Here is a 72,089-nt window from a genome sequence, read left to right as displayed (position 1 = left end):
CCTTATGTGGCAATAAATAAATAAAAGCCATCTTTGCAGATGTGATAAATTAAAGATTTTGTGATGGGGAGAGCATCCTGGATGATCTGGGTTGGTTCTAAATGCAATCACAAATATTCTTATGAAAGAAGGGCAGAGGGAGATTTCACACACACAACTCCTCCAACACACACTCACAAGTGAAGATGGAGAAGACAGAGATTTGAATGTCCTGACCTTGAAGACTAGAGTGACACAAACAAAAGCCAAGTAATGCCGGCAGTGACCAGAAACCAGAAGAGGGAAGACTCGTTCTCCCCTGGAGCCTCTGGAGGGAGAATGGCCCAGTGGACACTGATTTCCATCCATTGGTATTGATTTTGCATTTTTGGCCTCCAGAGCTGTAAGCAAATACATTTCTGTTGTCTTCAACCACTCAGTTTGTGGAAATTTGTCAGAACAGCCACAAGAAATAACACTTACACATCTTGAGCATTTTAAAGAAAGAATAAAACTTCACAAGCCATCTCTGCTTGGAAGTTAAGGATACACTTCATAGACACCTTGCTCTCCACACTAGTCCTACTCTTCAGTGAAGGGTAGAAGGGGTCTCCTTTATAAACCAGAGGTTTTGTGTTCGGAGGATGGTGCTGGATAATGGGCTTCAGGGCTGGTGACAGGTCACTAGGGACAGAGCTGCCTGGTAGCTGGAGAAGCATCACAGCCCCTCTGACTCAGATGTGGATGTGGTCATCATAGCTCCTCACTGAGTGGCTGTCACAGGGCTGGTCCCTGTCCAGGAACCCGGGGGGCACGGAGATCCACAGAGAGCAGGTGAAGTCCTGCTGCTGTGGGATTTGTGTCCCAGTGACAGGAGCCAACGGGCAGTGAATAGCAAGCAATCCCAGGTGTGTCAGACCATGATTGGTGCTGCGAAGGAGGAGAGGGAGCGAGAATCCAGGGCTCCAGTAGGCGTGGGCGCTGGTGTAGACTGGATATTCGCACCAGAGGTCAGATTGGGGTATTGGACGAGGAGACATCCAGGCACTGATGAGGAACTTACCCCGTGAGGATCTGGGAGGGAGAGCTGTCCGGGAAGAAATGACACTAAGCACAAAGGGCCTGGAGCTGCCCTGTGCTTGGTGTGAGGGCACAGGCAGACAGAACCAGGCCCTGCAGAGCCTCCCAGTCCCTGGCAGAGCATTTGAAAGGCATGATGGGTGATTTGAAAGGCATGTGGCGTTGTCTCTGAGGAAGGGGTCTGAGCAGAGGAGTGACGTGTGTAAATGCTGTTTTGAAAGGACAAGTTGGAGCCGCAGCCGCTGCTGGTGATTCCTTGGCCCGCGTGTTAGGCCATGTGTACAGGCATTGTTATAAAGGGAGGCCGGAGACTGGGTCATGTATAAGAAAAGAGGCTTAACTGGCTCACAGTTCTGCAGCTGTCACAGCATGGCACCAGCATCTGCTTCTGGGGAGGCCTCAAGAACCTCACAACCATGGCAGAAAGTGAAGCGGGGGCAGGCCCATCACATGGTGAGAGCTGGAGCGAGAGAGTGAGAGGAGGGGGCCAGGCTCTTTTAAACAACCGGATCTTGTGTGGACTCAGAGGGAGAACTCACTCGTCACCCAGGGGATTCATGAGGGATATACTCCTGTTATCCAGTACCTCCCCCCAGCCCCCACCTCCAACACTGGGGATCACATGCCAACATGAGATTGAAGGGGACACAAATCCAAACCACATCAAGCTTAAAAGCAGACTCTTCCCTAGAGCCCCGGATGTTTGTTTGTTTCTTTTTTGTTGTTGTTGTTGAGACGAAGTCTCACTCTGTAGCCCAGGTTGGAGTACAGTGTCGCGATCTCAGCTCACTGCAACCACCGCCTTCTGGGTTCAAGCGATTCTCCTGCCTCAGCCTCCCCAGTAGCTGGGGTTACAGGTGCCCACCACCACGCCAGGCTAATTTTTGTATTTTTAGTAGAAATGTTGGCCTGGCTGGTCTTAAACTCCTGACCTCAGGTGATCCACCCGCCTGAGGTCAGAGTGCTGGGATTACAGGCGTGAGCCACCACGTCTGGCCTGATGTTTCTTTTTATAAGGGCATTAATCATGTCACATTAAGGCCCTACCCTTACAACGTCACCTAACCCCTAATTACCTCCTTCCCTGTAAGCCTCACCTCCAATGGTAGTCACATGGGGATTAGAACTTCAGCATTCAAATTTTGTGGGGACATAACTCAGTTCGTATGAGTGATCAGTACCAAATCCTAGTCTGTTTTCTTCCCCTTTTGCATTTTAGCCCCTAGAAAAGGAAAGAACAGGGCATATGGCGCGTGGGAAGGTTTTAGGTCGGCCTGGAAAAGAAGCCCACCACTTCCTTCACATGCACCCGCTGGCACTCAGCCACACGGCCACACCTGCCCCACGGAGACTGAGATGTGTGTGCGGCCAGGTGTGCACCCGGCAAAAGACACAGTGGATTGTAGGAGAGCCACGGGTTGCCACACCGCCACTGAAAGGAGCCTTCTCAGTTATCACCTATCATGCCTTTTAAATGCTCATCTCGGCTCTTCCTCTTCATTTTTGCTCATTTCTTTGTTAATCTTCCATCCAGTAGAATGTGCATTTGGTGAGAGTCTTTCTCGATGTTGCAGCCCAGCACTTGGGATGGTGCCACAAGCTCGATGTCCTCAGGAGATGTGTGTTGACTAGTTGAGTGATCAACTCAATGAACAGGTTCCACAGGTCATGGAACCACCCTCTGCCACCCTGCCTCCCCCTTCCTCTGCTGCCCATGTGGACTTCACATAGAGACCTGACTTGGTTGCTCCGGACCCCAGCACTAAGGATGGTGTGCCTAGTCCAGCCTGACTGCCCCACAAGTCTGTCTGCGTTTCAGAGCGGGCTGTGGCTTTCCTGCCTTTCAAGGCCTCCCGTCTTCCCAGCTGGCTCCCAGTTCAGCTCCAGTGACACACTGGAACCTGCAGGGAAGGAAGAGGGGCAGCTGCCCTTTCATCAAAGGCTGGGTCCAGGGATGCAGTCCTTTCATCCTTGGAGGAGCACTAGCAAGAAAAGGGCTTAAAATACAGGAAAGACTAGTTTGTGGGTGTATTATCTGGCTGTACAAGACTCAGAATTTTCTCTTTCTTTTCTTTTTTTTTGAGATGGAGTCTCGCTCTGTCGCCCAGGCTGGAGTGCAGTGGCGCGATCTCAGGTCACTGCAAGCTCCACCTCCTGGGTTCACGCCATTCTCCTGCCTCAGCCTCCCGAGTAGCTGGGACTACAAGCACCCGCCACCACGTCTGGCTAATTTTTGTTTTTGTATTTTTAGTGGGCATAATCAAGACATAAACTGTTGCTTAAACTCACCATGTTAATCAGGGTGGTCTCGATCTTCTGACCTCGTGATCTGCCCGCCTCGGCCTCCCAAAGTGCTGGGATTGCAGGCGTGAGCCACTGCGCCCGGCCAAGACTCAGAATTTTATGACTTACGACAAGGGCCATACCCATACAATTTTGTTTCTTCTTAATATTCAAACCTTAAGAGACAAATACAGACCTAGCAATGTGAAGTGGACTGTGGTGAAAATGTACAGGTATCCTGAGCTATTTAAAAAGCAATAACCTTAAGTCAAGACATCCTCTTGGATAGCACCATTTAGAGAAGCAACAAACTGCTACACAAGAATAAACAAAGCACGTGCTTTCAGAGTTCCATCAGTCAAATGTGTTTCTTCTGGGACATTATGAAGGCTAAGTATTGGTAGAGAGGGGTTCATTTCAAAGTGTGCAGTGTGTCCTCCCAAAAATGATGTTTGGGTCTCTTTTTGGGAGCTGACAAAAACATAGTAACTGGCGTAATGATTTCTAAGCAAGGGAAAATACTACAGACCAGTTTCATCTTCCCTCCTCCATTTCCACATGCACAATAAATAAACAAAATGAAGACACACAATCACGTTTACATGGTTCTCATGTGCTTGGGGCAGCCACATGCCAAAGCACATTGAACTAATGGAACATCTAAGGTGCTCCCATCCTCAACGCCTCCAAAATATAGTCTCCGGCGGAGTTTTCTCCTCTGCCATGCTCAGCACTGGCAGGACCCATGCTGGGTGCCAGTGTTATTAGGCAGGCTTAGCTCAGCAATGTGATTATTTCAGTTTGTCCTTCAGAAATAAATCTATATACCAAATAATTCCAAAGCAAAACGAAGTGAGACAATTAACAATCAAGCTCTCAGTCGGGCACGGTGGCTCACGCCTGTAATCTCAACACTTTGCGAGGCTGAGGCAGGTGGTTCACTTGACATCAGGGGTTCAAGACCAGCCTGGCCAACAGTGAAAACCCATCTCTACTAAAAATGCAAAAATTAGCCAGGCATGGTAGCGGGTGCCTGTAATCCCAGCTACTCAGGAGGCTGAGGCAGGGCAATCACTTAAACCCAGGATGCAGAGGTTGCAGTGAGCCGAGATTGTACCATGCACTCCAGCCTGGGTGATACAGTGAGACTCAGTCTCAAAAAAAATAAAAAAATAAAAAACCAAAAAATAAATAAAATAAAATCAAGCTTTCTGTTTTGTCTCTCAGATCACTTATCCAATGTTCTCCCTTCCACGGGCTGTATTATCAGCACTTTCCAGCCAAAGACTCCCTTGATGTTGGAGGTGTCCATGTGCCTTGCCTTCGCCAAGGAAATGTATGGAACGTTTGGGTGGAAGCACTTCTGTGCCTGGCACAAGTGTCCTCTCTCATCACCCCCATGGCAATTCACGTGGCGTTATTGGGCATCACATGGAACGATGAGCCCCAGCAGCCTCCTGTCAGCCCAGATGCCTGGGGAGTAGGGCCCTTCCCTTCCCCTCTACCCAGTCTGTCCTGACCTCTGTTGGACATGGGGCATAACCAAGACATAAACTGCTGCTTGAACTCACTGAGATGTGGGCATTGTTTGCTAAGGCAGCATTATCTTATCCGCCCTGAAAATGCAGGAACTGTCACAAGAAGAAGAGTATACCTGTAACAAAAACACTGTGTGTGGCATTTTCCATGATAATAAGGTGGCAGGTGCAAAGGAGATTGGAGAGGGCTCTCTTTGTTAAGCAGTAGCCAAACATTTGTTAAAATCCCCCCCCTGCAATAACTGAAGAGGAATCGAGTGGATGTGTAGCTCTAGCAGTCAATACACACAGCGGTAGTGGTGGTGTTGACTGCTGTTGGCTGCGTTTGGTAAGTTATTAAAGGTAGAGGGGAGCTTAGGGATGAAGTGGCCAGTGTATAAGCCTAAGAAGAAAGCAGCACAGGGCATCCAAAAATCTCAGGGCTTGGCAAGGGGATGATCATGTTCTTGACCCCAAAACAGTAAAAGATTGAGAAAACCTTGCAGATTCAAATGCCTAATGCAAACTTTTAATCACCAAAAATGCTTCAGGAAAAGAAGTAGAGTTAGAATGTGTGATACTCAGTGTGTTTTTTCACTTGGATTAAAATCAGGGTGGAGGGTAAGGCGTAACCTTTGTGCCCTCCCAACAAAAGCGACACAGGCTCAAGGTCCCGGCCACTAAACTGAGTGGCAGTCATCTTGGAAGCAAGGAAAGAAAGAAGCCCAGCAGCTCCGGAGATCATGTTGAAAGCACTTGGGTGCGGGCCGTGGTACATTCGCTCCCTGGAATCAGTTAGATCAGAAACCAGATACATTTTTGACAAAGGAACCAGGAGGCTAAGTGTGTTCCAGGCATAAGAGGATCCATGAGCACCTCACCTGCTGCACCCTCTCCCTCCTGAGGGAGCTCATCCCAGCATCTCCTTCACAGGTAGTTGAGGAAGCGCATGGAAAAGGAAGACTCTCCATCCCAAAGCCAGAGACCGAGGGAACACAGAGACATTTGAAGAGTGGAACCGAGACTTCTTCCCCATGAGCGGAATTAAGATGAGTTCACCCTCTGCGGCGCAGGGCACCCCACACTGCCTGCCCTGGGGTGCTTTAGAGTTGCATTGGACCAACAGGAGTTTGCTGCAGGGATACTGTCCTTGTTCTACCATTGTTTAGTGCACCGTGGGGACAGAAACATGTTTTTGAGTTCGTCGGAGAAGTATCTGTAACCGGGGCCCCTGAGATTTCAGCACCCAGCATTTTTAGTGACAGAATAATGAAAAATCAGAAGAGACCCTTGCCTGCTTGTACACATTAATTGCTTGCTTTTGCTCCATACTCCTTGTTCCTGCAGTATAATTATAAACTGCCAAAGTACTGTTTCTTTTTCAAACAGGAGATAACTTCAGGATGACACAAAAATTTTGCAAAAGGAATGAATGCCTTTAAAGACATTGTGACCAGTTGCTGACACCCAGAAGTCAGGTTGCTCAAAGGGCTATCTGGGACTGAAGAAACACAGGCTCTTCCTCTCGGTTCCCTGAAGCTCTCCCTCTCTTACTTCCTAGCCATGTAAAAACTTTCTGCTTCATCTCTTTCTGAAGACGGATTTGAAAGATTTGCTCTCACACCCTCTCACTCTGGCCAAACTGAATAAACCTTTCTCTATCTCCAAGCACTGGTGTCTCAGTGTTTGGCCTCAGCTGCACATGGCGGGTACATGGGCCTGAATCTGAGGTTCTACACTATGTTTATACCTGACGAAGACAGGCTCATGTGCCTTTAAAAGAACTTGAAGATGTACCGAACAATGAGACTTGAAGTGTTTTTTTGCAGAGAGAGGATGAATAGGCCCACATGGGAAGAAGAATGAATAAAAGGGTAGACTTCGATAGACATTAATAGGTGCCATTCATGACAGATTCTCCCCTCTTCCGCAACCACACCCCTTGATGTTAGGGGTAGCTTTGATTACTGAAATGCAAGCTGAAGAAGTGTGTCACTTCCAAGTGGACATAATTAAGAACTGATGACAAATTTTTCATACTGTCTTCACCAACCATGGCATCCCTTGAAGTTGGGTTGAGTAGCAATGGAACCTCTGTTAGCCTGAATGCCCAAGTGATACCAACGAAGTGGGCAAGGGGACAATCATGTTCTTGACTCCAAAACAGTAAGATTGAGAAAACCTTGCAGATTCAATGGTGATGCTAAGGATATTGGAGAGTCCAATAAGGATATGGGAGAGGGCTCTCTTTATTAAGCAGTGGCCACACTGCTTACTATGATCATGATGATTGATCACTGTGGCTGTCAGCTGTCTGAATTTTGCATTGTTTGCTATGCAGCATGGACTCGCCTGTCTTGACCACTACACCACTCATACAGTGTACATCATCCTAACTTGTCAAGGCAGGTACACAAGCCATAGGAATCTGGCTTAAAATACGAAATGTCAGAAGCAGGTATTTACTTTGTAGAGCTTCATGGTCTGTGACATGTATTTAGTATTGATCCCATAAAATTGTAAGTTTTAGTTGAATGTTTTATTATATACTTGTTAAAAAAAAACACATTACAATGAATGTAGCTATAGATCTAATTGGCTTTTATTTCTGAGCGCTTCCACGGAGCAATGGCAGAAAAGTGGGCTTGTAAGATGGAAACAGGGAAACAGAACAATAGGAAAAAAAGTCTGTTCATTACTATAGTAGCAAAGTGAAAAAGTTGACAGAGTCCATTTTTTCTTATCAATTAGTCCCTTATGCTTTTCGTTTGCCTTTGTAAGAAAATTTTAAAAATCTTTTCTGAAGATTATTTTTAGTAAGGTTTTGCTACTTTGATAAGAAGTTTCCGTTTCTGGGGCCTAATACCCAGATGAACATTTCTCAAATCCCAAAATCCAAAATGCTCCAGAATCTGAAACTTTCTGAGTGTTGATGTAACACCCCAAGGAAATGTTCATTGGAGCATTTCAATTTAGGATTTTCAGATTTGGTGTGCTCAATCTACATAAGGCAAATATTCCAAATCCAGAAACATCCAAAATTCAAAACACTTCTGGTTTCAAGCATTTTGGATAAGGGACACTCAGCCTGTGCATGCAAACGGCAGGTGTGCCTGGAAGGCAGAGCGGACAGTTCTTTTTTTTTTTTGAGACAGAGTCTTGCTCTGTCGCCCAGGCTGGAGTGCAGTGGCGCGATCTGGGCTCACTGCAAGCTCCCCCATCTGGGTTCCTGCCATTCTCCTGCCTCAGCCTCCCGAGTAGCTGGGACTACAGGCGCCCGTCTCCGTGCCCGGCTAGTTTTTTGTATTTTTAGTAGAGACGGGGTCTCACCATGTTAGCCAGGATGGTCTCAATCTCCTGACCTTGTGATCCGCCCGCCTCGGCCTCCCAGAATGCTGGGATTACAGGCGTGAGCCACCGTGCCCGGCCTAGAGTGAACAGTTCTTTACAAATTAAGGATCCCATTTTTACATGAAATTTTGGATCTCTTAGAGCAAGATAAAAGCCTAAGAGGGAAACATCACAGGTTGGGTCCTGTAGTGCTCTCAGAGTATACCTCATTACATGGATATTTTCTTGAGGCTGGGGCTACCTGATTCCATATGCAACTTATTCTAACACAGAAGTCTTTTTGGTGGTGAGCACTCTAATACCTCTTAAGTGCCCAACCTATGCCCATCAGCTAGCCACCAGGCTTTGGCTCTGACATCCCTTGACCAACTTAGCCAATGATTTCCCCCTATTTAAGCACACAAGAAAAAGAAATAAAACAAATAGAACCTGAATTCCTGCATGTTCCAAAAGCTCCAGTTTACACTCCCTACAGTAATAATCACTTACTACAAATGCTGTCAGTTATATCTAAAACTGTAGCTTTGGGGCCGGGCATGGTGGCTCACACCTATAATCCCAGTACTTTGGGAGGCCGAGGTGGGTGGATCACTTGAGGTCAGGAGTTCAAGCCGAGCCTGGCCAACATGGTGAAATCCCATCTCCACTAAACATAGAAAAATTAGCCGGGTATGGTGACGCATGCCTGTAATCCCAGCTACTCAGGAGGCTGAAGCAGGATAATCGCTTGAACCCAGGAGGTGGAGGTTGCAGTGAGCTGAGATCGCGCCACTGCACTCCAGCCTGGGTGACAGAGTAAATCTCTGTCAAAAAAACCCCAAAAAACAAACAAACAAAAAAACCGAAAAAAACTGTAGCTTTTGCCAGTGAACCTTCAGCTCCTGCAACCCCAGCAGGTCATGCTCTCTCACAGCACAAACTAACCCTTGGTACCCACCTCTAGGCCTTGGTCTTCCACAGCACAAACTAACCCAGGATTTGAACATCGAAGATTTTAGAGGTGCAGTCCTCAACGCAAGAAAAGCGGAGTCTGACCCGAGAGGAACTTAAACCCCTCAGAGCTCCGTGAGAAAAGCAGAGAACCTCAAAAGGGGTACAAGGTGCCTCTTCTGAATTCCTCAAGGGGTCTTGGAAGTTACTAACAGTGTCCCTTAGGTCTCTTTGTCAGTTGCTAGAACTCCAAAAGACAAAATTATAACAAATTTGATTATAGATCAAATTGGCTTTTATTCATGATTCATGAACTGGAGTAGTCTGTGTTCTACAAAATAGAAGGAGAGCTCCCACTGGGCAATGGCAGAATAGTGGGTTTGTAAGGTGGGAACAAAGAAACAGAACAACAGAACAAAAAAGCTAGTTGGTTAATACTGGGTTACTCCAGGTTACTTTTCTGTAAGGGTTAAAGCAGAGGGGACTGACTCAGTTAGACTGAACTCTCCTCTTTTCAGGAAAAACTGATCTGGTTTTGGAGCTATTTGCCTCCTTAATATTTCAATTTAATGATGTGCCATTTAGCATGAGTGACTCCATTTTAGCTTAGTCTATTTTACTGGGGCCCAGTGCAGGAGCTCAGTGCAAAACAGTGGCCTTTCATAATTTTGTTTAACAATTTCTTCCTTTGGCCCTTCTTCTCACCTAGGTGAGAGCCTGACAAAAACGCAGGGCATCAGCACTACTTTCAGTTACCGTTATTTTGGGCTTCTGGTATTAACATGCCATTCATAGGTTACAGCGTCATCAGGATCACACACATGACTAATACATCACTCATAAGATGTAGTATTTTAGTAACTTGTCAATGCAGGTACTAAATCCACAGGAATCTATTAATAGCTTAAAATATGAAATGTCAACAGCAGATATTTACTTCTGTAGGGCTTAGTGGTCTATGACATTTATTTGGTAAGGATTCCATAAAAATTTAATTTTTAGTGGAACTTTCCATTAGCCAATGATTTCCCCCTATTTAAGCACACAAGAAAAAAGACATAAAACAAATAGAACCCAAATTCCTGCATGTTCCAAAAGCTCGAGTTTACACTCCCTACAGTAACAATCACTTACTGCAAATACTGTCAGTTACCTCTAAAACTGTAACTTTTGGGCCGGGCACGGTGGCTCACGCCCATAATCCCAGCACTTTGGGAGGCTGAGGCGTGTCAATTATTGAGTAAGCGTCTTAAGAGGATTTTCTATAGTGTGCTTAACAAAAACTCCACAAAGATGCAAGCCTCATCCTCGTAAGAAAAAAGGAGTTGGGGGAATTAAATTTCCAAGTAAATCATAAGTACTTTCCTACAGAGGATCTTTCAATCAAAGAGAGACAGAAACAAAACAAGTATTTGTAAATGACAGGGCTGAGATGGAAAATTCCACCACAGTAGTTCATTTTGTGCACATGGAGGTTAGTGGACACATGGGCTATGCCACAGGCATTGCTTCCTAGGTAACTTCTTCACAAGACTTCGAGCTCTTCTAGGGGTGGAAGAGTGCTTTCTCTTCTGCGTGTCCTAGCACATTTTGTGTACACCACAGACTCTCAATACTGCAATGGGAACTCACATGTATTAGCTCACTCGCTCCACACCACAACTCTGTGATGTATTACAGGAATTGTTATCTTCACATTACAAATACACAAACCTAAGCTCTGGAGGTTGGGCCACTCACTTCGATTGTACCACACTAAAGAGATACAGCCGAGAGTCTTGCTCAGGTATGTCTCACTTTCAAGCTGACATCATTTATTTTATTCATTTATTCTTTTATGATTAATTCAACATTATTGAATGAATGATTTACATAGACACAAAATATATGCTAATATATAGGGAATCACGAGAAAGGCAGCAGAGAATTCCCAGTCAATATTCAAGAAGGAGGCTCTTCGAGTAACACAAACTCAAAAGGTATTCCCATTAATATCCATCGCCTCACAATTTGACTTTGTCATTATGAGGTCTCTTGTTGCAGGGAAAGTACGAGATCACCACTTGAGGATGGCTCTTTCTTTATGACATCATCAGGTTCCAATCTTGCCTTCCTGTCCTTGCAGGGCATCCTTCCCTCAAGAGACAGACCTTTTTAGGCAAGCAGAATGCCCTCCATCAAGGCATTTGGACATGCAAATGTTGAAATTACGGCATGTAGGTCACTCACAAAAAGAGGACAACTATTTCTGGTAACATCTAAAATTTATTGTGGTGAGTCAAGGCTAATGCAAGGTGAACCCTTCCCTTTACCACATCTGCACATCGACATTAGCTCATCCATGTATTAAAAAATGGGCCTCCAGACAGTTCGTTGGCAATTTGGCAAATTGTTCATGTATAATGCAACAGAAGTCTAGTTTCAACTCATACTGATTCCACCTCAACTTTCCATGAATGGTTTTGATTTTAGTGTAATATGTGAATGACATTTATTTAAAAATATTGGAATAAAACATTCTAATCATATACTCATCTTTGTTATCATTAGCTAAATTTATTAATAGTCACAGGTTACAGGAAGAGCGCTTACTCTTCACAGGATGGATGATGTCTTTTTTTTTCTGAGAAATACATTCATCTAAGGTGTTCACTTTATTTTCCTCTTTTTATACTATGCATTTTATCAATCTTTCTATCTATGAGATGGATGAGTTCTAAGATTCTTGGGACAAAGGATTTTCCCTAAGCTTTTATGTCCCTTTAGAAGTGACCCCATAAGGAAGGAGGCAAAGTGAATAGTTGTATCCCTGCCAGTTTCCTCACACTTTATTCTCTATGAATTCAACCTACCCACATCTACAGTCCCAGCTCACTCTACAAAGCCCTCTCCCCTGAGAGTACTGTGAACCTTTTTGTTTCCAAGAATCGTCATCCTTGATTAAAAGAGTGAGGAGAGGCCAGGCATGGTGGTTCACGCCTGTAATCCCAGCACTTTGGGAGACTGTGGTGGGTGGACACCTGAGGTCAGGAGTTCAAGACCAATGTGGCCAATATGGTGAAAACCCATCTTACTAAAAATACAAAAACTAGCCGGACATGGTGGCAGGCACCTGTAATACCAGTTACTTGGCAGGAGAATTGCTTGAACCTGGGAGGCAGAGGTTGCAGTGAGCCAAAATTGTGCCACTGTACTCTACTCCAGCCTGGGCAAGAGAGCGAGACTCTGTCTCAAAAACAAACAAACAAAAAAAAGTGAGGGGAAGCTCCATGTGGCCTCTAATTGTGTACAGGGTGAAGGCTCACTGTTCTTCATTAGGACCTTCCAGAAAGCAATAATGATGAGTTCCTTCTTTGTTTACTGAAAATCTTAAAGATGATAGTGAGTGACCACGATGATGACATAATGATACAAAGAGAAAGGAGGAGAAATCTACATTCATCTTAAGTCACTTTTGTCTGGGAAGAAATTCCCAGAGAGATTTGTCTTCATCTCTTTGTTATAGATGAAAACAATGATTACAATAATTTCTATCATTATGTTCTTAGGTTTCTTTAAAATATTCAGAAAGAAATGCTCGCAATTCTTTTTCAACTAGAGGTAAGAGAGGGTTGGAGTGAACTATCAAGGGTGTCTTAGTTCATTTCATGCTGCTGTTACAGGGTACCACACACTAGGTAATTTATAATCAACACATTTATTTGGCCTATGATTCTGAAGGATGAGAGACATAAGAGCACGGCACTGGCATCTGGCTAGAAGCTTCGCACTGCATCATTTCACAGTGAAAGACACAAAGCCAACAGAGGGCAAGCGCAGTCAAGCAAGAGATGGCCAAACTCACTTTTACAACAAACCCACTCTCACGATAAAGACATTAATCCATTCATAAAGGCAGAATCCTCACAACCTCACCTGTTAAAGATCACACTTCTCAACACTGTTGCATTGGAGATTAAGTTTCCACCCATAAATTTTGGGGGACACGTTTGAACCATAATAGACATCATAGTTTTAGGACATGTGGATGAGGTTGAGAAGTTTTATTGTGTCTACATGTGCATACAAGCACAACTGTATGGGAATAATTTTATTATAAAGTTGCATTATCCAGGAGGCTGGAACTAAATATACTATCCAATTTGAGCACAAAATCCGGTTAGAATCATTTTTATATGCAGGCTAGTGTTCTCTTCTCATACTTCAATGATTCATCCATATCTATTGCTGCTGATTCCTGGATGCTTGTCAATATCCTAATGCGCATCTTCTTTGGTATTTTTTTTTTATTTTTAATGACAGAGAGCCTGGTCATTTTATTACACCTTTGAGCCTAATGCACAATGTATATTCTAAGTGCATTTCATGGAATTTAATGCTTCAGTGTTGATTCCACAAACCGCTTGGGAAAGTTTGGTAGGGTAATGTAAAAATCTCATGCCCAAGCGCATGTGTCTGTCTTGCTAGGGGTCCCTCTTGCAAGACCAATTGAACCTTTTATTTCTAGAACATGTTGTATATTCCTTCACTAGCGGCCCTTTGCTTGCCCTTTCATCTTCCTAGAATCCCCTTCTTTTCTCTTAGAGTGGTATTATCCAAAAATCTTACCAAGAACTCTCCATCCCCTCAGAGTTAGCCTCTTCCACTGGGGCAAAGTAGATATTTAGTAAGCTTTTACTGCGATACTTTGATCCCATTTGTGTTTAGTTTTATGTTTTCCATTCTTTGTGACACACATTTAAAGGACAAGGGAAACTTTGAAATATATGATCACCTGGGTCAAATCCCAGATCAACTGAATCAGATCCTCTAGAGGTTAGGCCAAGGCAATGATCTTTAAGAAAAACGGCAAGAATCCAAACCTCCCTGAGTAATTCTAATGTGTGTCCAGGATCAAGACAGCTCAGCTATAAGGTCAATAGACCAAATATTAACAGCCACATACTCCATTTAGCTTTGAATAAAGACAATTTAACCCATTATTTCTTAAAAAAACAAAACAACAACAAAAAAAACACCTTGCAATATTGTCAACAAGAATCCCTTGCTGTAATACACAAGACGTACATACAATAAAATCCATCACCCTGTAACCCCAGTACTTTGGGAAGCCCAGGCCAGCGGGTCATGAGGTCAAGAGATTCAGACTATCCTGGCCAACATGGTGAAATCCTGTCTCTACTGAAAATACAAAAATGAGCTGGGCGTGGTGGCAAGCACCTGTAGTCCCAGCTACTCGGTAGGTTGAGGCAGGAGAATCACTTAAATCCAGGAGGTGGAGATTGCAGTGAGCCGAGATTGAGCCATTGCACTCCAGCCTGGTGACAGAGCAACACTCCATCAAAAAAAAAAAAAAAAAAATTCCATCACCATTTCTGAAATAACCATAACATAAAGTAAAGCCCTCTTAATGCCAGGTCAGGATTCTTGTCCTGTGTAAAGATCATCTAAGTTATCAAATCGTGGGTGTGGGCATTAGAAGTGTGCATCAGAGTATGGAAGGCTAGTATGAACAGTCTAGGCAGAACTCAGGATTGTGAAAAAGCAGGATGTATGAACACAAAAATGAGTAAGGTTTGGTTGTGTTTGGGTCAGGTATTTAGGGACATAAGATCTGAAACTGGATGATCCACTCAAGGTAGGAAGAAAAGGTAGGGCGTGAAGGCCAACGTAAGACCTTCATTCCAACTGAAACCCAGCAGGAGCCATAGCAAGTGAGTAATGGAGCCTCCAGCAGCAGACAGGCAAAGGTTTCTAAAGGCAGGAAGCTTGTGGCAGATAAAACTAGGGACAGTGATAGAAGACCTTTCTCCCCCCATGCATGGAAGGACTGGCTTTGAGAACAAGGCTGCCAAATCAAATATAAGATGCCCAGTTAAATTTTAATTCCAGAAAAATTTTTTTTTTTAGTTTAAGTGTGTCCCAAATACTGCATGAGATCTGCTGCCAGGATTGGAAAGCCTGTGGGACAGGAGGAACTGTTCTGCTAATTCCTCCCTAACGGACAATTCCTTCCCACAGACAGTACCCTTCCTCTTGTGTATCCCACATCCAGCTGGCTGTACCATCACCCAGTTGACTCTGATTAAATCAATTCAAATATTATAGGAATGTTGTTAGTAGCAGATGGGCTTCAACATTTAGTTGCGGGAGTCTAGATTCAGTTTTCCAATGAGAGGAAGTCAGGAACTAAGCTTAAATCAGATCTGGCTGCATGTCTAAAATTGACTTAAGCAAATTTTTATCATTCTGGGGGGGGGAACCCTAAAATTATTTGATTAATTTTTGTCCTGAGTTTTCCATGTACAAATATGAAGAGATTACTTTGAATTGACGTGCTTTACATTTTAAATCGTGGTTTAACCTTTTACACCTCAGGTCTCCTTAATCAACAAAAATCAACAGAAATGGCTTTTAACTTTCTATTGATTTAACCATCTAATCAAAGCTCTTGGGAGTCTAATTTTAACCTCCTTCAGTTACTTATGAGTAAACCACTGACTCCCTGGAGAAATGATGGTACAAGGAATATCAGAAGGTACAAGGTGCTATAGAACAAGAAAGAATGCAAAGACTAACAAGAACACACCAAAAGAACCCAGGCATTCTCTTACAGCAGCGGGAATGCATTTAATCAATGAAATACACAGGTTCATTGAACTCAGAAAAGGGAATGCCAGGAAAAAATAATTAAAACTCATGCTATCTTGTTTAAAATTGGTGTCTTTATTTGGCTCTTCCAGTAGAAACTATAGGGGAGGTGACCAAATAACTTTGAGTGGTGAAAAAAGCTCTTTGTTATATGAAAAAGCAGCTAATAATGGTCAAAATTAACCATATGGTAGAATTAGAAACATCATTATGCCACTACCTAGGACAAGAGTTATTAAGTGGTATTAAAGCTGTTCCATTGCATTCTTGGGGAACTGAGTATTTGCATAAGGCTAAAGTAATTCCATATAGACTATTTCCAATAAGTGAGGTGAAAATTCTAATTGTACGTGGAGGGGTAAACTATCATGACCCTAATTCAGCTGTTGATTTTCTATTACTAACCATCAGTCAACCAGATGTCATGTTTCCTGATAAGATGCAACATGAATTACACAACATCACAGATAATGAATGCTGGCAAAAATATTTTGTGTGACTTTATCCAGCTTGCAAATCTAGCTGCCAATTTGTAGGAACTACAGGACCCAGAGGATTAAACTGAGGAAGGTTACAGGGACAAAAGCAGACACATCCAGAAGGCTGAATGTTTTCCTCAGGACAATCAGCTTATGAATTTTGTTTTTTAATAATTTTGTGATATGAATAAAGAAATGGGGGCAGGAGGTGGACTGTGCCAAGTGAAGAGAAACATAAAGGCCACCACTACCAAATCCAGTGTTTTATCATGGATTTGGATCCTGATTTGGACAAAAGGGAGTGGAGAAAACTCTTCAGACAATGAAGGAAATTTATTGCATAAGGTAAATTTTTGACATAAAATTATATACATTGTTAGGTTTATAATATCATTTACAGTGTGAATTCATTTTGGTAAAACCATAATGTTGTGTGTATATATGCAAAAAAGAGGGTCTGGAGGCACATCTGCTGGGGGTGGGCTGTGCCATCATCTGGGTGGTGGAATACACCACTCTCTCAATCCTGTTAATTTTTATTTTCTAACTTTACATAGGCATAATACAGCTTTTGAAATCATGAAAACTTATTTTTAATTAACAGTTAAACGAAACAGGCATTCCTGATAAATATACATACTCATGTTTTTAAAAAATTCATTATTCGATTTTGTTTTCCAGAACTTCGACTTAGGTTTTGAGGCGAACACATTCTCCTTAGAGTTTCTGAAAGGTTCAAACAACATCTTTTCCCTCCTTTTGATTTCATATAGTTTTCCAATCTAGCCTGGAAAAAAAATCTTTTCTAAATCCCTTGAGAAAACTCTATTTTCACCGAACTTTTGATCCTACCAGAGGCAATATTTGTAAAGAGAAGTCTGTTGCTTCTCTTTACAAATTCAGTCTGATGTTAGATCAAAGAAATTCAGATAAACATTGGGGCTGTAAGTTTCAAGTTCAAAATAAATCCCTAATTTAAACTTCTCAAGAAGTTTTTTCAAGCTTTTACATAACTGTAACAAAAGCTTCAGGAAACAGAATGAAAGATAAGTTTAACAGAAACAGGAATAAGCTTTGTAGAAGTTTCCAAAACCTTAATGAGCTTTATTAACATGTTTAATGAGGGAATAATATGATATCACTATTAAGGATGACTGAGAACTGAGACAAGGAAGACTGAATAGATTCAGAAATACGTGTAAGTTACAGTTTTAAGACTTATGTAAAAATTTTCACAGAAGATAATAATATTTTTCCAGTGTGTGTATTGGTTTTGTTTTTCCAACAGCAGCTATTGTAGGGCATTGCAAAGAAGGATGTACACAATACATATTCAATGAATTTTATCCAACTGAACAAGGAGAATTTTCTGTACTGCATATTAAAGTGGTTTCTACCCAACTGTTTGAAAATGAAAAAAAAATAGTTGGGCAGTATTCATGTCTAAAAATTGCTCACAGCTATTTTTATGTTTTTATGGATTTATTCATTATATTGAGTGTTTCTTTCGGTAGCATGTAGACAGCAGTTAAATGTAACCTTGAAGGTAACTCAATCTTGTAATATAAAGTATTAACACCAACTATAAGCCCACGATGCCTTGTCCAAATCTCCTATAGCCAGATATATTTGGAAATTAGAAAATGTTGGACTTAAAAAAGTAATATGGTGCCTATAACCATGTATATCACACCTAGCACCATCTAAGAGAACACCATGCAATCAAACACATCAATAGTTCTGCAGTGAAATACATCAGCATCCAGAAGTGGAATAAATAAACCCTATAAATAGATTTCCATTTGTTCATATCAGGCTTTGCTGGCTGATGAGTTTTGGTGCCACATTTATAAACAGCTTTAAGTTTTCAGAGCTTTAAGGATTTCAAAATTGCAGTTAAGTACCAGTAGTGTGAACTAGTATTATTAATCAATAATTGAAGATAATTCTACTCTGTTTTGAGCTAAAACATACAAAACCATTTCACTGCTTAGACATTTTGGGATGTGTTTTAAATATGCCATTGCCCTAACAGCAGATATTTTGGACTTGAACTTTGTGTATTACCTGTTGAGAACGTAGAGACAATGGTTAGTGAAAATTCTGACCACAGGATTCAAGAGCGCACAGGTCAACGCGGGGTGGCAGAGCCAAGCAGGGAGCCTGGCCAGCTCTGGGACTGCTTTGCTCCATTACAGATCACCAGCCAGTTCCTGAGTGCCGCAGCAGAGCTGGACAGGTCTCTGGCTAGACCAGTGTGCCTTTTGTCATATTCTCACTGCTCCTTGGAGTCAATTGGCTATTCTATGAGTAAGTGGACAACTTATGCCATTATTAGAATAATTAAAATAAAGTACTTCCTCAGACAATGAATGATTTCCAATGTCTCTGAAGAATAAAGTAACATTCAAATGATCTAATGTTCAGACAGTTGTATTTTAAGTAAACACTATAAATATCATATTGGTTATTAAAATTCATATTGGGTATAAAATCTTTGCCATGTGAGACAAATTAATTCACTCTCTGAAACCCCAATTATATAAATGCTTACCGCTTTTAGGGAGATTTAAAGGTGGTACCATAAAATCCTCTGATACTGGAAATATAAAAGGAACTCCTTCCCCAAGCGTGATCTATGGAGAAGGTTAACTCTACATTATATTTCACAAATTCCAGCCTTTTCTTTGTCAAACCATCAAAAAGAAAGGTAGGACTCAAAACAGACCTAGAAATAGGACAAAGTATGAAGAAAGAGGTAAACGTATCAGAGGCAGGAGAATTGGGAAAGCTGTGAAAACATCTTCCACCCAGGCAGCAGGAGGAGGATGCCTGTCTCCGCTTCTCTTCCAGACGACCAAGTGAGGGCAATGGCTTGGATGGGGCAGAAGGACAAAGAGCTGGCATGAGCACAGGGAGCTCCGAGTCTGTGAGGGCTTTCAGAGTGGGGCTGTCCCTCTTGAGGGAGACACTCTTGGTTCTGTAGAGACAGAGATGGCCCAGGAGGACAAGCGAAGAGCAGGTTTTGTGTGGGCACTGGGCAGATCCTCCACGTGTGCTGACTCAGGAGGGCAGCAGCTGCCCTCATGCAGAAAACACGTGCCCCTGAGTGAAATGTCCTTTCTGTCTCATACCCTGGACTCCTGGCACCATGGCAGAGCTGCAGGAGCATGGGGAACTGTCTCCCTGAAGTAAACAAGAACTGGTAGACAGGAAACACAAGTCAGAGAATTCTTCAAGAACACCAGAGAGCAAAAAGAATTTACTGATTAACCACAATTAATGCTTTTAAAATGAGGCTTGGAAATCCCTTCTGCGTTAAGGGATTGCAGACCCAAGGTGTCTGCATCCTAATCCCTGAAGCCTGTGACTGTGTGACTTGACATGGCAAATGGACTTTGCAAATGTGTTTGAGTTAACGACCTGGTGAGGGGGTGCTGATCCCGGATTATGTGTGTGTGCCCAGTGTCATCACAAGGGGCCTTGAAAGCAGGGGACCTTTCCTGGCTGGTCAGAGAGTGCCGGAAGACACCAGAAGAAAGGTCAGAGAGACAGTGTGCTTTGGCTTTGAAGATGGAGGGCCACCTTGAGAAGCTGGAAGAGGCAAGAGAACAGATTCTCTCCTGGAGCTTCCTAAAGGAATGTAATCCTGCTGATACGTCGATTTTAGCCCATTCCAACCCATTTCAGCCTATTGACCTCCATAACTGCAATATAACAAATGTCTGTTGTTTTAAGCCACTGTTTGTGATGATTAGTTACGGAAGCAATAGGAAACTAATACACCCACCTCTCAATCACTCTGCCCAGGTGTACAATTATTCATGGGAACTGCAGTGGGCTGCTGGGTGGAGGGGCTTCTTTATCAGACAGTCCTTTCCACTGTAGGAGTCTCCTTCTTTAGGAAACTCTTGTCACCACCCTTCCAAACCTGTTATATTTTCTGGCATCACCCAAAATAATATAATTTCTCTTTTCTCAGTGAAAAGATGGTTGTTGGTTTTTTATTAGAAATGATTGTTCATATCCTTTGCCCACTTTTTGATGGGGCTGTTTATTTATTGTAAATTTGTTTAAGTTCCTTGTAGATTCTGGACATTAGACTTTTGTCAGATAGGTAGATTGCAAAAATTTTCTCCCATTCTGTAGGTTGCCTGTTCACTCTGATGATTGTTTGTTTTGTTGTACAAAGCTCTTTAGTTTAATTAGATCCCATTTGTCAGTTTTGGCTTTTGTTGCAATTGCTTTTGGTGTTTTCGTCATAAAATCTTTGCCTGTGCCTTCGTACTAAATGGTATTGCCTAAGTTTTCTTCTAGGATTTTTACGGTTTAGGGTTTTACATTTAAGCCTTTAATCCATCTTGAGTTAATTTTTGTATAAGGTGTAAGGAAGTGGTCCAGTTTCAGTTTTCTGCATATGGCTAGCCAGTCTTCCCAGTGGGCAAAGGATATGAACAGACACTTCTCAAAAGAAGACATTTATGCAACCAATAAACGTATGAAAAAAAGCTCATCATCACTGATTATCACTTGAGAAATGCAAATCAAAACCACAATGAGATAACATCTCACGCCAGTCAGAATGGCGCTTATTAAAAAGTCAAGAAACAACAGATGCTGGAGAGGCTGTGGAGAAATAAAAATGCTTTTACAGTTGGTGGGAATGCAAATTAGCTCAACCATTGTGGAAGACAGTGTGACAAATCCTCAAGCATCTAGAACCAGAAATACCATTTGACTTGGAAATCTCATTACTGGATATATACCCAAAGGAATATAAATCATTCTACTATAAAGACACATGCACACACATGTTTATTGCAGCACTATTTACAATAGCAAAGACATGGAACCAACCCAAATGCCCATCAATGATAGACTGGATAAAGAAAATGTGGTGTATATACACCATGGAATACTATGCAGCCATGAAAAAGAATGAATGTCCTTTACAGGGACATGGATGAAGCTGGAAGCCATCATCCTCAGCATACTAACACAGGAACAGAAAACCAAATACCACATGTTCTCACTCATAAATGGTAGTTGAACAATGAGAACACATAGACACAGGGAGGGGAACAACACACACCAGGGCCTGTCAGGGAGTGGCAGGGGGTTAGGGGAGGGGGAGCATTAGGACAAACACCTAATACTGTGGGGCTTAATACCTAGATGATGGGTTGATAGACGCAGCAAACAACCATGGCCCACGTATACCTATGTAAAAATCCTGCATGTTCTGCACATGTATCCTGAACTTAAAATAAAATAAAATGAAATAGAAGTGATTGTGTGTGTGTTGGACTATACACACTTAGTTCATTTTCAGCAGTTACTGGCTGGGCAATTGGACAAGTGACTGCATTTTGGTTTTCTATTCTGTAAAGTGAGAGGCTAATTAGAAACCCACAGTATCATTCAGAGGATAAAATTAATATAGAAGAATATGACTTGTAAACTTCCAAGTGTTGAAAAGTTCTGTTTATGTATCTATCAATTTATTATTTTTCCACACAGCCTTTAAAATACTTGTAGGCAGTTGTGACATAGGTTCTTTAGTTCACATAGCTGCAACCTCTTCAACCGTATCCAATACATATGATTTCTAGTCCATTTGCCAACGACACATACCTTTTCTATTTAACCAGTACAAGTTTTTCCATGGGAAATTTTATATAAACTAAGGATCACAGAAAATGTAGAACTGCATGTTTCTATTTCATTGAACACCTCTAGCAAAAGGGTTACTGAGGACAGCTGCATCCAGTATCTTGAAGCCAGGGATCATCTTACTGGCATAGCCCCAGAGCTGAGGGCAGGCTCTGACCCGGGCTGATGCTTTCGTGTTTGTTGTCTTGTGAACCTTGAGGGGCAGGAGCAGCGGCTGTCAGAGGCTCTGGCAGGCTGGAATCCTCAGCCTAGTCCCCAGTGGTTCTCACTGCCTGATCCACCGTCCCAATTTCTGACCCTTGTCTTCCTTGACTCTGAAACATAACTGTGGCAAAGGAAGAACGCAAACATTTGCTGCAGGTTTTCCTTCATGATACTTTGTGGGGAAAACAGAGATTTGACCTCTATACTTGACATCCGCTCAGCACCAAGGCCATCCTTCCCTGGGACACTTGTTTCCTCCAGGGCACTTCCAATGAAAGAAGCTGGGAATGCATATGGCGTCTGTGCATTGGGATGGGGTTATCAGGGACACTGGGTCACCCATGTGTCCAGAAGATTGATTCATGCTGCCAGGAGCAAAGGGCATGATGGATGCTGGGGAGCTTTTCCAGGAAGGGGAACAGGACAAACATGTAATAAACTTGAGGTTTGAAGAAGCCCTGCCTCAGTGAGAGGACTGCCTGCCCCCAAGAATACAGATAAAGATACATTTTTTTTTTAATGACCTCGGGCTTGTTTAAGCAATGACTATAAATTCCTTGCTGAGTAAGAACTGCAAAAATCACACTGTTGATGAGTTTGGAAAAGTTTCCAAGACTTCCAGCATCCTTGTGACTTGAAAAATGACTTGTAGCATTGCCCTCGGTAGCAGAGTTAATGATTATGAATATGAATAAAAAGGAAAAACTGAATAAAAATAAATCAATTAGAGGACATTCTCACTTGTTACATTTGCATCAAATATATTCCTTTGGCCATAAAATTCTCCATTTGTCACATGCATTATGCCAGAAAGAAAAGTTACATACACGTTTTTTTCCCCAAAGCAGGTCTTAATGTTAAAACATGCTTTTTAAATATCTTTCTTAGAATCAGGTAAAGTCATAGGTGGATATGCAATGAGACAGTATAAAGCCAGTGACTGTTTTCTGCAATGCAATGGTGTTGAACTGGGTCATACAGTGAGTCCTGCATATGGATATGGACTGTGTGATCACACCCATGTTTTAATTCTCTTTCTATAGATTTGAGAAATAATCGAGCGCATAAAAGACACCATATTAAATATAATGAGAGCCATAAAGGAGTTTTAAGTGTTGACCCCTTCCTTCAAGGAGCTCAAACAGACCACTGAAAAAGCAAAGCAGCAAGCAGGAAAGTGTTAGAGAACAGCAAGTCAAGAAACTGCCAAGGTGTTCATCACGAAATGACTGCTCTGGTTAATAAGGGGTGGGCAGGCTGATGAAGGGTAAAGGTGGTCTGCTTGGTCTAGCTCTTCACTGTTGCGTAAAGAGAAGAGTGTCTGGGACTGTAGAATCTCCAACACGGAACTCCAGGGGAACCCTGGGTAATAGACCCTGTTGATTCAGGAGTGGAGTTGGTGCCTCTAGCATTACTAGGTGTTTCCCACAACCTGGTTGAGCCACATTGCTGATTCAGCTGATGGCACATTCTTGTGCATTTGTTTCTGCAGTGTGGTTGTATACTAGACTACTCTAGAGCAAGAATCCCCGACTGCATCTCCCAGGAAGGCCCTCAGGCACACCAACCTAGGCTTTAAAACAGTGTCACTTTATGTGTTTTCCTTAAATTTACTGTTTCAGAACTTTACTCCTGATACAGTTTGGGTGTGTCCCCACCCAAATCTCATCTGGAGCTGTAGCTCCCATAATCCTCACATGTTGTGGGAAGGACCCAGTGGAAGATAATTGAATCATGGGGGTGGTTTCCTCCATGCTGTTCTCATGATAGTGAGTTCTCATGAGATCTGATGGTTTTATAAGGGGCTCTCACCCCCATCACTCTGCACTTCTCCTTGCTGCCGCCATGTGAAGAAGGATGTGTTTGTTTCCCCTTCCACCATGATTGTAAGTTTCCTGAGGCCTTCCCAGTTCTGTGGAACGTGAGTCAATAAACCTCCTTCCTTTATAAATTACCCAGTCTTGGATTTGTCTTTATTAGAAGTGTGAGAGAACACACTAATATAGCTTAAAAGTCTCTCAAAATGTGAACATGGATCCAAACTTTTTTTTTTTTTTTTTTTTTGAGACAGAGTCTCTCTCTGGAGTGCTGTGGCACAATCTCGGCTCACTGCAACCTCTGCCTCCCAGATTCAAGCAACTGTTCTGCCTCAGACTCCTGAGTAGCTGGGATTACAGGTGCACGTCACCACGTCCGGCTGATTTTTGTATTTTTAGTAGAGACAGGGTTTCACCATGTTGGTCAGGCTGGTCTCAAATTCCTGACCTCGTGATCCACCCACCTTGGCCTCCCATAAAGATGCCGTCATTCACTAATAAATCTACATGTAGGACGGAGAGAGTGGGAGAACAAAAGAGAAAGAGTGAGGGAGGGAAAACCCCAGTGAGTGCATGCAATACTCAGGCAATGTCCTCTTCTTCAACTGCTCAGCACCTTCACAAAGTGACCCATGCCCGTTTATACACCTATACATGGAACACATAGGCTGAAAATGTCTGGCAATTTGGGCATGATGCCAAGGTCTCTGCCCAAGAACCTCTTTTCTCCATGGTTAAGAGGTATTGTTGCATTTCTGGAGAATTTTTCTCCTTTATCTGTGCTCAGGAATCCGTTACAGCATGGGAGAGCTTGAGAGAGAAGGGTCTTGTGGCAGCAGGTGTCAAGGACTGCTGACGAGGGAAAGGTGAGTATATTCTTCACTGGACTTGCTGTGCTTATGAAAACAATGTGGTTCCTAGGGACATGGTGTCCCATGGGCACTCAACTCTTTCAGGGGTGCTGACCATTTGACTAGGCCACCAGTACAGCCAAACCATTGATCACCCCAAATCCTTGAAGTGTCAAAGCCATATAAGCTCAAACTGGACCTTAGAGCTCAGCCCCTCCAGCAGAGAGCATCCGGAAAGAGCTGGAAATGTTGTAACACCAAGTCCTGTAGATAGAAAAGTACCAACCAACTGGCCGCACCCAGTTTAAAGAGTATTCTGGAAGACATGAGCAGTGTGGGGTGGCAGAGACTATCCACAGAAGCCAATGATAAGGTAAACCCAGTGCCAGGAGACAGGATTCCCACACAACACTTAGTTAATAGGCTTTTTGTTGTTGTTTCTACTACTTTCAATAAGAAAAGTAGAAATTAATATTAAAATCCTACTATAAAATATTTAAAACTGCAACACTTTTTAAACTACGGACAACGGCATCCATCTCTCACTGATAGGACGGATCCACCATTCTCAATGATTCCTTGATTGCTCTCGGATTTGGTGGGTTGTGGGGGCTCCATCCACAGACTATCACAACAGACCTTCTATTGCCTCAAAGGCTGTCCTGAAGCCTTGTCTGTCTGGCAATTCACAACAAATGCTTTGCGATCTAGGGTCACTGCCACCTCTGCCTCCCGGGTTCAAGCAATTCCCCTGCCTCAGCCTCCCGAGTAGCTGGGATTACAGGTGCCTGCCACTATGCCCGGCTAATTTTTTTAATTTTTAGTAGAGATGGAGTTTCACCATATTAGCCAGGAGGGTCTCGATCTCCACCTCGTGATCTGCCCGCCTCGGCCTCCCAAAGTGCTGGGATTACAGGCGTGAGCCACCACGTCTGGCCAGAAAAATATTAAAAGCTTCAAAAATAAAGACTGTCGGGGGAAACAACATTCTCCTCCAATGTTCATACTAGGTTCAATAAACATTTGTTATGCCCTTACCATATGTCACACGTAGAGAGAAGAGCAGAGCATGTGAACCAGAGACATTAATTGCCTTGGAAGACCCAAGATTTCTTTCCTCTAATGAAGGACACCCACCAGGAAGTGCATGAATGCAAAGAAGAACCAAGTGAGGCATTTCTTTTGTCATCAAAAGACAAAGTTTTAGCGAGAATGTTTACCAGGACAGTCATATTTTATTAATACAGGTCTCCATAATACGACACTCACACCTAGAAGTATGGCATTTGTCTATACACTCAGGAGAATTTCCTAAGTATTGGGGTGCTGTAATAACAAGCAGTAGCTAAGGAGTGGCTGCCATTCCAAGTGCACACAATGGCAGCACTGGGCCTTGGCACTGGCTGCTGGAGATGTATCATTTGCTGGGCAGTTCTGCCCGTCTTAACTGGGGCAAATGTAATGTTCACATCTGTGTCTGTGAATACGTTCAAGCAATCCTGAGGTAAGAATTTGGAGTAACAGAAATCCCTGTTTCCTTTAAAGTGAAAGCTCTGATATCCTAAAGCTCCAGGAACACTCTCCTATAGCTGGGTGTCCCATCGTGCTGCACACATTTCAACATCACAAAGTATAGCCTCCTTCACTGTTTAATCTTTCCACAATCTGGATCCTGTTTGTCGGAAAGGTAGTAAGAAAATGCAATTTCCTTTTACCTACGGAGGGATCTAAAGGGATTTGAATGCCATTGGCTTGCTGGGTTTCAGAGGTCTAGTCTGAGATTCCAGCTAATTGATGATAAATATAGAGCATTTGGTCCTCGGACTTCACATGGCCTTCCATCAACGAGTCTGCATGCTGGGTTTCTTTGCAGCACTGCGCAATCCCTCCACCCCTTTCTCTTCAAACTCCCTCAGGTCCTCTCATAAGCCACCCTCTGGAAGACTTCTTACCCTTCAGAAACAGGTTATCCCTGTTACTAACAGGAAGAAAGGGAGAGGCAAACTCCAGAGCCCGAGTCACAGCCCACAACATGCAGACCCGAGCATGGCTCACCTCAGAGGAGGGCCAAGTGCTGCCAGCACACCCCTCGGGGGGAATGGGTTCACCTGAAGTCATTATGGGGAGGTTCTTCTGCTGTACGTGGGTTTTTCAAGACCCAAATCCATAGCTGTAAAGAGAAATCTCTAGGCCCCTGACACAGATTTGGCTCAGAAAGGCCAAGGGTAAAGAAGAGCATAAACAAGAAGACAGATGAGAACAGAGCTGCTTGCTTCAGGCAGTAATTCTTTCAGAAAAGTTAAACTGCGAATCTCCCAAGCTGCCCATAGATGAAAATTCTCTTCTTGCGAATCCCTGGCCGTGGGCTGCTGAGCTGCTGGGCTCCTGAGATGCTGGCAGCCCACTCTCAACTTCTGTCTCTATTTAGAACAATTTTTTAATTCTTCACGAAATGCAGCATTCCCTGCAGGAATTGCTTTACGTGTTTCTCATCAACAGAACCTTTCAACTAACTCTGGAAATCCATAGAAGCACCAAAACTCTTAGCAGCGAGAGGATTCCTGTCCGAGTACCTTGCGATGGCACTTCTCTGGAGGTGAAGTTGACTTGGTCTAGTCTTGGCTAGACCATATGGTCTTGACGTACTTCTTTCATGTAAAATTTGACATCTGAGTATACAATGTGCATTGTTTTTTAGATCACTGTTCTTCTATAACTGGAAAACTCTACTACACAGTAAATACAATAGAATGTGAAAGTGTTTAGGAAGAAGAGTAACCATGAAGAATTTTATCTCTTCAACAGCCATTGAATCCCTTCCCTTTCAATATCCTTCATCCATTTTCACAGAGAATCCTCCCAGCTCACAGGTACCCTCTCTATTTAAAGGCTCACCAAGAAAATACCATCTGTAAAGCCTACAATTACAGCTTTCAGCCTTGAAACTGTATTATAGTTTAAATATCAGTATTTCCCTTCTCTCCTGTTGAGTAAGCAGCAATAACCTCAGAATGAGTGAGGAAGGAGGTATAAACGCAGAGGCACAGCAGCAGGAGGCAGCAGAACTAAGGGTTGTGGATTGGTAGCAACAATGTGGTTTCTCATCCCTGCTATTACAGTGTGGTTTGAGAGCCCATCCCACCCTCGGATTAAATTAACACACAATTGAGTTGTAGTCGTACTAATACTCTCTGCCTGAACACAACAGAGGGCCAGAGGAAGACCCATGTGGGAACCCTGACCAAGATGTTGGAAGCCCAAACCCATGGTGCGTAGGGTTAGACTCAGCATTTGGTAGAAATCCAGGCACTGAAAACAAGCCCTTGGAAAAGATGAAGGGTATAGACCCCTGGGGTTTTACATTCAACTGACACAAATCTCTAAAGGTAAGAGCTGCTAAGAGAGTTGGCCCCACTGGCTGAGTGCCTAGGCAAAGGGAAGCTCATAATGAGGGATCTGTGTGGGAAGGGGCTTGGGCTGGCATTGACAGGGGTCAGGTGACCAAGAGGAAATATTTCCAGCCTGTGACCAGGAGCTGCCAGCCAGGAAAGAACTTGCATTTTTAACGATCAAGATAAATACTCCAGCCCTGACTGGGATATGGAGGTCATGGGAGGCCAGCAACAGAAGTGGAGAGACTGTGAAAGTCTCCATCCCCCTACCACCCAGCACACAGCCAACAGATTCCCATGGACCACATCCCTGCTATGGATGTCATCGCCATATGCAGACCACCCCCAATTAAATCGGGCTCTCATAATTTCCCATAAGATGGCTACTTGGAACATGTATTCCCCTAAACTTGGAACTTGGATTATATTTGTGGGATTTCTCTTCTTTTGGTTGAGTGGCCTTATCCCCAGTGTGCTGCGACCAGACCACCACCACCAGCCACGCTGCCTGCTGGCCCTTTCTCCACCCTCTGGAAGACTTCTTACCCTTCAGAAACAGGTTATCCCTGTTAGTAACAGGAAGAAAGGGAGAGGCAAACTCCAGAGCCCCCAAGTCACAGCCAACCACATGTAGACCTGAGCATCGCTCACCTCAGAGGAGAGCCGGGTGCTGCCAGCACAGCCCTCAGGGGGTTGGGTCCACCTGAAGTCATTACTGGTAGATTTGACTTCTGGGCTACTGGTAGCCCTGGCCCTCATGTAAGGAGGGTGATTGATGTTATTCCTTCATTCTGAAGAATCAGAGGCGGGTATATGTAATGTCTCTTGTAAGAAAATGCTATTTTCCTTAAGAAAGTAATACTAATGGACGTGAATTTGGTCATTATGTATGATGCGCTTTCAAGTACTTTACATGTATTCAATTCATTTAACCTTTCGCAGCTCTGTGAGTTAGGTGCTGCCTTAGTTGGTTCTAGAGACTATAAGGAATTACCATAGACTGGGGTGGCTTTTAAAGAACAGAAATTTATTTCCTGCAGTGCTGAAGGCTGGAAGTCTGAGATTTGATGCCAACGTGGTTATGTCCTGGTGAGAGGCTCTCTTCTGGGTTGCAAACTGTGGGCCTCTCATTGTCTCCACACATAGCAGAGGACAGAGTGAGCAGGGAAGCAAGCTCTCTCGTGACTCAAAAGGGCGTTCTACTCCTCATCATCTGCCAAAGGCCCCACCTCCAAATGCCATCACAGTGGGCAGAGAGCTTCAACATATGGCTTTGTCAGGGGAGGGGACACACGCGTTCAGTCCACAGCAGGTGCTATTATTTACCTCAAATAGAGGAACACAGCAGTTAAATAACTTGTCCAAGGACACTCAGCTAGTAGGTGGCTGATCCAGGATTGTACCATGTCAGTCTCCCGACACAATGTCAAGCTGTTAATCATAGTACTATAGTGGCCAGAACATACGCACAGGGTCCTCTCGGGGGCCGAAGATAAGGGTCTACATCTCTGCCCACCTGAGCCTATTCCGATGGTATCTTTCTCATTACCAGTCCACAAGCATTTTAGTTTAGCAATGCTGAATGCTAAAATATGCTAGAAATTTTTGAAAGATGTTTATAAAAGCCAGAGATTGGTAATAAAAAATAGTGGTACAGTACAGGGACTCTAAGAAAGTTGGCTCAAAAATTAGAGCTCATCTTCTGGGATACAGGCCCAGCTCAATCGCACATGGGAGCCCAGAGGAAAGCAGGAAGACCATGCTGTTTCCACACTTCGAGCTTCCTCCCAGTGGGCAGCACTACCTTTTAACACCTACAAACCAGGAGAGTTTCTCTCAATGTCTTCACTCCACAAAGTTAAGACCAAGAACTAGGTTTTTTTCCATCACAGATACATTCCGTCAGGAGACAAAGGATTCCCTTCTTTCTTTTCTTTTTTGAGATGGAGTCTTGCTCTGTCGCTCAGGCTGGAGTGCAGTGGTGTGATCTTGGCTCACTGCAGCCTCTGCCTCCTAGGTTCAAGCAATTCTCCTGCCTCAGCCTCCCAAGCAGCTGGGACTACAGGCGCCCGCCACCATGCCCAGCTATTTTTTTGTATTTTTAGTAGAGACAGGGTTTCACCACGTTGGCCAGGATGGTCTTGAGTTCCTGACCTCGTGATCCACCCACCTCGGCCTCCCAAAGTGCTAGGATTACAGGAAAAGATTCGCTTCTAAGGGTTTTCATTTACTAAGGTTTATTGTTGTGTTAGCCACTAAACATTGTATCAATATTAGCTCACTGATATTTACAACAGCTTTGAAAAATTGGTATCATTATCTCATTTTACTGATGAAGAACAAAAACCCATGGTGGTGAATCAACTTGTTTTGATCTTAAGGGGGAAAATGTGAGAACACAAGAATAAAAGAAGAATCATGGGATAATCTGGCGGAAGAATCACCTAGAAATTACCTTAGATACCTAGGAATAAAATCCTGGTATAGGATGGCACTGACTGGTTATTATTTCTGGACATTCGGTCTATTTTAAATCCCAGAGTTAATTATCAATGTATACACCTATTATTTTCCAAATTAAATGAATTATTGCCTTCCATTTCTGATCAAGGTGGAGTAACGCGAGTAGATTTAACTTCCTGTTAGAAACAACCAAACAAAATGCATAGAATGTATGGTTTCCGGATATCAGACACCAGGAAGTGCCGTGCAGCGGCCCCGGAAAGGGATCCCCATCGTGGCACTCAGCATGCTGCCTGGAGAAGGCTTGCAGGGGGCTGTGCAGGGCAGGAAAGCCCGGGCCACATCCTGTGGTCTCCCTGAGTTGAGATGATGGAATTGGGAGCCCAAGGAGGCCAAGACAGTCAGAGTTCTCAAGAGAGAAAAAAGAGAGAAGAGCACAGAAAGCAGCTCTGAAGGTCTGAAGCGCATCCCAGAGGCTTCAGCCGAGTGCTAGTCAGCACAGGTCTACGAGGAAGCTGTGAGACCAAGGACAGAACAAATGCCGTGGAGCAGAGGAAGCAATCGCCACTTCTGACTTCCAAACGCTGGACTAATGGATCACCAGCAGACCTTCACTACAAAAGATGCTAACACAGAAGGAAAAGGATCCCAGACAGAAATCTGCATCCATAAAAGGAGGGAAGAGCAACAGAAATGGTAAATATGGAAGATGGATTTTTCTTGGTTTTAACCTTTTTAAAAGATAATTGGCTGTTTGAAGCTAATATAGCGTATTATGGAAGTAAGGACAACAATAGCACCAAGGCTTGGCAGGGGCAATGGAAGTGTAAAGTGCAATATTATAAGAAGATGGACCACAGCAAGCTAGGCATAAGCTATTAGTTCTAAGGCAACTACTTTTAAAAAGTTACACCTAAAAAGCTAACAAAGAAAGGAAACAGAATCACGAATAAAAACAACGATCTAACTCAATCCGAAGGAATGTAGAAAAATAAGAAAAAAGAAACAAGGAACAGACAGAATAAATAGAAAACAAATAGCAAAACCATACACTTAAACCCAACCACATCAAGAACCACATTAAATGTGATTCTAAACAACCTGACTGAAAAAAAAATTTCTCAGGTTGTATGTAAAAATGATGCAGGATTTTTCTGGGTCATTTTGCCAGCCAGGGACCTCCACAGCCTGACTTGTGCAGCAGTGTGGACCCCATGCTTGCTGTAGGATCCACACTCAGCCTGTGGCTGGGCTGAGCATGCCCTAGTCCACCTGTGTGACGGCTGGTACCTGAGTTCATGTTCAGTGGGCCCTGAGTTCTTGCCAGCATTCAAGAAGAATGAGGTTGTGCTGACAATTGAAGGGTGAGGAGGGCAGAGAATAATTTTATTGAAGGATGGAATGGCTCTCAGTGGAGAGCGGACACGAGGGTGGTCCCCCACCTGAAGTCGGGTGGTTTCTCTCTCAGTGTGGCTGGGTCTGGGGCTTTTATGGAATCAGAATAGGGGAGTGTGTGCTGATTGGTTTGTGAGTATGCAAAAAAGCTAAAACAAAGACACAACACAAAGGGGTGCACAACAGTGTAAAAAACCAATTAGGGAAGGTACATGTAAAATAGGTGAAGGGTGGAAATCAATCAGAGGAAAGTGTGCCAAATCAGAAGAGAGGTTCTCAATCTGGTCTGTAGATTTGACTTGTAGCTTGGCTTTCAGGCTTTGCACTGCCTTTGGCTTGAAGGTGGGGTTTCAGCGAGAACTCGCCCCTATCTGTGTAGGCATTGGACTGCCTCCTGCCACTACCAAAGGCACAACCCCACTATGTGCTACCTATGACAAATGTTTAAAATTTCTTTAAATGTACAGACACAAAGAGGTTAAAAATTTTAAAAATGAGAAAAGATACATCATTGCTACCATGACTGCATATTTCAATATCAGGCAAAGTAGATTTCAGTGAAAAGAATACCACCAGGGATAAAGTGGATCATTTTATGATGACAAAGTGGTCTATTCATCAGAAGATAACAAGCTTAAAAGTTTTAATACGCTCAATAACAAAACTTCCAAGGACATGAAGCAAAATCCAATAGATTTGTAAGAAGAAACAGACAAATCTTTAATTGTAATTAGAATTTTCAACTGTCCTTTCGACAATTTGTAAAACAAGTAGACAAGCAAGAGCACAATCTATACTTTTCAAGTGCATGGATAGTATTTACCATGATAGACTTTAAAAGCACTCTTGATGAATTTAGAAGTATTCAAGCCACTCAAAGAATATTCTCCCACTACAATGGAATTAAAACAGATACCTGAAAAAATCCTCAAACACTAAACTAAATAACACATTTCTAAATAACCCATGGATCAAGGAAGCAATCAAAAGTGAAATTAGAATGTATTTTGAGTTGAATAAAATTTAAAATATGGAATAGTATATATTGTGAGATGTAGTTCGTGTAATGACTTGAGGGACACTTGTAGCACTCACATACATATTAGAAAAAGAAGAAGAAACATCTCAAATCAATGACTTTAGTGTCTACTTTATAAAGCTAGAAACAGAAAAGCCAAGTTTGATCCAACATAATCAGAAGAAAGAAAATAAATGTTATGACAAGATGCCCAATCCTTCCTCCTACCTTTTTGCTCCTTTCTACCTTTGTCCTGTCAGAATCTGAATGAGTGAATAGCTCTATGGGATGAGTGTGCTGAAAGATGGGGCTCCATTCAGAAGCAAGACACTACCAAGGCCAGGCATGGGGAGGACTACTCACCTCTAGCTTTGGTCTTCAAGAAGATTGTATCAGTCTGTTCTCCCACTGCTAATAAAGACATACTTGAGACTGGGTAATTTGAACTCACTGTTCCACATGGCTGGGGAGACCTCACCATCATGGTGGAAGGCAAAGGAGGAGTAAAGTCACATCTTACATGGCAGCAGGCAAAGAGAGCATGTGCAGGGGAACTCCCATTTATAAAACCATCAGATTTCATGAGAATTATTCACTATCATGAGAACAGCACAGGAAAGACTCACCCCATGATTCAATTATCTCTCACTGGGTCCCTCCCATGACAAGGGAGAATTATGGGAGCTACAATTCAAGATAAGATTTAGGTGGGGACACAGCCAAACCGTATCAGAGATTATCCCTTATATTTATGCTTAAGAGGTGTTGAGAGTCAGGAATCTCCATTAGAAATCCAAAACTCAGTGGTCATCTTCTCTCACACACATACCTAGTTCATTGCCTTGTCTTGCTCTTATGTCACTGGAATAACATTCAGGTGATCTAGTGGTACTTTTCTTTTTTATCCAGAACTTTGTACAGGCAATGCATAAGCCCCCATCACCCTGCATTTAAAAAAAAATCATGGTCAATATCCCTCATCTCATGACTCTGCTTCTGCATGGGAGGTGTCTTCCCCTCAGTCCCTGAGCTCTGGGCGTGTTCTTCTGTCTAAGGATGCAGGTTCTTCAGCCCTGCTCACTGGCTCTGATTTCTGTGCCACTTGTGGTCCTGAGAAATCTGGACCCACAGAGTAGCCCTTTGCCGCACTACCACATGTGACAGCTGTAAAATGTGGGTAGAGAAATGCATCTCAGCCCTTAAAAAATATCAAGGCATTAAAAACACTCAAGGTTAGAAAGGGTATTAAAGTCCTCCAGGCAGAGTTATATTTACCTAAGTAGTTTACATTTCTTAACACATTTAACTCATACAGAGTTATAAGCGAGGAACTTTTATTATTTCCATCTTACAAATGTAGAAACTGAGGTTAACGGGTTGTGTCTGGTTCCAAAAACCCACCATTCTATTTCCCTCAACACACACACACATGCATACAATGTGCACGCGCGCACACACGCGCGCACACACACACACACACCGCTGCTGACATTTCCTTTGTTAAGGGACAATGTAAGATTTCATGGTGGTCTGACACCATTAAGACAAAGGGAGCAGGCAATACCTCAAACCTGCTTCAAACAGCCCAATCCCCCAAAGTTCCCTCAGGGAGAGATGTGGACAAAGGCCAGGGCAGACAGAAAATCAAACCTCTAACACATTTTAACTTCGCTTATCCTCAAAATTCCAATGCTTAATACAGGCAAACTGGATTGAAGCACAAGAGGCAGGCACTAGGTCCAGCTAGAACCCTTTCGGTTCAAAGCCCAAACTCAAAATTCTGCTGGCAGCTGCTGCCCTAGTTTGAGAAGATGAGATGCTCACATATGCTTGTGAGAAACATTAAAGAGAAAGAAAGCTAAATGCTGTGCCTCCTCCCACCTTATTGTAATCCTGATTTAGGCACAAAAAGAAAACGTCAGGAAGCACCAGAGAGCAAGATAGGCAGATGGTTAGACAAGTGCTCGGGTGGGTGAAAAGCCCGAGGCCAGTTTGCCGATCAGCTACCTGGATAAAAGAAGAGGAAGAGAATAGCAAGCTCAGTGTGAACTTTCTAACAATCAGACGTGTCACTGGTGACCCAATTGGATTAAAGACCCCTTTTTTTTCTGCAGCGGAGAGGTGGATTCTACAGAGAAGGTGGAGAGTGGCTGGAAAGAGGAAAAATAATATTTTCCCCCCAGGAAAGGCCCAAAAGTCCCAATATGCACATTTGTGGCTCAGACCACTCTTCTGAATTCCATATCCACATATCCACAGTAGGAGGCATCAGAAATACTCCCCCCACTCTGGCCCCCACCAACCTTCAACCAAAGAGGAATATTTGAAACACAAAATTATTTAATTGGATCTGAATGTATTTCTCTTCTGCATGGCAAAGGGAAACCCACTGACATCGGTGTCTCTTGCAACTCAGGAGGCAGCAAAATGCGAATAGCCACAAAAGGCTGGGGTATACACTTTCAGTACAGAGCAAAGTCAAGGTTGCTTTCACAGAAGGAATAGTCTCTCTTAGGAGAACATTCTTTGTTTCTGTGACAAAGCACATCTTGGTGATGTGCTGGCTTTTCAGTTTATGCTTAGTTTACAACAGCTGCAGTTCCCATGCCGGGAGATCTACAGGCAGTTGAGGCACCATGTGGTGGCACAGGGAAAGCATTTGTGGCCTTACAGCTATAGCCTGAGGGGTTCAAATTTTCAAGAACAAGACTATTAAGTTGGGGCCAAAATCTCTTCCTTCTAGAAATTTTCTGAAGGTGAAAGTAGGGGACAAGCTTGGGAATCTTCCTGATTCTTCCGTTAACAAACTCTTCATTTATTAAAAAAATTTTAACTGACAAACAACAAAGGTACATATTCATGGGATACATAGTGATGTTTTGATACATATAATGTATAGCGATCAGATCAGGGTAATTAGCAGTGTACTTGTTTCCAGACCAAACTGAGGATTGGGTTGCTCTTTCTCATGGCCCAGTAATAAGATGCAGATGAACTGGGCAGGAAGAGAGTTTTTATTTCTGTAACTCACTATAGGGAGAAGGCCTGGAAATTATCGCCAGACCAACTGAAAATTACAAAGTTTTCCAGAGCTTATATACCTTCTAAGCTATATGTCTGTGTGCTAAGTGTGCATTCACCTAAAAACAAGTAATTAACTTACTTTAATCTATAAGATCCGAGTCCTGAAGATCTTCTCTGGATCCTCAGTGAATTTCCTTAATGTAAGTGGGTCCAGGTGCTGGGGTGATTACCCTGATCTTGTCTGCCACCAAATCAGGGAGGTTTGGGGAGCTCCTTCAGACCCCCAGTAAACTCGTGTGTGGAGGCCTGGGGAGTTTCTTCAGATCCCCAATAAAACTTGTTCAATTCTAAATGGGTCCTGTTAAGAATTCCTTCATTATTTTGTCATGCTTTAATGCCCAGGAAGGGCCTAGGCAAAACTCTCGGTGGGATTTTGTTACACCCCAGCCTTTGTATAAGGGCATTGGCTTTTAATATTTAACTTAACCACTTAGCCAGTTCTGAAACAGGTGTTATGGAGGCCTGCTTTAGTGAGACCTGGCCTGCCACATAATTAGCATCTCAAATATTTACTACTTCTTTGTGTTGGGAACATTTCAGTATCCTTTTTCTAGCTACTGGAAACTGTGTAATTGTTAACTGTATTCATCCTACAGTGTTACAGAACACTAGAAATTATTCCTCCCATCTAGTTGTAAATTTGTATCCTTTAATACATTTATCTGTCTCTGCCCTTCCCAGCCTCCAGTATCCTATGTTTTACTTGTTTTTTTTCTTTTTAAGATAAGGTCTGGTTCTGTCATCCAGACTGGAGTGCCGCAGCATGATCTCAGCTCACTACAACCTCCATCCCCAAGGCTCAAACCATCCTCCCATCTCAGCCTCCCGACTAGCTGGGACTACAGGCACATGTGTTCTACTTTTTGTCTTTACGAGATCAATTTCTTTTATAGCTTCCACCTCTAAGTGAGAATATCTGGGGTGTTTAACTTCTTGTTCCTTGCTTACTTCACTTAACATAACGTCCTCCAGTTCCATCCATGTTGCTGCAAATGACAGAGGTGATTTATTTATTATTTTTTTGAGAAAGAGTCTCACTCTGTCATCCGGGCTGGAGTGTGGTGGTCTAATCAGGGCTCATCACAACCTCAGCCTTCTGAGTTCAAGCGATCCTCCCACCTCAGCCTCCTGAGTAGCTGGGACTAGAGGCGTGTGCCACCAAGTCCAGCCAATTTTTTGGGTATTTTTTGTAGAGATGGGGTTTCACCATGTTGCTCAGGCTGGTCTCTAACTTCTGGGCTTGAGTGATCTGCCTGCTTCATCCTCCCAAAGTGTTAGGATTACAGGCATGAGCCACAGGGCCCGGCCAACAGAGTTTTATTCTTTGTTATGGCTGAACAGCATTTCATGGTGCACATATACCACATTTCCTTTATCCATTTGTCTATTATTGGAAAATTGGTGATAGAAGGGCATAGCTTCCATCCTCACCCCACCCAATGATTTCAACATAGACCAGAAAACCTGGACATCCCATAAGCATTTCAAACTTAACAGCTCGAAAACAGAACTTGTGTCTCCTAAATCCTCTCCTTCCACCTTCCCAAACCAGCACTTTGCATGGTCTTAACTCCATTCAGTTAATGGAAACTTCATTCTTACTATTGCTCAGGAAAAAATTCTTGGAGTGATTTTTTGGCTCATCTTTTATGCTCACACATCTAATCCATCAGAAAATACTGTCAAATATGCCTTCAAAATATGTTCAGAAGGCAGCAGCTCCAATCCTACTGTAACGGTACCAGCTTTATCATCTCATCTGGGCTATTGCAACAGCTTCCCATCTGGACTCTCTGCTTCCTCACTCAGCCTACTTTGAACACGGGAGCCCAGGAGATCCTGCTGAAATGGAAATCAGGTAAGTTTAACTTCTCTTCTCACAACCTCCCATAGTAAGTAGTCAGGTTAAGTCAGGTATGCTGTACTAATGAGCAAACCCTGAGATCTCAGGGCATTAACACAAGAAATTTAACTTGCCACTCACATGTAGCCCTCCGGGACCCCAGCAAAGCTCCCATCCAGTGGCAACTCAAAGATGCAGGCTGCTTTTCTCCTGTAGCCTTGTCTTTCATGGGGCAACGTCAGTGGAAGAGAGAGCACAGGGAACTCACACATCCTCTGCCCTGCTGTGTTGCATCCTGTCTACTGGCCACAGCTGATCTCTGGGGCCTGCCCACTCAAAGGGGCTGGAAATATAGGTGAGTACATTTGGTCAGCATTAAATATTTCTGCCACACCCTCCAATAGCTTCCTATCTCCTTTAGGATTAAAGACACAGTTCTCATAACAGACACATCATTCTTCTCTCCCCTCAGGGCCTTTGCACTGACTGATTATCCTGCCTATAGTGCCCTCCTGATGCTCCTTCCCACATTTCTGATGCATTTTCAAATGGAAACATTTTACTGGGATAATTGTAGATTCACATGCAGTTGTGAGAAAGAATACAGGGAGATCCTCTGTGCCCCCATCCAGTTTCCCCAAACGGTAACACTTGCAAAGGTATGGTATATGATGTCACAGTCAGAATACGGACATTGCTACAACCCACCAATCTCACTCAGATAGCTGTGTGTATGTGTATTTCTTTCTACACATTTTATCACATGCATAAGTTCCTATCTCCACCACCACACTCAAGATACAGACATTTCCATCCCCACAGGGATTCCTCCTGCTGCCCTTTCATTGTCACCCCGCCTCCCTCCCACCACTGCCTCTTCTATCCTGTCCTTATGCCTGACAGTCACTACTCTGTTCACCGTTTCTAAAATTGTGTCATTTCAAGAACATTATATAAAGGAACCACGCAATGTGTCCTGGCCCAGCGGCTAGGCACGTGTGTGTCTATGCTTCTTACAGATAAATGGCAATACTTAGGATTCCAAAGAGCAAAGGTAAGAGGGCCAATTCCAATGTTCCCCACGAGCTTCCAGCCACAGAAATGTAGACTGAGATGCAGGCGCTGCAGCAGCCAGGGATGGGGGGAGGGGTCCCTGCTTCCCACAGGGCTTGTGCTGGCCCTGCACACTCCCTGAACAACTGGCGGGGGCCCCTGGGTCACCTCTGTATTCCATCCCATCAGCCCCGTTTCTCTACCAGAGAATCCTTTTATGATGTTAAAATAGGACGTCATTACTGGAATTAGAAAGGAAAATACCAGCTGCTTTAGTCCTCCAGGAAGCACTAATTAGCCAGCAGCCACCCTGATCTCAGGCAACCAGGGAGCCGGTGCAGACTAATTACAAGCTTGCTGCCTCCTGCACACTGGAACTCAGGCTGCCGCACCTGCACTTCAGAGCTGAAGGATTTTTAGGATCTGGAATTTCCCCCGGGCACTAACCTTGCATTTGATGCCTTCATTACACATCTCCTTCCACAATAGCTTCCCCACTGGTCTCTGATTTCCAGCCAACCCATCTTGCACAAAACAGCCAAATTCATCTCCCTAAAACACAGTTCCAATCATATAATTTTCTTACCCCAAATTTGTCAGCATGATCCCGGTGCAGCATGTAAATTATAGTGCAGACCCCTCCACCTGGCCCTGCAGGCTTTCTCTACAGGGACCCAAGCCCAGATTCCCGGCCTCTTGTCAGCCCCTGACTTCTACATTTCTTCCCACTGAGAGACAGGTCCTGGCTCAGGTTCCCCTAATCAGCACTTTCACCTGCGGCAGGCTCGCAGTCACCCCGGGTGCCTTAGACAGAAACAAAACCTGCACCCAGACTGCTGGGGTCTGAATGCTTGTGTTCCCTCCAAATTCTCACGTTGAAATTGAATCCCCAAGGTGATGGCATAGGTTGAGCATCCCAAATTTGAAAATCTGAAATTTAAAACACTCTGAAGTCTGAAACTTTATGCACACTGACATGAAACTCATAAGAAACGCTCACTGGAATACCCTATGATCCAGCACTCCCACGGCAGGGTGTATATCCAAAGGAAAATGAGTCAATATATCAAAAAGATCTCCGCACTTCCATGGTTCCACTGGAAAGGAATGTTCCATTCACAACAGCCAAGATGTGGAAGCAACCAAGTGTCAATCAACAGAGGAAGGAATTTTTTTAAATGTGATACACATATACAATGAAAAAGTGCTCAGCCATTAAAAAAAAAGAATGAAATTCTGTCAGGTACAGCAACATGGATGGAACTGGAAGTCATTGGAGAATTTCGGATTTTCGAATTTGGGCTGCTCGACTAGGAAGTATACACAATGCAATTATTCAAAAATCTGAAATTCAAAACACTGCCGGTCCCAAGCATTTCAGATAAGGGATACTCAACCTGCACTAGGAGGTGGTGCCTTTGGGAGACGACTACATCATCTCATGAATTAGGCCCTCAGGAATTGGATTAGCGTCCTTAGAAAGGAGCACCCAGAGAGTTCTCTTGCCCTTTCCACTGTGCGAGGTGATGGAAAGAACGTGCTGTCTCTGAACCAGAAAGTGGGTCCTCACCAGACAACCGAATCTGCAGCTGCCTTAAATCCTGGACTTCCCTGCCTCCCGAACTGTGAGAAATAAATTTCTCTCGTTTGTAAGTTCCCCAGTCTCAGATATCTTGACACAAACCAATAAAATAAGAATTCTTAGGTGTGGGGAAAGGGAAGTGGTAGCATTTTTAAAAAGCTGCCCAGGGGATTCCATGACTCAGCCAGGATGGAGAACTGCTGCCCAAAGCCAACTCAAGTGGCTGCGGAAAGCTTAGGATGGGCTGCACGCACCCCGGGCCTGGAACGAGAGGTGTAGGTGGGTCTCCGGAGGTGCGTGTCTTCCAGCCACAGCCTTTAACACGGCCCTGGCAGTTCCATGTCCCCATGATTGGGGTCCTCCTCACCTGTTGAGGTGCATGTTCTCCCTTTAACTTGATCTTGCAGGTGGGGCCTGATGCCCTGCCTCCCTGGTTCCTGGACTCACAGAGTCCTGCCTGCCACTGGGAGCTGTGTTCTCCCACTCGGGTCCTAGTGTGTTAGTTTGCTGTAGCCCTTTGGACGCTGTCCACTGCAGGCCAACCTGCAATCTCAGTTTCCCTCTGTGTGGCTCAGTGTCTGCCTTTCCTGTGTTCAAAGTTATCTTAGTTGGGTTTGCTGACACAAAAATGCTTGGAATAGGGTGCTCAAATGGAAGTTTCCTCCACGTACCAAATACAGTCAAGGTGTGATTGCAAAGGGAGGTGACAGATTGTTTCATGCAGAATTTACAAAAAAAATTCTCCTTACACATTTTCTACTCTCATCACTTGGAGAACAAAACACAGGAGAATGAGAAAGGCAGGGAGGGAGAGAGAAGCCAACCAAGAGGACTAGAGGGGTGACCTTGGCATGAGCCTGAGGCTGTGTGGAGGCTCCATCCTACCTCTTCCCGGGCACTCATCCGGAAGGCGTCTGTGCCTCCGTACCTCCTGTTTCAGAGCTAGGGAGAGGCCTTCCAAGTCCTCTCTGGAAGGCTGGAGCTGGAGACATCTCTGCCTGAGAATCCTAAAGGCAGCAAGAATGGCTAAAGGCTGTGGTGGCAGAGGCAGGAGGTGAGTGGCACCTGACCCAGCTCTACCCTCAAGTTACTGGGGACAGGCAGGATGCTGACGATGCTGTCATGTCTCCTGGACCTGAGGTGGGAGAAGGAGCAGCTCTGGGAACTGCTGGGAAGGTTCACCATGGGAATACCCGGGGAATGCAACCGTGAATTACAGCGAAAGGAGTCTCCAGGGATCGGAATCTTCTAAGAATCCACGAAAAGCCCTGGAAGTTAGGAGTTAGCTTCCATCATCTGTAGGTTCTCAGGTAGGTAAGACGGCCGTGTGTCCAGCTGGCTGGCTAGCCAGGAGGGCAGACTGCCTGGCCTGGGCTGGTCTTTTCCTTCTCACAAACATCTCTTATGCAAAGAAAGAGACTAATTTAAACCCACAATTTGGACTCAAAATTAAATGAAAGAGACCAATCATCAAAAACAAAAGAGGGGAGGAAAAGAAAAATTGCAAAATGCCTCTATCTCCTTACATCGCCTCCTGAACTCCAACTTCCCACGGCAAGGCCAGAAAGGAGGGGTGCAGCCCAGCCAGCTGCAGGCTTCAGCATAAGATTGCAGGTTTGCAGGATGTCTGGCACTGAGCTCCTCACTGGTGACCTCGGGCAGGGCTGCCATCCCCTGGGATTGTGCAGTAAAGTCAGGGACCTGCCCAGATGCTCACATTGACTTAGGAAGAGCCCACCTTCCCTGGACAGATCCTACCTGACGTCCACGTCTGTGTGCATGTCACTTATTCCCCGCCCCCCCTCCCCACCCCCTCAGTTGAGAAAGAGGGGCTCCAACAGCAACCTGCAGGAACAGCTTCAGGACAGCATTGATTTGGCACTCAACCTGCACCAGGCACTATGATAAGCCCCTGCAATGACCTTGTTGAATCCCTGAAACCTCTGAGGGCAGCTCAATTACTTCAGCCATTTCACAGAAAAGAAGGCTGAGGCCTGAAGACGTTAATGGCCCCAGGAAGTAGCCTGGTCAGGACTGCGGTGGGTGTTCCGCTCACTGGAGAACCCGGTACGCTGTGGGGCTCCATGAAGATGTGCTGAGTGAATGAATGTTGTCTAGCACCCAATCTACACTATTTAAATAAACATGCAAAACTCTCTTCTCGGGGCCAGGCGTGGGGGCTCACGCCTGTAATCCCAGCACTTTGGGAGGCCGAGGTGGGTGGATCACCCGAGGTCGGGAGTTCGAGACCAGCCTGACCAACATGGAGAAACCCCGTCTCTACTAAAAATACAAAATTAGCCGGGCATGGTGGTGGCACGCGCCTGTAATCCCAGCTACTCGGGAGGCTGAGGTAGGAGAATCGCTTGAACCCAGGAGGCGGAGGTTGCAGTGAGCCGAGATCACGCTACTGCACTCCAGCCTGGGCAACAAGAGGGAAACTCCGTCTCCAAAACCAAAACGAAACAAAAACTCTCTTCCATCTTCAATTGGTTGTATCTTTAAAAAAAAACAAAAAAAACAAAAAACCAACCATTTTCGTTTATTTCAGAGTCCCACCTATCTCTTTAACAGAAGTATACTATATAGTTTTCGAGCCACCTCTGCCAAAAACGTATTAATTTTTTTCTTTTCATTTTTTACTTATAAAACAGTTATTTAAAACAAAAAAAATTGACACATAATAATTATATGTATTTATGGGGTATATGGTGATGTTTCCATACATATAATGTATGGTGATCAGATCAGGATAATTAGCACTGCCATTATCTCAAACATTTACCACTTATTTGTATTGGGAACATTCAACATCCTCCTTCTAGCTATTGGAAACTGTAATATATTACTAACTCCCACCAACCCCTAGTGCTGCAGAACACTAGAACTGATTCCTTCCAACTAGCTGTAAATGGGCATCCCTTAACAAATCTTTTCTTCTTTTTCCCTATCCTTCCCAGCCTCTAGCATCTTCTGTTCTACTTTTTACTTCTATGAGATCAACTTTATTTTAGCTTCCACAGATGAGTGAGAACATGCGATGTTTTACTTTCTGTTCCTGGCTTATTTTGCTTAACATAATGTCCTCTAGTCCTATCCACGTTGCTGCAAATGACAGGATTTTATTCTTTTTTATGGCTGAATAGTATTTCATAATGCATATGTCCCATTTTCTTTCCCTGTTTATCCAGGGTTGGACACCTGGGTTGATTACATACCTTGGCTGTGGTGAACAGTGCTGAGATAAAGACATGGGGTGCAGATGTATCTTTGATATTCTGATTTCCTTTCTGCTGGATAAATGCCCAGCAGTGGGATTGGTGGATCATATGGTAGTTCTATTTTAGTCTTCTGAGGAACCTCCATACTGTTCTCTGGAGTGGCTGTACTAGTTCAAAAACTTATTTTTAATTTCTTTAAATGGTGGTGTGAGGTTGACATTATGGTTTTGCCCTGAAGAATTTTCCAGTCATTTCTGACAAAGTGTATTAAATACTGCCTTTCAAATTTTTAGGCACACAAAAAAAGTTTTCTGGGGATTTTGTTAAAATGAGGATTCTGACGCTGTGGGCCTGGTGTGGGGCGAGACTGCATTTCCAACAAGCTGCTAGGTGATCTGATGCCGCTTGTCTGAGGACCATACTTCGAGAAGAGTTCAAACTCTAAGTAGAATTTGCCTCACGTTATCTATAGAAATAAAGTATAAGTTATCTGATCCTTACCCTCAAAAGATGAGGGCTGCCTCTAGAGTAGAGCACAGAAGACTGTTATGGGGGTAATTGTGTCCTCCATGAAGTCATACACTGAAGTCTTAAACTTCAGCACCTCAGAATGGAAACAGGACCATCACAAACGTAACTTGTTAAGATGAGGTCATACTGGGGCAGGGTGGCCCCTAATACAGTGTGACTGATGTCCTTAAAAAAGGAAAGATTTGGCCGGGTGCAGTGGCTCACACCTGTAATCCCAGCACTTTCGGATGCCAAGGCAGGCGGGTCATGAGGTCAGGAGTTAGAGACCATCCAGGCCAAGATGGTGAAACCCCATCTCTTCTAAAAATACCAAAATGAGCTGGGCCTGGTGGTGGGCTCCTGTAATCCCAGCTACTCGGGAGGCTGAGGCAGGAGAATCGCTTGAGCCCGGGAGGCGGAGCTTGCAGTGAGCTGAGATCACGCCATTGCACTCCAGCCTGGTGACAGAACAACACTCCATCTCAAAAAATAAACCGGGGGAAGATTTGGGGACAGACACACACAGGGAGAATGCCACGTGAAGATGACGGCAGAGATCGCCATGACACCTCTACAAGCCAAGGAACGCCAAAGAGACCAGCAAACTCCAGAGGCCGGGGCAGAGCCCTGAAGCAGCTTCTCCCACAGCCCCAGAATGAACCACCCTGGATCTCAGCCTTCCGGCCTCCAGAACCCAGAGAGAATACACATCTATTGTGTAAACCCCTGGTCTGTGTTCCTTTCTTACGGCAGCTGAGCAGACTGACACAAGGATAACGCTTTTTTTTTTTTTTTTTTTTTTTGGGGGAGACAGAGTCTCCCTCTGTGGCCCAGGCTGGAGTGCAGTGGTGCAATCTCGGCTCACTGCAACCTCCGCCTCTTGGGTTCAAGCCATTCTCTGCCTTGGCCTCCAGAGTAGCTGGGATTACAGGCGCCTGCCACCACGTCCGGCTAATTTTTTTGTATTTTTAGTACAGACAGGGTTTCACCATCTTGGCCAGGATGGTCTTGAACTCCTGACTTCGTGATCCACCCACCTCGGCCTCCCAAAGTGTTGGGATTACAGGCGCGAGCCACCATGCCCGGCCAGGATAATGTATTTTAACACTATAACAGTATCACAAAATTCACCTATGAAAGTGAGATCTGGAAGCTCCTTGCCTCGTTTTGTTAAGTAGAAGCTCAGTGTGAGGAGCAAGGGTGTGTGGGCCTTTCACATGGCAAGTAGTAGAGGAAGTACTGCTGATTACTACTTAACTGGTATCCACCTGGTCACCTCTTCCCTCAGTTGGCTTGACTCTAGGGTGAGTCCGCTCCCTCAGAGGCCTATCGTAACTGTTCTTGTCCACCAGCCACCATGTACAGTGTTCCCTGGCCTTGATACCTCCTTTTTCTCCTCTTACATACACCTGCCCCATTCCTCACCTGTACCTCAAGTTCCCTGGTTCTTCCAGGCCCACATCAGAGTCTCCTCCCCCAGGATGGCTTCCTTGGTTTCCTGGAAGGGAGATGATCAGTGTGTAAATTGTAGCTCTCAGTCTTATACCCTTTTGTGTTCATCATAGTCTCCCGGGGCCGTCTGAACTCTCTCTAATCAGTGTAATTCTAAAGATGACCCTTAGGATTCCATCCCTGGTTATTCAATCAGACACTAATCTGGGGCTGCCATGAAGGATATCCTGGATGTAATCATTATCCCAAGTCAGTTGAACTCACAATGTGATGTGGGATATATGTGGGTGGGCCCGAACCAATCCGGTAAGCCCTTTGCAAATAGAAAGTTTTCTCCAGCTGGTAGCAGAAAAGGAAGTAAGAATCCAAGTATGGGAGGGATTCGCCATCACTGCTGGCTTGAGGATTTGGTGAGGGGGTTGAGGAGAGGGTGGGACATATCAAGGAACGAGGGTGGCCTCTAGAAGCTGAGAGCAGCCCCTGGCTGGCAGCCCACAAGGAAGCACAGGTCTCTGTTCTGCAACCTCAAAGAACGAAATTCTGCCACCGACTTGAATGAGCTCAGAAGCAGATTCTGCTCTGAGCTTCCAGATCAGAGCCCAGTCCTGGGGATGCCTAGATTGAGGTGTGTGAGATCCAGAGCCGAGAACCCAGATGAGCCTGCTTGAGCTTCTGACTTGCAAACTGGGAGATGGTGATTGGCTGTTGTTTTCAGTTGCTAATTTGGTGGCATTTGTTACACAGCCATGGAAAGCTAATACATTGCCCCACCTGACGAAGCCTGGAGGGCACTGGCTGCTCCCTCCTGCCTCCCCCATGCCCCCTTCCAGGGCCCTGAGCGCCACACAGAGTCTTTCCACTGACTGACCGAGCTACTTGGTGATGCTGTGTTTCACCATGTGCTGATGGTTGCTATGGTTTTTCTGCATTTGCTGAGGAAAACCAGCCACAGGACCAGATGCCCACAATGCTGCTTGTAATCGGGTCTCCTATTTAGTTGAAACTAAGTGAGACCCTGCTCATGTCTGCAATTTGAAAGCAGCTTAACTGTAGTCAAATTAAATGGCTCTCAGATGTGAAAATAAATCTGAGTGAAAGAAAAGTGAAAACTTAGGAGACCCACCTTCCTGCTGCTAAAATCAAAGCCCATCTGTCGATTTTTATGTGGCTATACTTTCCCTCCCATAAAATAAGAGTGTTGCTGGGTTGAAGAGGGGCCAGTGGAAATGAACTAGTTCAGTCCTCTCCCGTGGTAACGTGTATAACATTGTTTCCCATCGCTCACTTGCAGTACTGCCTGGAATGTTTCCGTCTGTTCCAGCTAGTGTAACAAAATGCCATAAACCGGGAGGCCTATAAACAGCAGAAATTTATTTCTCACAGTTCTGAAAGCTGGGAAGTCTAACTTTGAGCTGTGGGAAGATTTGGTGCCTGGCGAGGGCCCACTGCTTGGTTCATAACACAGCAGCTTCTCACTGTGTCCTCAGAGAGTGAGGGAGCTCTCTGAGGCCTCCTTGTAAGGACACTAGTTCCATTCACGAGGGCTCCACCCTCAGGACCTAAGCACCTCCCCAAGGCCCCACCTCCTGATTCCATTACCTTGGGGGTCAGGTTTCAACACAGGAATTTTGAGGGAACACAACCATTCAGATCTGAGCAGGTTGTGGTTTTAACTCTTTTAGCATTAGGTTATTCATCTTTAAAAAACTGGGTACCAAATAATGTAACACTGCTTTGTAAAACTTTAAAGCATTTTCCTCCAGATCGCTATCCTTTTGTCTCATTTGATTTTTATTGTTTCGATGACAGTAAAGTGGAGGCACCCTGGGCATGGGCCAAAAATCTTGGAATGAGGCCTCTGGGCTGCCTTTTGACTTTTTTTGAGGCGGGGCGGGGGATGGAATCTCACTCTGTCACCCAGGTGGGAGTGCAGTGGCATGAGCTCACCTCTGCACCCTTCGCCTCCCAGGTTCAATCGATTCCCCTGGCTCAGCATCCTGAGCAGCTGGGACTGCAGGCATGCGCCACCAGGCCCAGCTGTTTTTTGTATTTGTACTAGAGACGGGGTTTCATCATGTTGGTCAGGCTGATCTCGGACTCCTGACCTCAGATGATCCACACACCTCGACCTCCCAAAGTGCTGGGATGACAAGCACGCACCACCACACCCAGCTAATTTTTGTATTTTGAGTAGAAACAAGGTTTCACCATATTGGTCAGGCTAGTCTCGAACTCCTGAGCTCAGACAATCCACCCGACTCGGAGTCTTTTTTGCTTTTTACGTGTGACTTGGAGGAATCCCTCACCCTCTTCAGGCTCCGGTTCTCTCTGTCCCCAGGTGGGGTGAAGCCCACCCGTCCACACACGTGAGGCCATCACAGGCAGGGTGCAACTCTGACCCCGGAGGCTGCGTCCTGCGCTTCTCAGGCGGTTTCTCCCCGCCCATCCAGCGGAGGCAAGGAGCCTGTCTGAGGTCATGACACCTTAAGGAAAGAACTGATGATAAACGCTGCATGACTCCTGAGCTAAAGGCTTTTGGTTTGTTTTACTTTTTTTTTTTTTTTTTAACTTACCTCGTGGTGCATCACATTGTGTCTGGAGTTGGTTCCTGCCGGCGGGTTCGTGGTCTCACTGACTTCAAGAATGAAGCTGCGGACCTTCGCGGTGAGTGTAACAGCTCTCAAAGAGCGAGCGGTGACAAGGTTTATCCTGAAGAGTGAAGGAACGGAGCTTCCACGGCGCGGAAAGCGACCAGAGCGGGTTGCCGCTGGGGGCTGGGGCGGCCAGCCTTTATTCCCTTACTCACCCTCTCCCAGGTTCACTTCCGGTCCTGTCAGAGCGCCCTTTCTTCCATCCTCCCCGCAATTGGCTACTTTTAGAATCCTGCTGATTGGTGCATTTTACAGAGCGCTGATTGGTGCATTTTACAGAGCGCTGGTTGTTAGATTTTACAGAGTGCTGATTGGTGCATTTTACAGCGCACTAGTGCATTTTGCAGAGTGCTGATTGGTGCACTTTACAGAGCACTGATTGGTGCATTTTACAGTGCACTGATTGGTGCGTTTTACAATCCTCTTGTAAGACAGGAAAGTTCCCCAAGTCCCCACTGGACAGGAAGTCCAGCTGGCCTCGCCTCTCAACATGAAGGTAGGTGGAATATTTCTAAGAACTGTAAATATTATAAAAGCAGAAGAGGAAGGGTTTCTTTCAGTGTAGACCTTCAGACTGTTACCTCCTTGGCTTTTCTTCTAATCAGGGGTTTGATAAGCAGGGCAGGGTGTGACTGCCTGTGAGCTCTTCCTGGAAGGCTCACACAGCTTCTTCCTGTGCCAGTGCTTAGCTGCTTGTAGACAGACTTCAGCCCCAGTACTCAGCACCAGGGGCAGGAAGTACATCCTAAATTGCAAAATCCGAAAGTCCTGTTTATTCCTTTCGTTACTTTAGTTCTCTGCAGCATTGTGGCCTTTCAACACTGTCTCTCTTTTAAGATCCTCTCCTCTCTCACTTCCCAAGGGACCAATCTCTCTTGGTTTTTTTCTCCGTCCTCATTTCCTTGAGGTCACAGTGCATCAAGGCAGGTTCAGTCTCTTTGTAGCTCTCAAGACTCAAAGATTCCATTTTCAGGAATTTTGCTAGCCAGCGCATGTCACCTTGGCAGTTTGAAATTGGCTGAGGTGGGAGTATTTACACTATGAGAATTGTCAAATGCTATAATTTGTGGTCTTCAATCTTCTCTTTTTTCTCAAAACTGGTGTTAACCTGTTGCCAGTATACCACTGTTTCAGGCCTTTGGGTCAGGCCTTTCTGGTTTTTGCATCAGGCAGATAGATCTGGTTTTATATCTTCAATCATTCCATCATCCGGACCATTTTTCACACAGTTTCCATTGATCCAAAGTACAAAAATGATTGCCATTCCTCTGGTAAAATATTTTGGTGATGAAAAACCATTCTTGGGCATAGCAAAGGATGTTTGGCTACTGTCCTGTCTGGATGTTCTTTCGCACCCTGTGTTCAGGCGACTGTGGGTCGCGCTGCACACTCCAAGTTCTCAGCTTTGCTCTCACATTGGTTACCCTTTCCTGTGTCTTCAGGCATCATCTTCTCCACAGTGACATCACCAGTCCTTAAAGTCTGCTCAGAGACCCTTCCCTGTGCCCCTACACTTCTGGGGACACTGAACCACGGCCTTGGAGGGATTCATTTGCCAGCTTGCTTCCCTGATGGCCGGACAAGAGCATCCCTCCAAACAAACTTTTCACCCCAATTTTGTTTATTGTGGTGAAATACACACAATGTAAAATGTATTCTTAACCATTTTAAGTGTATTTAACCTGTTCAGTGGCATTAAATACATTCAAAATGTTATGCAACCATTACTACCATCCATCTCCATTACTCTTAGTCTTGTAAAACTGACATTCTATACCCAATGGACAGTAACTCCTCATTTCCTCCCTTCCCACATCCCCTGGCAAAGTGCATTCTACTTTTTGTCTCTGTGATTTTGCTTAGGTACCTCACATAAGTGGAATCATATAATGTTTGTCTTTTTGTGACTAGCTTATTTCACTTTGCAAAATGTCTTCAAGCTTCATCCATGCTGTAGCGTATACCAGAATTTCTTTCCATATTAAGGCTGAATAATATTTCGTTACACATGTATACCACATGGCCTATCCATTCATCTGTCATAAACCCTTGGGCTGCTTCTGTGTTTTGGCTACTGTGAATAATACTACTATGAATATTAGTGTACAAATGTCTTTAAGATTCTGCTTTCAATTCTTTTGTGTGTATATATGATAGTTGAATTACTGGATAATATGGTAGTTCTTTTTCAAATTTTTGATGCACTGACATACTATTTTCAATGGTAGCTGTATCACTGCATTCCCACCAACAGTGCACAAAGGTTACAATTTCTCCACATCCTCATCATCATTTATTTTCTGTTTTTTTGATAGGAGCCATCCCAAGTGGTGTGTGGTGGTATCTAGTTGTAGTTTTGATTTGCATGTCTTTAATTATTAGTGATGTTGAACATCTTTTCATGTGTTTATTGGCCATTTGTATCTCTTCTTGGGAGAAATGTCTATTCAAGTCCTTTGTCAATTTTTAAATTGAGTTGGTTGGTTGGTTGTTTTTTTGTGGTTGAATTTTAGGAGTTCTCTATACATTCTGGATATTGATTTCTTACTAGATATATGCTTTACAAATACCTCCCCCCATTCTGTGGGTTTTCTGATTACTCTATTGATATTATACATGAATGCACAAATTTAAAAAAATTCATGAAGTCTCATTTGTTTATGTTTTTCTTTGGTTGTCTGTTCTTTATCTTGATGTCTTATCCAAGAAATCACTGCCATCTCCAATGTAGTGAAGTTTTTGCCCTATGTTTTCTTCTAAGTTTTTACTTTTAGTTTTTGTATTTAGATCTTTGATCCATTTTGAGTTTATTTTTGTACATAGTGTTAGGTCGGGGTCCGTCTTCATTCCTTTACATGTGAACATCCAGTATTCCCAGTATCATTTGTTGCGAAGACTGCGCTTTCTCCATTGAATAGTCTTGGCACCCTTGTCAAAAATCATTTGATCATACATGTGAGGGTTTACTTCTGGGCTTTGTGTTCTATTCCATTGGCCTATATGTCTATTTGTATCCCAATTCCACACAGTTTTAAGTAGCTTTGTAGTAAGTTTTGAAATCAGAAAGTGTGAGTCCTCCAGCTTTGTTCTTTTTCAAAATTGTTTTGGCTATTTTGGGTCCCTTGAAATTGCATATGAATTTTAAGATGATTTTTAAAATTTTACTGTTAAAAATGTCGTTGGCATTTTAATAGAAATTGTGTTTCATCTATAGATGATTTGGGGTAGTATTGACATCTTAACAATATTGTTTTCCTATCCATGACCACGGAATATGTTTCTATTTATCTATGTCTTCCTTAATTTTTTTCCATAATGTTCCGTAGTTTTCATTGAACAAATCTTTGACTTCCTTGGTTAATTTAATTCCTAAGTATATATTTTCTTTTTAATGCTGTTATAAATTGAAATGTTTCCATAATATTCTTTTTGGGTTGTTTATTATAGATATATAGAAATGCAGCTGATTTTTGTATTTTGACTTTGTATTCTGATAATTTGTCAAATTCATTCATTAGTTCTAGCAAGTTTTTTTTTTTAATTCTTAGGGTTTTCTGTGTATAAAAATATATAATCTGTGAACAAAGACACTTTAACTTTTTTTCTAATTTTGATTTTATTTGTTCCACCTAATTGCTCTAGCTAGAACTTCTAGTACTATGTTAAATAGAAATCATCAAAGCACACATGATTACCTTATTCTCAATCTTAGAGGAAAAGTTTCAGTCTTTCACTATTGAGTATGATGTTCACTCTGGGTTTTTCATATGTGGCTTTTGTTATGTTGAGGTAGTTTTGTTCTATTTCTAGTTTGCTGAATGTTTTTCTCATAAAATGATGTTGAATTTTGTCAAACAATTTTACCGCATTGATTGAGATAATGATTTTTTTTTCTTTCTTTTAATGTGGTGTATTTTCTTTCCTGGTCAATTTTGGTATGTTGAATTATCTTTGGATTCCAGTAATAAATCCCACTTGATAATGGTAAATTGACTTTTTAATGTGCTGTTGAATTTGGTTTGCTCATATTTTGTCATGAGTTTTCTGCATAAGGGATATTGGTCCGTGGTTTTCTTTTGTAGTATCTTTGTCTGGCTTTGTTATTACGGTAATCTGGCCTGATAGGATAAGTTAGGAAGTATTCCCTCTTTTTCATTTGTTTAGAAAAATGTGAGAAGGATTCGTCTTTGTTCTTTAAATTATGATAGAATTCAGCCGGGCGCGGTGGCTTGCGTCTGTAATCCCAGCACTTTGGGAGGCCGAGGCGGGCAGATCACGAGATCAGGAGATGGAGACCATCCTGGCTAACACGGTGAAACCCTGTCTCTACTAAAAATACAAATAATTAGCCAGGCATGGTGGCGGGCGCCTGTAGTCCCAGTTACTGGGGAGGCTGAAGCAGGAGAATGGAGTGAACCTGGGAGGCGGAGCTTGCAGTGAGCGGAGATCACACCACTGCACTCCAGCCTGGGTGACAGAGTGAGACTCCGTCTCAGAAAAAAATAAACAAATAAAATAAAATAAAATAAATAAATAAATAAATAAATAATAGAATTAATCAGTGAAGCTGTCAGGTCTGAAGATTTTGTCAGGAGAGTTTTGGTTAATAATCAATCTTTTTACCAGCTATAGGTCTATTCAGATTTTCTCTTCAATTGTGATTTAATCTTGGTAGGTTTTCTGTTTCTAGGAATTTGCCCATTTTATCTAGCTTACCCAATTTTTTTGACATACAACTGTGCATAGTATTCTCTTACAAACATTTTTTTATTTCTGTAGAATCAATAGTAATGTCCTCACTTTCATTCATGACTTTAGTAATTTGAGTATTCTTTTTTTTTGTTTTAGTCCATCTAGCTAAAGATTTGTCAATTTTGTTGAACTTATCAAAGAAACAATTGTTGCTTCACTCTATTGTTTCTCTATTCTTTTATTTATCTACCTCATTTCGCTCTCGTTTTTATTGTTGTCTTCCGTCTGTTAGCTTTGGGTTTAGTTTGTTCTTCTTTTTCTAGTTCCTTGTGTTGTAAAGTTAGGTAGTTGATTTGAAATCTTTCTTATTTTGAATATAAGTGTTTATGGCCATAGATTGCCCTTAGCACTGCTTTCACTGTTTCACCGAAATTTTGGTACATTGTGTTTTTCTTTTTCTTTCCTTCCTTCTTTTTTTTTTTTTTTTGATATGGTGTCTTGCTCTTTGGCCAGGCTAGAGTACAGTGGCGCGATCTCGGCTCACTGCAGCCTCCGCCTCCCGGGTTCAAGCGATTCTCCTCAGCCTCAGCCTCCTGAGTAGCTGGGACTACAGGCACACGCCCCCACATCCAGCTAATTTTTTTATTTTTAGTAGAGATGGGGTTTCACCATGTTGGCCGGGATGGTCTCGATCTCTTGACCTCGTGATCAATGAGCCTCGGCCTCCCAAAGTGCTGGGATTACAGGGATGAGCCACTGTGCCCTGCCGTGTATTTATTTTTATTCATTTCTAATTATTTTCAAATTTCCCTTGTGATTTCTTCTTTGATTCATTGGTTGTTTAAGAGTGTGTTGTGTAATTTCCACAGATTTGTAAATCTTCTCATTTTACTTTTGCTATTGATCTAACTTCATTCCACTGTGGTCACAGAAGATACTCTACATGACACCAAGCCTCTTAAATCTATTGAGAATTAATTTGTGGCCTAAAACGTGTCCTATTCTGGAAAATATCTAGTGTGCAATTAAAAATGTGTGTGCGGGCCGGGTGCGGTGGCTCACACCTGTAATCCCAGCACTTTGGGAGGCCATGGCGGCTGGATCACAAGGTCAGGAGATCGAGACCATCCTGGCTAACATGGTGAAACCCCGTCTCTACTAAAAATACAAATAAATAAATAAATAAATAAATAAATAAATAAATAAATAAGCCGGGTGTGGTGGCATGCACCTGTAATCCCAGCTACGTGGGAGGCTGAGGCAGAAGAATCACTTGAACCTGGGAGGTGGAGGTTGCAGTGAGCCAAGATTGCACTGCTGCACTCCAGCCTGGGTGACAAAGTGAGACTCCGCCTCAAAAATAATAATAATAATAATTGTGTGTGCTATTGTTGCTGGGTAGAGTGTTCTTTACATGTCTGTTAGATCTAGTTTGTTTAATGTATTGTTTAGGTCCTCTATTTCCTTGCTTATTGTCTGTCTGATTATTCCAGCCGTTATTGACAGTGGGATATTGCAGTCACCTACTATTATTATTATTATTATTATTATTATCTATTTATTTATTTATTTTTAGACAAAGTCTCCCTCTGTTGCCAGGCTGGAGTGCAGTGGCATGATTTCAGCTCACTGCAACTCCACCTCCTGGGTTCAAGCAATTCTCTTACCTCAGCCTCCTGAGTAGCTGGGATTACAAGCATGTACCACCACACCCAGCTAATTTTTGTATATTTACTAGAGATGGGGTTTCACCATTTTGGCTAGGATGATCGCGATCTCCTGACTTTGTGATCTACCCACCTCGGTCTCCCAAAGTGCTGGGATTACAGGCGTGAGCCACTGCACCTGGCCCTCTCCAACTATTATTATGGAACGATTTCTCCCTTCAATTCTGTCAGTTTTTTGCTTCATATTTTTTATAACCTTTTATTAGGTGTGTTAATGTTTGTAAGTTTTATATATTCTTGTAATATTAAAATTTTATTAATATATAATGTCCCTTTCTATTAATATAGAATCTTTCTTGTCATCCTTTTTAATTAAAAATCTATTTGGCCTGATATTAATATAACCACTTCTGCTCCTCCTTGGTTACTATTTGAATAGAGTATCTTTTTGCATCCTTTCCATTTCAATCTATTTGTGTCTTTAGATCTACAATGCATCTTTTGTAGATAGCATATAGTTGAATCATTTAAAAAAATCCATTCTGTCAATCTCTTTCAATTAGAGAATTTAATCCACTTACATTTAAATTAATTACTGATAAGGAGGGACTTTTGTCATTTTGCTATTTGTTTTCTTTATGCCTAATAGCTTTTTTGCCCCTGATTTCTTGTATTACTGTCTTCTTTTGTGTTCAGTTGATTATTATTATTTTTTTTTTTGTAGTGGAACATTTAAATCTCTTTCTCATTTCTCTTTGTATATAATCTATAGCTATTTTCTTTGTGGTTACCATGGGGATTACATTTCACATCCTAAAGTTATAACATTCTAATTTGAATTTCTATCAGCTTAACTTCAGTAACATACAAAATCTGTTTAATAGCTTCTTAACATTTCTATCCCTATCCTTTTCAATTGTTGATGTCTCAAAATTATATCTGTATACATTGTGTGCCCCAAATCATCAACTCATAATTTAAAAAATGCATTAGTTTCTTAAATTATGTAGAACATAAAATGTTAAGTTATGAACCAGTTACAATAATATGTGCTTTTACACTAATTATTTTTAAAAGACATAGTCTCTTAAATCCTGTAGAACACAAAAATATGGAGTTACAAACCATTGTAACAATACTTGATTTTAAAATGCCTATGTATTTACTTTTATTTAATTCTTTATTTCTTCATATATCTTTGAATTACTATCTAGTATTCTTTCACTTTATCCTGCATGGCTCCCTTGAGCATTTCTTGTGGGGTAGGTTTAGTGGTGATTAACTTTGCTAGCTTTTGTTTGTCTGAGAACATCTTAATTTCTCCCTCACTTTTAAATGATAGTTTTGCTAGATATAGAATTCTTGGTTGACAGGGTTTTTTTTTCCTTCTTTCTTTTAGCACTTCAAATATATCAGCCCACTGTCTCCAAGTTTCTGATGAGAAATCCGCTGACAGTTTTATTCAAGACCCCCAGCATATGATGACTCATTTCTTTCTTGCTGCTCTCAAGAATTTTTCTGTTACTTTGGCTTTGGAAAGTTTGATTATAATGTCTCTCAATGTGGGACTCTTCGAGTTCATCTCATTTGGTTTTTGTTGAGCTTCCTGGATATTTATATTTTCGTCTTTCATCAAATTTGGAAAAATTATTATTCCATTATTTCTTCAAGCTTCCCTCTCCTCTTTCTCTCTTTCTTCTCCTTCAGGAACTCCCACAATGCGTATGTTGGTCTGCTTGCTAGTGTCCTGCAGCTCCCTGAAGATTTGTTTACTTTTTTGCAATCTTTTTCGTTCTGCTTCTCAGACTTAATAATTTCCAATGTCCCATCTTCAAATTCACCAATCCCTTCTTTTGCCTGCTCAAATCTGGCTTTGAATTCTTTTAGTAAATTTTTTCACTGCATTTATTGCACTTTTCAGTGCCAGCGTTTCTTTTGGATTTCTTTTTAGAATTTCTGTCTCCTTACTGATACTTCTATTTTGTTCATACTTCATTTTCTTTACTTCCTACACATCTTCCTTTAGTTTTTTAAGCATCTTTAAGTTGTTTTAAAGTCTTCATCTAGTACATCTGCCATTGGGCCTTTTTTTTTTTTTTTTTTTGAGACAGAGTCTCACTCTGTTGCCCAGGCTGGAGTGCACTGGTACAATCTCAGCTCACTGCAACCTCCACCCCCCAGGTTCAAGTGATTCTCCTGCCTCAGCCTCCTGAGTAGCTGGGATTACATTAAATTAGCCGTGCCTGGCTAATTTTTTGTATCTTTAGGTGAGAGGGGATTTCACCATGTTGGCCAGGTTGGTCTCAAACTCCTGACCTCAGGTGATACCCCCACCTCAGACTCCCAAAGTGCTTGGATTATAGGCATGAGCCACTGTGTCTGGTGGCACATAATGTTCTGTCACCCAGGCTGTAGTGCAGTGGCACAATCTTGGCTCACTGCAAGCTCTGCCTCCCAGGTTCAGGCCATTCTCCTGCCTCAGCCGCCCAAGTAGCTGGGACTACAGTTGCCCACCACCATGCCCAGGTAATTTTTTTTTATTTCTAGTAGAGACAGGGTTTCATCATGTTAGCCATGATGGTCTTGATCTCTTGACCTCGTGATCTTCCCGCCTCGGCCTCCCAAAGAACTGGGATTATAGGCATGCACCACCTGCCCAGCTAATTTTTAGTCTTTAGTAGTGTTGGGGTTTCACCATGTTGGTCAGGTGTTTTCTAAAACAGCCTCAAACTGTTTTTTATCATTTTAGTCTGTCTTTGTGCCAAAGAACAGCCTGAGGTGTAAACTTAAGGTTTTCTTAGACCTTTTCTGAACCTGTGCCTTTCTTTGGGCATGTGTGGCCACTTTCTTACTTTCCCCATATATGCAATTGCTTTTGAGTTACCTAGCATTTAATGTCTGGCTCCCAAAAAGGCAGGGTGGGGGCAGGGTTCTGGCCCTTTAAAGGGGAGGGGAAAGTATGCCATCCCTTTAATTCCCTTGGCAGTCACTTTGGCCATAGGAGGAGGGGACTGCAACAATGGCTGTGAAAGAGGAGGAGCTTGCATGGATTGGAGGAGGTGCGACCACACCTCTTTGCACCTCTGTGATGAGAGGCAGCAATCAGCAACCAGAGCAGAGATTACTGATGTTTAGAGGACAGGGTACTGTTTGCTCACCCTGGCTCCTACCACTATATGTCCTTGTTCCAGGAACACAGGTACAGCCGGCTGCCACGGCGATGGTGGGGGCTTGGGTAGCTACTCTGCTAAAAGCTGAAATTGGCCAGAATTAAACACCTTTACGTGGAAGGTGAGAGTCTTCAGTAGACTCCAGAGTTCCGAAATAGTTACATAAGAAACTTTCCGTCAGTGCAGTTGTCTCAGTGAGAAACAGAGTCAGGCTCTTCCTGCTCCACCATCTTCCCAGAGTCCTTCCCCACTTTATGCATCTTTATGTACCGAGGTATAAACACAGTGCCAGGCACAGAGTAGATACTCAGTGCGAGCTCTCGACTGACTGCAATAAGTGAACAGAGTATTGTGTTGGGGGGACTAGCTGTTGCTCCTTAGAATAGAGGAAGCAGCTCTTATTTTATCCATTCAAAAAATATCCTCTTCAGCTCTGCAGTGTGAATGGGAGAGGCCTGGGAACCATGGCTACAGGCACAAAAGCAAGCTCTCTAATGGCCAGGGAAGGGCACAGCCTCTCTGACTTCAGAGTTACTCATTGAGAAGCATAGTTTAACATAAAGCTATGCTAGTAAACACAGCATTTGCCCTGGGCTTATGTCTATCTCTGCTTCACCTTCTTGTAAAATGTAATTACTAGCTAAAAAAATTTTTAAATTTTTTTGGTTGCTTGATACTGTGTGTCCAAAATGCTGATTCATTTGCTATGTTGAGAGCAAACAATTTCTCTAATTTTACCTCCAAAAGGAATTTCAGGACACAGAGGCTCTGCATTTTCCAGTGCATCAGTTGATTGTGGGCTCCCCCTGTCTCAGCCTGCCTCTTCTTCTATATTTATTTTCATATTTTCTCTCATTTTATTTTATTTTATTTATTTTATTTTTTGAGATGGAGTTTCACTCTTGTTGCCCAGGCTTGAGTGCAATGGTGCACTCTCGGCTCACGGCAACCTCTGCCTCTCGGGTTCAAGTGATTCTCCTGCCTCAGCCTCCATAGTAGCCGGGATTACAGGCGCCCGCCGCCATGCCCCCCTAATTTTTGTATTTTTAGTAGAGAAAGAGTTTCACCATATTGGCCAGGCTGGTCTCGAACTCCTGACCTCAGGTGATCCACCCGCATCAACCTCCCAAAGTGCTGGAATTACAGGGCGTGAGCCACTGCGCCCGGCCATGTTTTCTCTCATTTTAAAAGTAATTTGAATAATGCCCATTCCAGAAATTTGGGTCTTATCATGGCACTATAAATCATTTTGTAATTAATTAAAGTTCATACATTATTCAGATTTCTTTAGTTTCTCCCTAACATCTTTTTCTGTTCCAGGATTCCATCCAGGATCCTACATTGCATTTAGTCGTCATGTCTTCTCAGGCTCCTCTTGGCTACAGATTCTCAGATAGTGTTTTGCTTTTGATGGACTTGACTGTTTTGAGGTGTAATGGCTAGATATTTTGTAGAATTTTCCTTAGTTTGAGTTTGTTTGATATTTTCCCCATTGAGTTCATGGGTGCTTGGGAAGAAGAACATGGAGGGAAAGTGCCATGTTAATTATATCCTATCAGAGATGCATACAATCAACATCACTGCTGATGCTCACCTTGATCACCTGGCTGAAGCAGTAGTCATCAGATTTCTCCACTGTAAAATTACTCTGTTTTCCCTCTTCCTATACTGGACTCTTTGGAAGGAAATTATTTTGGAAATCACTTTGGAAAGAAGCCCACACTTAAGGCTGTGGAGCTATGCTCACCTCTTTGAGGAAAGAATATCTACATAAAATTATTTGGAATTCTTTTACATGGAGCATTGCCTGTTCTTCCCTACTTATCTGTGTATGTCATCATGTATTTATACCAGGATGGACTCATGGATATTTATTTTATGCTCCAGGTTATAATCCAGTACAGTGTTACTTATTTTATTGCTGAGATTGTTCCAGCTTTGGCCATTGGGAGCTCTTTCAGTTGGCTCTTGTGTCCCCTCCACAAATCCATCATTTGATTTTTGAGAACTCTTTCTGATACTGTAAGATGCTCTCAGCTCATGTTGTGTATTCCTTGCCCCAACCCTAGAATCAGCCATTTCTTCATGGCACCCTGATTCCATTTATTGAAGTATATGGTATAAGGAACCAGTGTCTGGGCACTGGGTTTGCTTATTGTCTCTGGGGTGAAGCATTTTGCAGGAATGTTGTTTCATTCAAAATATCTTTCCAAATAGTATTTGTTTTCAATAAACTCAAATCATAAGAGGTGTGTTTCTCTCAAGTCTTTTAGAACTTTAGATTTTCCAACTTTACTACTACTTAAGCTAATACGATAATTTTTATTTTGTTTTATAAATTAATAATATTATTCGTCTCTCCTAAACATGTACGTGGAACTCCAAAGGCATGGTTGAGGTCCGATTTTCACTTTTCCAAATTTCAGTTTTATTTCTTCTTTTTTTTATTTCTTTCTTTTTGTTTTTTTAAAGACAGCATCTCTCTCAGTTGCCCAGGGTGGAATGCAGTGGCATGATCATAGCTCACTGCAGCCTCCGATTCCTTGGCTCAAGCAATCCTTCTGCCTCAGCCCCCTGAGTAGCTAAGACCACAGGTACATGCCAGCAGCCTGGCTAATTTTGTTTATTTATTTATTTATTTATTTTTTTTATAGAGAAGAAGTCTCTTTACGTTACCCAGGCTGTTCTCAAACTCCTGACCTCAAGTTGTCCTCCCACCCCAGCCTCCCGATATGTTGAGATTGCAAGTGTGAGCCACTACACCTGGCCAACCTCTTATTATTATTTATCACACAATGTGAAAGAGATTGTTTCCCTCCTCTAACAAGTGTCTCCATCAAAAAACTTATTTCAACTTCCTTTGTTCGAGCTGATTGTGCTCCTGCTAGAACATTCTTCTTCTTCAGCAGCTAGAACTTCAGGCAACGGTACCACTGGGATGTAAGACATGCCATGATTTCACGCATAGGGAAGTAATCCTTTCTGGATTGTTTCCAGTCCTTCCTGTTGAGTTAGAACATTTGGCTGACCTTTCTGGTAGCAGCAGCAACACATTTAAATAATGTCTTCAGTAAATGGTTTATAGTGAATGATAGGTCCATTTCTTGGATCCTAGCTGAAAGTTCATAAAGCTGAGACTCTTACAAAAATAGCTTAAGCTTCTTTTTCTTTTTCTAGATGTGTTATTTTGCTCTTGCTCACATTATTTTTCATCTGCCACTTTCCTGCAGCATTGCTAAATTACTTCCCAGATTCTATTTAATCACTGGCTATACCTGAAACTACTCTGTGTGTGCAGTATCAGAAATAGACCTGCTAAATATGAGACTTTGCTCTTTCTGAATTAGAGAATGACTTAATATTTGTACATTTAGCTGTGAGTGGGGGTTGGAACACCATTAGAATGCAGGTGTACCCTGATTCTCAGGCTCATAATGATTGTGCAAAACGTTGAAAGTACCAGCAGTTTTCCAGAATGGATTTCTGGCCATGTCTACATTAGAGGCATATTATTATATTTTACTCAATATGCATGAAGTCAATGGATAGAAGAAAGTTGCAGAAAGGAGAGATGCCAAATTCACCTATTTATTAGAGTTGATTTTGTAATCAACACTGGGGGGAAGATGGTGTGTGTGTGTGTGTGTGTGTGTGTGTGTGTAATCTACTTTTAAATTTAAGTCAATGGATTAAGTCAATGGATTAATTCAACAAACACTAATTGAGCATCTACTCTGTGCCATGTGCTTACTGGGAGTGGTGCAAAACAAGGCAGCAGAACTCCTTCTCCCAGAGCTTGCCCGATGCTTCGCATCCTTGGAGCCGAGGGCTGCCTGAAGATTCTTGATCTGGTTTGGGCATCTTCCCTGAGCAAGCCAGAGAGAGCTGAATTTATCCAACCTGTGTGCATCATAAGTAGGGGAATCTCAAATTTATTTTTTAATTAATTGATTAATTGACACATTGTTATTGTGCATACTTATGGGCTCTAATTTGATGTTCCAATACATATATATGTTGTATAAGGATTAAATCAGAGTATTTAGCATGTCCATCACTTCATGCATTTGTCATTTCTTTTTTTTTTTCTTTTTTTTTTTTTTTTTTTTGAGACAGTCTTGCTCTGTTGCCAGGCTAGAGTGCAGTGGCGCGATCTCGGCTCACTGCAACCTCTGACTCCCTGGTTCAAATGATTCTCCTGTCTCAGTCTCCTGAGTAGCTGGGATTACAGGCACGTGCCACCATGCCCAGCTAATTTTTGTGTTTTTAGTAGAGACGGGGTTTCACCATGTTGGCCAGGATGGTCTCAAACTCTTGACCTCGTGATCTGCCCACCTTGGACTCCCAAAGTACTGGGATTACAGGCGTGAGCCACCACGCCCGGCCCACATTTGTCATTTCTTGGTGGTGAGAACATTCAAGTCTCTCTTCAGCTATTTTGTAATCTACAGTATCTTACTGTTAATCATCCTCACCCAACTATGCAATGAGATACCAGAACTTCTTCCTCCTAACTGTAACTTTGTACCCATTTGTTAACCTCTCTCCGTCCTCCCCATCCCCCTTCCCAGTCACAGAAGGACAAATACTACAGGATCTCACTTACATGTAGAATCTAAAAAAAAAAAAAAATCTTAACGTTGATTTAAGAGTAGCACAGTGGTGATCAAATTTCTGATCTATAACCTTGAACACTAGTACCATTCTGTTAAAAGTACTTATTTCTAGTTTATTTAGTTTAGATGTTTAATTTGTTTTTGTTTTTGTCTTACTGTCAGTCTCCACCTGCATCACTTTTTACATTGAAATAGACCCCATGGGTAGTCATTAACTGCATATTTCGATGTGCCATGTCTGTTGGGTGTGAGCCTGCTGATCTGGTATTTTAAATTCTTAAATTTCATGCCAGACACGACAGACTTGAAGGGAAGCAAGTGATTACCATGGCATTCAAAGATAGAGCTCTGAATACCACCAGCAGAATGTCACCACTCGCAGTCATAGCTGAAAGCAATTGGGTAGAGCACATTTTTCTTCAGGATTTAAGAATGTAAAATATAACTGTATTTTTGATCTTTAAATTAAACCTGATGCATTCCAGGCATTAAAAACAACGATGACAACTCTATTTCTCAACCCCTCTAGAACAGGCCTTCACAGGATGGAACTGAGTCTCGGGTCTGTTGTGTGTCCATCTTGAGACCATCCCTCCACTCTCTCCCTCAGGCCCAGTGGCGTGGCTTGAGACTGGATCCACAGAATGGATTCGAGATTGCAAAGTGAGCAGAGTGGTTGGCAGAAGGCAGGTTGTCATCATGGAGCTTCACTAGGACCACGCTGAAGTCCGGAAACACCCTGGTACTGACTTGGTCATGGTAGACATTGCATCTAGACAAGCTCTGGCTCTGAGCCCCAGGCAGGATCCCAAGTGTTGGGCGAGGTCAGCGGGGGGCCCAGCCCCACTGTATGGCCACCCAGAGGTGGTATTGCCCATGCACCATCTGGGACCCACTGATATCAAAGCGTTATTGCTACTTATCTTGAATTCAGACTCAACTGGGCATCCTGTATTTTATCTGGCAACCCTATGAGAGCGCATTTCCCAGGAGCAGCAGAAGGGAGGTCCAGCAAAGCCGCCCGAGAGCACGCGTTCCACCGCGGGCAACAAGGCAGTGGCCTCAGAGACCAACTGCTGCAGGAGGCGAAACGGTCCAAAGAGAAGGGGCCTCCCTGGCTGCCGAACATGGTGGGTGCAGAGAGAGCCTCTATTCTTTGTCTTCCCTGAAACATGCAACTTCCCATAAGAAGGCCAGGAGGACCCCTCCTCCTGAACACCAGAGCTGCCTTCACGTCCAGTTCTTCTCTGGGGAAGAGCCTTGGGCTCCCCGTGGAGGCCATGAAGGGCAACAGGCCTTGTGTTGGGCAGCGCATCGCTGTACTTCACCTCCTTCAGAGAAAGAGGGGTTTCACGGAGTAATGACCAGCACCCCCACCCCTGCCCTGCAACCACTGCTAAAGAGGCCTCCAAATACTCCAAGTCAGAAAACAGCCAGGGTGAAGCAGGGCGAGCGTGGGTTGTTTACGGTCATTTCCACCCTGACTGGCCGTCACTTTGTGGATACTCGTGCTCATGTCCCTGGTTAAATTGTTACATACTACCCCGGGTTATAAAAACCCACGCTATAAAAGTGACAGGGACAGGCTCGTGGCGGGGCTGCAGAAAGCTAGAGGACTTTTGCTCCCCAAAAGGCTCGTAGCAGAGCCCGTGCATATACCTGTGGGGACCTTGTTACACTGCGTTGTAATCACTGTTACCATGCTCATGACATTTGCTTACCATGAGGTTCGTGAAGTCAAGAATGCTCCCATCACCTCTAGGGTCTGGTACACAGTAGGTACTTGAAAGCAGAACCAGTGAATGATGGAAGGCTGTGTAGATGGATACTATCTTGAAAAATGATTAGCTAGTGTATTTTCAATTTACAGTAAAGCAGGTCACCCTGCAGCCTCCCACCCATCATATTAACAGCATTTATCACCTCTGAGAGAGGGCAGATACCACCTACAGAAATGAAAAATCCACTGCTCAATTTTTAGTTTCAGTCACCCTTTTCAGAGGCCGTAATGGCAAAATCCTGGCCTTCATGTGTCCAGAGCCAAATGTGAAGATCTGAGAAGAGAGCTTTGCTGTGACCCATGAGTATGACAGATCCACGCTGTGAGAGGAATGCCGAGCTGGTGGGACAGTGGTGTGAGATGTCACAGGAGGAGAGAGGTGCAGACACAGTGGGCCTGTGGAGAGATGAAAACAGCATTCAGGCTCTGAGGAATCTGAGAACTCTGGGGCTGGTGCCAGCTCCTCTGGGTTTAGCATGACCGACAGCTAAGCAGAGGAGCGGAAGGATGGTTATGGAGAGTGGAAGTCCTAGACAAGAACGAACAGTTTACAGTCACTTATAGAACTGTCTGTCTCTTTCCAGTATCTGAAGTTTGACGATCTCAAAGGGCATCTCTGGGAATTTTTGAGTGTCAGTGTGCCGCTCAAAGAGTGGCAGGAGGGGCCCCTAGCAGCCAGTGCAGCAAGGCAGACAGGACCCGCATGCCAGCACCCGGCCTGTCTGATGACACTGATTCTGAAAGGTAAGTGCATCCTTTCCTGTGGCTGCTGCACACATTATAGCCAACTGGGTGGCTTCAAACAACACATATTTATTCTCTCACAGTTCAGGAGGTCGTAAGTCCAAAACCAAGGTGGTGTCAGGGCTGGCTCTTCTGGAGGCTCTGCAGGACAATCAGTTCCGTGCTTCTTTCCTGGCATCCGCTGGCTGCTGGCAGTCCTTGGACCCCGCTGGCTGTCAATGTGGCATTCTTACCTCTGTCTCTGTTTTCATCTTCACACAGCCTTCTCTGTGTGTCTCTCAAACCTCTGTATCCTTTTACAAAGACACCACAGGATTTAGAATCTACTGTAAATCCAGGATGATTTCATCTTGAGATAAATACATCTTAAATAATTACATCTGAAAGGCTCTATTCCAATAAAGTCACATTTTGAGGTTCTGGGAAAACATGAATTTGCGGGGACGCTATTCCATTTACTTCAGTGGGATTAAGGTTCAGCATTAACTGTTGGGAAAAGACAAAGACTCCATAGTAGGGAAATAGCTAATGTAATAAAATGAAACAGCACATCCAAATCACTCTTATATTGGCCTGGAAATATTCTTGCAATCATGTTCTATATTGTTTGCTTTCTAGTCATAACTATACTCTGAATTTTAAGTTCATTTGTAGGCATTGCATCATTAGTAGTTTTTAGGTCTGATGACATTATTGTAGAGAAATCAGAGAAATTGCAAACATAAAGTGTGTATATGAATCATGAAAATTCAATACATACATGGATTGCAATGGGAATTCACCTTCCATTAGTTGTCTGTTCTTAAAAGCAGTGGGTGTGGAATAGGTTGAAAGTTGACGTATGTGTCTAGGAAAGGAAGTCAACACAGGAGTGCTCAGGTCAGGGCCTGTGGAGGAATCACCCACAGATTCCCCAAGGGTGTCATTGATGGGGCTTGAAGTGTTCTCCCTAAGGCTGTCTTCTCTAAGCTGTAATTCGAGGTCCTGCTGCTTGAGGCTCCTGAAGCATTGTCACTTCGGGAGTCCCCCTGCAGACCCCCACAGCAGGATGGAGGGGCAGTGTCTGGTAGGAGGGAGAGGTGGATGGTACCAGCTGGCCCTGACGTCCTCCAGGGCGTGGTTTACGCTCAGAAGCAGAACCCTTCACACAAGAAGACTTAGGTCAACCTTTCTCTATCTGTGGTGTGTCTAGAACTTGCTGCCATATCCTGATGTACTCATCCAAATCACGATTTTAAGTTGGTAATAGAGACGTCGACCCACAGCTGATGTTGGTGACTCCTTTCCTCCGGCCCTCATATATCAAATGGAGACAGATGGAGATCAGTGCAGAAGTTACAACATTAGAAAGGGGGTGAGGGCCCGAAAGGAGGTGGAGCTGCTGAATGGGGGCTTTAGAAAGCTGAATATGCAGAACTTAGTTCTACACAAGTTGAGTTCCAAGTATAAGCCCCAGTGCCTCATAATTCCCCAAGCTTGACATGTAAACAAATAGGAATTATTGATTTTGTCAAAGATAAGCACATCCAATGCTTGGATAAACACATATATATGTGTGTGTGTGTGTGTGTGTATGTGTATGCATATGTAAAATATAATGAATATATCAATATAGATACATATGTAGGTCATACAGAAATGCATTTTCTAAGAATGATGTGTAAAATGGTATCAAAATGGCACTAGGACTTTAAGGGTAGCTTTTGAAATGAACATTTTGATATGACTGTTTTTGTTATACATATATATGGCAGCTTTTCTCAGAAATTCAAATATGAGTGGAATGAATGAAAAATATTTACACAATGTTTTCTTTAAAATCAAGAGATGGCAAAGAAATAAAATACTTTAGACTATAAGGACACCTAGAAATCTTAATGTCCAACTACCTTGTTTTTCAGACAGTGAATCTGAGGTCTAGCAGAAAGTACTTAGATAATTTGTAAAAGCACTAAGTACTTAGAGAACTTAGTAGCAGCACCTATTCATATTATATATAGCTGATTACTAGAGACAGGTGGACTCCCTTCAGTTCAACCAAGGTTCATGGCTTTTACTCCAACTCAGTCATTTCCCTGTGTGGCTCTTAGGAGCCAAACTCAAACAATGGATTTCATTTAATTTTTGAGTTAACATAAATGTATGAAGAAAAATAATTTTTAAATTATCAAGAATGCCTCCAAATTAAGGCTCTATATTTTCTTAGAAGAATTAATGAAATGATTACATTAATGAAAGTTAAAAAAAATCTTTCTGCTTTTGAATAGCACCTGTTTTTACTGTTGTATAAAGGCTCATTCTCTTGGCTGCAATTGTAATCACCTGGGGAGCTCCAGGGACTCCAGGGGCCCCCCAACCTCAGACATTCTGCTATAACCGGGGCCTGGAGGTGCGTGCTGGGCACCATTATTATTTGTGAAGAGCGTCAGATAATTCAAAGGAGCAGCCTGCGTTGAAAACCCCCGATCTAGTGATTCTTCTTTTCCTCCTTGATCTTCTGAAGCACAGCAGTTCGGTTCAGTACAAAATTAAAAGTTAATACCCCCACTGGGCATTAACGTTTGGGTACCATTACCATTGTGGGTACGAACTATTTATCTTAAAATATACTGATTATAGACATTTATCTTAAAACTATTTATCTTAAAAGATACTGATTATAGACATTCCGATTATAGACATTTACATGACCCAAACACACAACACCACTAACAAACAATTCCAGGTTCTCACCAGTGTTACGAAGCATCATGAGCTCTTTCTCCGAGGCCTGACTCTGTTTTTCACCCGTAAATCAATCTCACTTCTGTATTTTCTACCTCAGGGCACTTTCTCCTCTATTTCCTGCTTTCGACAAAGGGCGCTCCTATCATTGCAGTCACCGAAACAGAGATTTCAGAAATTCATGCTAGGCAGAGTGCTGGGCATCGGGGATTCGGTGGCTGGCAAGATAAGCCCCCTCTGTCCTCAAGGTCTGACTCTGAGGTCAAACCATCACTGAGTCGGGGCTGCCAGAGCCCTGCGTGTTGACCACCATGTGGATGGACACCATGGGGATGGCCTCTTTCCACATCTTCCAACTCAGCTTTCTCCTGCAGCCAGCGAGCTCTCTCCAGAGAAAAGTGCAGTCATGCCCTTACCATCTAGTACACAGCAATTTTTCATCATTGACAGAAAATGTACAGCATTAACCCATCATGACGTACAGTCCTCCATGTCTGGTCGTAGCCCCAAACACATACCTTTCACATCCACACAACATCCCTGCATCGTACCACCAGCCAGCCACCCTCCTCCTGCCTTACCCGCTGGGAGATTCTTACAGCCGCTGTAGACCCCAGCCTCTGGGTGACCTCTCCTTTGAAGACTTCCTCCTTCACCCTCTTAGGAATTCAGGCCTTTTCACCTGATATTTGTCTCTGCTCATTGAACATGAAGTCATGGTTTCTATGCTGGTTGTTATTCTTTCTGTTATTTACAGTGTTGTTTTTTTTTTTAAAGAGTATGTTAGAAATACTTTATATACACCGCATGAACTTGAAGTCTCTCTGAAGAAAGGTTTATGGTTTAGAAATTTATGATACAAGGTTTAAGATAGTCTATTTCATCTGCTGTTTTGCCTTTTTCTCACATGAAGTGTTACCTCACTTTTATGAATGTTGCCACACTGGCTTTGTATAGCCACCATCCATCACTCTTCTATTTGTTTATTAAACATCTATCTCCATCTATCTGTTATCTATACTCTATGAATCTGTTCCTATCTGCCAGTCACTTGTCATCTACCTATCCATCTCAATATTTGTTCTGAACCATTTGAAAGTAAGTTGTCAACCTCACAACCACATGAAAGAGAAATCTTGCTTCCATCTCAATCCGTTTTGTAACCATTGTTATTGATCTCATGTATCTTAGCAATAATTCTTTTTTTGCAATAATATGCAAATTTGTTTTCTAATTACTTCACTGATTCTTCTCATACCTTTCTCTGTTGTTGTTATTATTGCCTGGTTTCCTTTTCTGCAGTTGACCTTAGGGGAAGAAGATCTCTGCATCCTTGAACGTGCTTACAAATCACCTAGGCAATTATAAAATTGTAATTATAAAAATAAACATCACCATAGATAAAGGAAATATATAGTTCAGAAGAAAAATGTAATACAGAAAAATAAATGCAAATATATTAAAGAAAATTAAATATACAAAGACAATCAACACCCTTTAGTACACACAGTTATGAAAATTGACTTGGTGGCAACAGATGGGTGGGTTGAATACTTTTTTACATTACAACAATTTCCATAAAGGTGCAGACCCCCAAATAAATCAGTGTTTTGGCCCAAGCAGGTTATTGAATTTCTGCTGCATTAATTTTGAACTGTATCTAATCTCTTGCAAAAAGAGAAAACCTTCGGGCTAGGCGCCGTGGCTCACACCCGTAATTCCAGCACTTTGGGAGGCCGAGGCGGGTGGATCACTTGAGGTCAGGAGTTCAAGACCAACCTGGCCAACTTGGTGAAACCCCATCTCTACTAAAAAATACAAAAATTAGCTGGGCGTGGTGGCACATGCCTGTAGTCCCAGCTACTCGGGAGGCTGAGGCAGGAGAATTTCTTGAACCCGGGAGGCGGAGGTTGCAGTGAGCCAAGATCGTGCCATTGCATTCCAGCCTGGACGACAGAGTGAGACTCCATCTCAAAAGATAATAAAACAACAAAACAAAACAAAAACCTTGGTGGCTGGGATTGTAGGTGTGAGCCACTGCACCCAGCCACTTCGCACTATTTTTATCTTAATGCCCTAGTGAATAACTATGGAAATATGTTGTTTTGTATTTGTTGATATGAATCTTGAAGTAAGATTCTCAAAAGTGAAGTAACTGGATAAAGAGGTAAATGCATGTGCAATGTTGTAGAATATTGCCAAATTCCCTCCTGTTTAATGCATGATTCTCCTTAGCCTTGCCAGCAGAGAGTGGGTTCTTCAGTTTTACATTTGTGCCAACCTGGTGGGTGATGAATGGCTCTCAGTATAGTTTTAACGTGCCTTTCTTTTACTATGAGTACAAGTAAATTACTATAAATATTTTTGTATGTTTACATGATTTGTTTCTGTTTCTGTACTTTGCACACAGATTGTATTATTAATTTTTTGGTCTTTTCTTAATACCAAAAGTTTAAGAGTTCTTTTTTTTTTTTTTTCGAGACGGAGTCTCACTCTGTCACCCAGACTGGAGTTCAGTGGCCGGATCTCAGCTCACTGCAAGCTCCGCCTCCCGGGTTCCCGCCATTCTCCTGCCTCAGCCTCCCAAGTAGCTGGGACTACAGGCGCCCGCCACCTCGCCCGGCTAGTTTTTTGTATTTTTTAGTAGAGACGGGGTTTCACCGTGTTAGCCAGGATGGTCTCGATCTCCTGACCTTGTGATCCGCCCGTCTCAGCCTCCCAAAGTGCTGGGATTACAAGCTTGAGCCACCGCGCCTGGCCAAGAGTTCTTTATACATTAAGAAAAATAATCCCTTTGTCTATGGTATGAATTGTAAATATTTTCTCCAATCTTATTTGTCTTTTGACTTTGCTTATGTTTCTTTTTTTGCAACATTTTAAAATATAGTGAAATTACCAACCTTTGAGTTATATTTAAAAGGCTTTTCCATTCCCAAATTACTGAGACACGCATCCCTATTTTCTTCTAGTACTAGAATGATTTCATTCTGCACTTACATTTCTGATCCGTTTCGATGTTATGTTGGTGCGTGATGTTCAGTAGAGATGCACAGGTTTTGTTTTCCACAGGGCTATCCATTTTTCCAACACCTTTTATTAGCTATTTATTCTTCCCTGTGATTTGAGATGCCACATTGTGGTAGACCGACCCTAAGGCGATCCTCACCTTCTGGTATTCACAGATTCATACATCCCTCCCTGGAGTGTGGACAGGACTTTGCTTCTAAGCAATAGAACATGGCAAGAGCGATAGGATGTCATTCATGTGATTACATTACATGACATTATATGGCAGTGATGGTGGGGTGCCATTCGTGTGCTTCTGTTACATTGCACGAGTCCATATGGCTGGCAGTATCTGATGCTGTAATCAATCTCTCTCCATTGCTGGCTTTGAAGAAGCAAGTTGCCAAGTTTGAGAAGCCCACATGGCAAGGAACTGCAGGGGGTATCTGAGAGCTGAAGGCAGCCTTCAAGTAGGAACTGAAACCTGCAGTCCTGCAGACCCAAGGAAATGCATTTGGTCAACAGCCTGAAGGAGCCAGGAGTTGGCTTTTCCCCAGTTAACTCCCTGAGGAGGCCACGGCCTGGCTGACACATGGATTCTATCCTACTGAGAGGAGGCAGAGAGCCCAGCTGAGTCAGCCTCAGGCTTCTGAACCGCAGGGCTGTGGGTTTGAGTGTTTTAACCTGCTACGTTTGTCACAATTTGTTACACAGAATCGACAAATAATATATTTAGTTAGCCCCAAATTCCAAATGTGCTATGGATTATTTCTGGACTTTCTATTCTACTGGTCTTTGTGTCTTTTTATGCATTATTAATATGATTTAATTGTAGCACTTTATAACATGTCTTAATATCTGGTAGAACTAACCTCATTCATCATTATTCCTTTTCACAGTTGTCCTGGCTATTCTTGATTGCTTAATTTTCCCCATAAAAGTTCAAGTCAAGTAGCCTGGGCCAGTGGAAAAAATATTATTTTTATTGGGATCACATTAAAAGTTTGATATTAACTTAAGGGAGAGTTGACAAGCGTGTGATCCTGAATCATTTGCTCCAGAATATAAGATGTCTTTCCCTGTGTTCTACTTTGTGTTTCAGGATGGCATAGGGATGCTGCCCAATTTTGGATGGTCTATTATTAAGCTTTTAAAAAAAATTATAGCTAAGTGTCAAATTGTTTCCAATACCGTTTTACTATCTATAGAAG

Source organism: Papio anubis, chromosome 7, assembly GCF_008728515.1.
Source record: "Papio anubis isolate 15944 chromosome 7, Panubis1.0, whole genome shotgun sequence".
Classification (NCBI taxonomy): Eukaryota; Metazoa; Chordata; class Mammalia; order Primates; family Cercopithecidae; genus Papio; species Papio anubis.
This window is presented reverse-complemented; position numbering follows the sequence as displayed.